This window comes from Loxodonta africana, chromosome 17 (assembly GCF_030014295.1).
Source record: "Loxodonta africana isolate mLoxAfr1 chromosome 17, mLoxAfr1.hap2, whole genome shotgun sequence".
In the NCBI taxonomy this organism is placed as follows: Eukaryota; Metazoa; Chordata; class Mammalia; order Proboscidea; family Elephantidae; genus Loxodonta; species Loxodonta africana.
The window spans coordinates 83,278,565-83,348,323 of NC_087358.1; the positions used below are offsets into that span (position 1 = coordinate 83,278,565).

At 44.8% G+C, this 69,759-nt stretch overlaps 1 long non-coding RNA gene across 1 annotated transcript; it reads left to right on the plus strand.

The window, feature by feature from the left end:
- The first annotated feature begins 16,455 nt into the window (after positions 1 to 16,455).
- LOC135228000 (uncharacterized) lies at positions 16,456 to 37,094 on the plus strand. Its single transcript, XR_010318230.1, has 2 exons — positions 16,456 to 20,504; positions 23,604 to 37,094. It is a non-coding gene; the product is annotated as an uncharacterized LOC135228000 (long non-coding RNA).
- Positions 37,095 to 69,759: the final 32,665 nt, after the last annotated feature.

Here is a 69,759-nt window from a genome sequence, read left to right on the forward strand (position 1 = left end):
ATAACACTTATCCTAAACCCACACTTTAACTGTAAAACTAACCGTAACCCTCACCCTAACCCCTAACCGTATCCCCCAAACCTAACCCTAATGCAATCCCTAACCTTGACCCTAAAACTAACCTGAAACCCCTGAGCCCTAACGATAACCCTAACTCTAACACAAACCCTAACCCCTAACACCAAAGCCTAATCCAAACCTTAACCCTAACTTTCACCCTAACTCTAACACTAACGCGAAACCTAATCATAAACCTAAACCAAACCCAACCATGACCAGAACCACAATTCCTAACCGGAACCCTCACCCAAACCCTAACCCTAAACTACACCTCTAACCACTAACACCTTACCATAAACCTAATCCTAACCTTTATCCTAACCCTCACCCTTAACCTAATCTTCACACTAACCCTAAACCAAAGCGTAACCCAAACCCTAAACATAACCCCTAACCCAAAACCGAACCCTAAACCTAACCGTAACACTAAGCTGAACACAAAACCAAACTTTGCCCAAACCATAAAAATAACCCTCACCCTATCCTAAACTTCATCCAAACCCTAATCCTAATCTTAAGTGTAAACCTAAACCTAACCCAAACCCTAACCTTAAACCTAACTCTAAGTATAATGCTAGTCCACCTGTAACCCTAAACCTAAGCATTTCAATAGCCCTGAACTTAACCCTAAAACTAATCCTAATCCTAACCCTAGACCGAATCCTAAACCTAACTCTAACCTTGACCCTAAATAGAACACTACCTCTCACCCTGAACCTGAAAGTAAACCTAAATCTTACCCTACAGCTAAACCTAACCCTAAACCTAACCGTAACTCTAACTCTAACCCTAATCATAAGACTTGCCCTAAACCCTCACCTTAACTGTAAAACTAACCGTAACCCTCACCAGAACCCCTAAACGTATCCCTCAACACTAACCCTAATGCTAGCCCTAACACTAACCTGAAACCCTAAGCCCTAACGATAACCCTAACCCAAACCAAACCCCTAACACCAAAGCCTAACCCAAACCTTAAACCAAACACTCACCCTAAATCTAACACTAACCCGAAACCTAATCATAAACCTAACCCTAACCCTAAACCAAACCTAACCATGACCAGAACCAAAATGCCTAACCAGAACCCTCACCGAAACCCTAACCATAAACTACACCTCTAACCCCTAACACCTTATCATAACCATAATCCTAAGCCTGCTCAACCCTGACGCTAAAACTAACCTTCAACCCAACCACAACGCCTAAAACAAACCGTAACCCTAACCATAACCGTAACACTAAACTTAACCCTAACCTAAAATCTAACCCTAACCCAGAACTAAACATAACCCATAAACTTAACCCTAACCCTAAACGTAACCTTAACAATAACCTGAAAACTTACCCAAACCTTTAGCCATAACCCTCACCCTAACCCACACCCTATCTTAAACTTCACCCTATCCCTAACCTAAAGCTAACCCTAACTTTAACCCTAACCCTACCCCTAAACCTAACACTAACCTTAACCTTGGCCCACCAGTCACCCTACACCTAACCCTTATGATAACTCTGACCCTAAACCTCACCCTAAACCTAATCCTAATCCTAACCCTACCCTAACTCTAACCTAACCTTAACCTTAACTTTAACCCTACCATAAAATTAAACCTAACCCTAAACCCTAATCCTAACTCTAACCCTAACCCTAACCGTAACACATACCCAAAACCTTCACCTTAACTGTAAACGTAACTCTAATTCTTACCCTAACCCTAAATAAAACCCTACCCTAAACCTAACCAAAACACCCCTAACCCTAACTCTAACCCTAATCCTTAGCCCAGACCTAACCATAACCCTAAACCTACCCTAACTTTATTCAAACCCTAACCTTAAACAAAACTAAAACAAACCCTAAACCTATCCCTAACCCTACCCCTGACACTAATCTGAACAATAACCCCTAGCCCTAACCCTAACCCGCACGCTTAACATCAACTTCACCCTAACCCTATCCTAAAACTAAACATAACACTAAATCTCCCCCAACCATGAACCTAACCCAATCCTAAGCATAAAACTAACCCTAAACTTAACCCTAACCCTGACCCTGACCCTGACTCTAACCTTAATCCTAACCATAAAAATTACCCTACACACTCAGCTTAAATGGAAACCTACCACTAACCCACACCCTAACATCTAAACCTAAACCCAACCCTTAACCTAACCCTATCTCTAACCTTATCCTAGCCCTACACCTAAACATGACTTAATCCTAACACTTACCCTAAACCTGACCCTAAACCTAACCTTAACCTTCAACCTAATCCTAACCTGAACCCTAACCCCTACCCCAAACCCTAAGCTCAACCCTCACCCTTAAATTAAACTTCACCCTATCCCGAACTCCAACTTTAAACCAAAACCTAATCCTAACTCTAAACCTAACCCTAAACCTGACTCTAACATTAACCCAAACACCTAACCCTAACAGTAAGCCTAACCCTAACCCTAACCCTAACCTGACCCTAACCTTAACCCAAACACCTAACCCTAACACTAAACCTAACCCTAACCCTCATCCTTAACCTAAACTTCACCCTAACCCTGACCCTGAAACTAAACATAACACTAAATCTCCCCCTAACCCTGACCGTAACCCAAATCCTAACCATAAACCTAACCCTAACCCGAAGCTTAACCCTAACCCTGACCCTAACTCTAACCCTAATCCAACCCTAAAACTTACCCTACAAACTCAACTTAAATGGAAACCTAGCACTAACCCTCACCCTAACATCTAAACCTAACCCCAACCCTTAACCTGACCCTATCTCTAACCTTAACCGTGCCCTAGCCTAACCATGATTTAACCCTAACACTTACCCTAAACCTAACCCTAAACCTAATCTTAAACCTAAACCTAAAACTAACCTTAACCCTAACCCTAACCCCTAACCCTAAGCTCAACCCTCACTCTTAACTTAAATTTCACCCAAACACTAACCCTAAAACGAACCCAACACTAACCCTAAACGCAAACATAAACCTGACCCTAACGTTAACCCAAACACCTAACCCGAACCCTAACGCTAACCCGAACTCTAAACCGAACCCTAAACTGACCCTAACCTTAACCCAAACACCTAACCCTAACACTAACCCTAAACATAACTCTCATCCTTAACCTAAACTTCACCCTAAACCTAAGCCTAAGCCTAACCCTAAAACTAAACCTAACCCTAAACTATCACCTAACTCTAGCCCGAACGCTAAACCTAACAATGACCCTAACCATAACACCCTAAAGCATCAGCTTCACTGTAAACCTAACACTTACCCTCAGACGAACCCCTAACCCTTTCACAAACCCTAACCCGATCCCTAATCCTAAACCTAACGCTGACGTAAACCTAACCCTTCCCCAAACCTAAACTTAAACCTAACCTTAACTCTTTTTTTTTTACCTATACCTAAAGCAAACAATAACTCGAATCCTGACCCTAACCCTAACCCTAAACTCAGCACTAAGTATAATTCTAAACCTAACCCTAACCCTAACCCAGCCCAACCCTTTACCGTAAACCTAGTCTTAACCCTAACCTTACCTACCCTAAACCTAACACTAACGCTAACCTTAACCCTAACTCTAACATTAACCCTAACTTTTAGCGTAAGCCTCACTATTAACTGAAACTTCACCCGAACCCTAACCCTAACCCTAACTCTAACCATAACCATAACACTTACCCTGAACACTCACCTTAACTGTAAAACTAACCATAACCCTCAACCTAACCCCTAACTGTATCCCGAACCCTAACCCTAAAGCTATCCCTAAGCCTAACCCTAACACTCACCTGAACCTTTAAGCCCTAAGGATAACCCGAACCTGAAATCAAACCCTAACGCATAACACCAAAGCATAACCCAAACCTTAACCTTAACTCTCACCCTAACTCTAACACTAACCCGAAACCGAATCATAAATCTAACCCTAACCCTAAACCAAACCTAACCATGACCAGAACCACAATGCCTAACCAAAACCCTCACCCAAACCCTAACCCTAAACTACACCTCTAACTCCTAACACATTACCATAACCATAATCCTAACCCTAACCAAACCTAACCCTAAACCTAACCCTCATCCCAACCACAACGCCTGACACAAACCATAACCCTAACCCTAACAGTAACACTGTAAATAACCCTAACCTAAAATCTAAACCTGACCCTAAAACTAAACAGAACCCGTAAACTTAACCCTAACCCTAAACATAACCTTAACAATAACCTGAAAACTAACGCAAACCTTAGCCATAACCCTAAACCTAACCCGCACCCTATCTTAAACTTCACCCTATCTCTATCCTAAAGCTAACACTAACTTTAACCCTAAACCTAACCCTAACCTTAACCTTGGCCAACCTGTAACCCTCATCCAAACCCTTACAATAACTCTGACCCTATCCTTCGCCCTAAACCTAATGCTAATCCTAACCCTAACCTAACCTTACCCTAACCTAACCTTAACCCTACCATAATCTTAAACCAAACCCTAACTCCTAACCCTAACTCTAACCCTAACCCTAGCACTAAGCCTAACCCTAACACTTACCCAAAACCCTCATCTTAACTGTAAACGTAACTCTAACTCTTACCCTAACCCTAATCTTAACCCTAAATATATCTCTACCGTAAACCAAACTGAAACACTAACCCCTAACCCTAACTCTAACCCTAATCCTTAGCCTAAGCCTACCCTTAAACGTAAACCTAACCCTAACCCTAAACCGAACCCTCACTCTTAACCAAAATTCACCCTAACCATGACCCTAAACCTCCCCTAACTTCATTCAAACCCTAACCTTAACCAAAAATAAAACTAAACTTAAACCTAACCCTAAATGTAAACCTAACCCTAACCCGGACCATAACCTGAACCCTAACCCCTAACCCTAACCCTCACGCTTAACATAAACTTCACCCTAACTCTAACCCTAAAACTAAATATAACACTAAATCTCCGCCTAACCCTGACCCTAACTCTAATCCTAACCATAAACCTAACCCAAACCTGAACCTAACTCTAACCCTAACCCCAATCCTAACCCTAAAACTTACCCTACACACTCAGCTTAAATGGAAACCTAGAACTAACCCTCACCCTAACATCTAAACCTAACCCCAACCCTTAACCTAACCCTATCTCTAACCTTAACCTAGCCCTAAACCTAACAATGACTTAACCCTAACATGTACTCTAAACCTAAGCATAAACCTAAACTTAACCCTAAACCTAATCCTAACCTTAACCCTAACCCTAACACCTAACGCTAACCTGAGCTCAACACTCGCCCTTAACTTTAAATGCACCCTAACACTAACCCTAAACTGAACCCTAACCCTAACCCTAAACCTAAGCCTAAACCTGACCCTAGCATTAACCCAAACACGTAAACCTGACCCTAATACTAAACCTAAATCTAACCCTAACCTTAACGCAAACACGTAACGCTAACACTAGTCCTAACCCTCATCCTTAAAGTATGCTTCACCCTAAACGTAAGCCTAAGCCTAACCTGAAACTAAACCTAACCCTAAACTATCCCCTCAGTCTAGCCCTAACCCTAAACCTAACCCTAACCCTAACTCTAACCATACCCCTAACCATAACACTCTAAAACATCAGCTAAACTGTAAACCTAACACTAACCATCACATGAATCGCTAACCCTTTCCCTAATCCTACCCCATCCCTAATCCTAACCTTAACCTTGACCTAATCCTAACCCTTACCCTAACCCTAAACTTAACACTAACCTTAACTCGAACTTAACACTAACCCTAACAATAACTCTAAACCTGACCCTAACCCTAAGCCTAAACCCTAGCACTAACTCTAACTCTAAACCTAACCCTAACCCTAACCTAGCCCTACCCTTTACCGTAAACCTAGCCTAAACCCTAACCTTACCCCTACCTTCAACCTAACCCTGACACTAACCTTAAGCATAACTCTAACCTTAACCCTAACCCTGACTATTAACTGAAACTTCACCCTAACCATAAGCCTAACTCTAACTCTAACCCTAACCATAACAATTACCCTAAACCTTCACCTTCAATGTAAACCTAAACCTAACCCTTAACCGTATCCCCAACCCTAAACCTAATGCTATCTATCCCTCACATTATCCCTAACCCTAACCCGAAGACGAACAGTAACCCTAATCTAACGCTAACCCTAACGTTAACCCTAAACTTAACCCTTCCCTAACCATAAATCTAACCCTAACACCCTAAACCTAAACTCTAACACTAACTAGAATCCAAACCCTAATGCAAACCCTTATCCTAACCCTCACCCTTAACCTAAACTTCACACTAACCCTAAACCTAAACCTAATCTGAACATAACCACTAACCCTAACCTGAACCCTAAACCTAACCTTAGCACTAACATGAACACAAACCCAAAGTCGAGCCCTAACCCTAAAAATAACCCTCACCCTATCCTAAACTTCATCCAAACCCTAACGCTAACCTTAGTCCTAAACCTAAACCTAACCCAACCCCTAACATTAAATCTAACTCTAACCATAATGCTAGTCCACCTATAACCCTAAACCTAACCCTTAAAATACCCCTCAACCTAACCCTAAACCTAATCCTAACCCTAGACCTAATCCTAACCCTAACCCGAACTCTAACCTTGACCCTAAATAGAACACTAACTCTACCCCTAAACCTGAAACTAAAGCTAAATCTTACCCTACACCTAACCCTAAACGTAAACCTACCCCTAACTCTATGTCTAACGATAATCGGGACACTTATCCTAAACCCTCGCCTTAAATGTAAAACTAACCGTAACACTCACTCTAACCCCTAACGGTATCCCACAACCCTTACCCTAATGCTATCCCTAACCCTAACACTAACCTGAACACCTAAGCCCTAATGATAACCCTAACCCTAACCCCAAACCTAACCCATAACACCAAAACCTAACCCTAACCTTAAAGGTAGCTCTCACCCTAACTCTAACTCTAACACTAACCCGAAACCTAATCATAAACCTAACCCTAACCCTAAACCAATCCTAACCATGACCAGAACCACAATGCCTAACCGGAACCCTCACCCAAACCCTAACCCTAAACTACACCTCTAACACCTAACACCTTACCGTAACCATAATCCTAACCCTACCCAACCCTAACCCTAAACCTAAACCTCACCCCAACCACAACGCCTAACACAAAACGTAACCCTAACCCTAACTGTAACACTAAACTTAACTCTAACCTTAAACATAACCCTAACCCTAAAACTAAACAGAACCCGTAAACTTAACCCTAACACGAAACACAACCTTAACACGAACCTGAAAACTAACCCAAACCTTAGCCATAACCCTAACCCTAACCCTCACCCTAACTTAAACTTCACCCTATCCCTAACCTAAAGCTCACCCTAATTCAAATTATGTTTAGTTTTAGGGCTAGGGTTAGGGTGAAGTTTATGTTAACCTAATTCTAAACCTATCCCTACCCCTAAACCTAACCCTAACCTTAACCTTGGCCCACCTGTAACCCTAAAACTAACCCTTACAATAACTCGGACCCTAACCCTCACCCTAAACTTAATCCTAATCCTAACCCTGACCATAACCCTAACCTAACCTTAACCCTAACTTTAACCCTACGATAAACTCAAACCTAACCCTAACCCCGAACAATAACTCTAACCAAAATTTCACCCTACCCATAACCCTAAACCTACCCTAACTTCATTCAAATCCTAACCCTAACCAAAACTAAAGCTAACCCTAAACCTAACGCAAACCCTAACCCTGACCCTAACCTGAACCCTTACCCCTAACCCTAACCCTAACCCTCACGCTTGACATAAACTTCACCCTAACCCTAGCCCTAAAACTAAACATAATACTAAATCTCCCCAACCCTGACCCTAACCCTAATCCTAACCATATACCTAACCCTAACCTTAAACATAATCCTAACCCTGACCCTAAATCTATCTCTAACCCTAATCCTAACCCTAAAACTTACCCTACACACTCAGCTTAAATGGAAACCTAGCACTAACCCTCACACTAACATCTAAACCTAAACCCTACCCTTAACCTAATCTTATCTCTAACCTTTACCTAGCCCTAAACCTAACCATGACTTAACCGTAACACTTACCCTAACCCTAAAACTAATCTTAACCCTAATCCTAATCCTAACCTTAACCCTAACCCTAACCCCTAACACTAACCCTAAGCTCAACCCTCACACTTAACTTAAACTGCACCCTGACCCTAACCTTAAACTAAACCCTAACCCTAAAGCTAACCCTAACATTAACCCAAACACCAAAACCTAACCCTGACACTAACACTAACCCTAAACTTAACCCTAACCTGATCCTAACCTTAACCCAAACACCTAACTCTAATATTTACCCTAACGCTAATCTTAACTTAACTTTCACCCTATACATAAGCATAACCCTAAAATTACACCTAACCCTAAATATCCCCTCAGTCTAGCCCTAACCCTAACTCTAACTCTAACCCTGACCCTAACCGTAACACTGTAAAACATCAGCTTAACTGTAAATCTAACACTAACCCTCACACGAACCCTAACCCTTTCCCTAAACCTAACCCTATCCCTAACCCTAACCCTAACCCGGACCTAAACATAACCCTTACCCTAACCCTAAACTTAACCCTAACCTTAACTCTACCCTAACCCTAACACTAACAAAAACTCTAAACCTGACCCGAACCCTACCCCTAAACCCTAGCACTAACTCTAACTCTACACCTAATCCTAACCCTAACCTAGACGTACCCTTGACCGTAAACCTAGCCTTAACCCTAACCTTACCCCTATCCTATCCCTAACCCTAAATCTAATCCTGACACTAATCTTAACCCTAACCCTAACCTTAACCCTAACCCTTACCCTAACCCTCACTATTAACTGAAAATTCACCCTAACCCTAACCCTAACTCTAACTCTAACCCTAACCATAACACTTACCCTAAACCCTCACCTTAACTGTAAACCTAACACTAAACCTCACCCGAACCCCTAACCGAATCCCCAACCCTAAACTTGCCGCTATCCCTAAATTTATCCCTAACCCTAACCCAAACACGAACAGTAACACTAATCTAATACTAACCCTTACATTAACCCTAAACTTAACCCTACCCTAACCATAAACCTAACCCTAACACCCTAAACATAAACTCTAACACTAAGTATAATCCTCACCGTAATCCTAACCCTTACCTTGACCCTCACTATGAACCTAAACATCACTCTAACCCTGAACCTAAACCCAACACTAACCCTAAACGTAACTCCTAACACTAACCCGAACCCTAAAACTAACCTTAACACTAACCTGAACACAAAATCAAACTTCAGCCCTAATCATAAGAATAACCCTCACCCCGTCCTAAGGTTCATCCAACACTAACCCTAACCTTCACCCTAAACCTAAACCTAACCCAAACCCTAACCTTAAACCAAACTCTAACCATAACACTACTCCACCTGTAACCCTAAAACTAAGCCTTACATTAGCCCTGAACCTAACCCTAGACCTAACCCTAATCCTAACCCTAACCCTAACTCTAAGCTTGATCCTAAATAGAACACTAACTCTAATTCTAAACCTGAACCTAAACCGAAATCTTACCCTACACCTAACCCTAACCCTGAACCTAACCCTAACTCTAACCCTAAGAATAACACTGACCCTAAACCCTCACCTTAACTGTAAAACTAACCGCAACCCTCACCCTAACCCCTAACCGTATCCCCCAACCCTAACCCTAATGCTATTCCTAACCCTAACACTAACCTGAACCCCTAAGCCCTAACGATAACCCTAACCCCTAACCCAAACCCTAACCCCTAACACCAAAGCCTAACCCAAACCTTAACCCTAAGTCTCACCCTAACTCTAACTCTAACATTAACCTGAAACCTAATAATAAACCTAACCCTAACCCTAAACCAAACCTAACCATGACCAGAACCACAATGACTAACCGGAACCCTCACCCAAACCCTAACCCTAAACTAAAACTCTAACCCTTAACACCTTACCATAACCAGAATCCTAACCCTACCCAACCCGAACCCTAAACCTAACCCTCACCCAAACGACAAAGACTAACACAAACCGTGACCCTAATCCTAACCATAACACTAAACTTAACCCTAACCTAAAATTTAACCCTAACCCTAAAACTAAAAAGAACCCGTAAACTTAACCCTAACCCTAAACATAACCTTAACACTAACCTGAAACCAAACTCAAACCTTAACCATAACCCTAAAACTAACCCTCAGCCTATCTTAAACTTCACCCTATCCCTAAGCTAAAGCTCACCCTAACTTTAACCCTAACCCTACCCCTAAATCAAACCCTAAACTTAACCTTGGCCCACCTGTAGTACCCTAAACCTAACCCTTACAATAACTCTGACCCTAACCCTCACCCTTACCCTAACCCTAACTGTAACCCTCACCCTTAACCTAAACTTCACACTAACCCTAAATCTAAACATAACCCTACCCCCAAACATAACCCCTAACCCTAATCCAAACGCTAAACCTAACCTTAACACTAACCTGAACACGAACCCAAACTCTAGCCCTAACCTTAAAAATAACACTCACCATATCGTAAACCTCATCCAAACCCTAACCCTAAATCTAAACCTAACCCAAACCCTAAACTTAAACTTTAATCATAACGCTAGTCCACCTGTAACCCTAAACCTAACCCTTACAATAGCCCTGAACCTAACAATAACCCTTACCCAAAACCCTAACCCAAATCCTAACCCGAAGCCTAAACCGAAGCCTAACGTGAACCCAAACCCGAACCCTAAACACAAACCATATCACTAGCCCTAGCCCTAGGCCCTAGCCCAAGTCCTAGCCCTAGCCCTAGCCCTAACCCTAACACTAACTCGAACCCTAAAACCTAACCCTAAACATTAACCCTAACCCTGAACACTAACCCTAACACTAACTGCTAACCCTAAACCCAAACCCTAAAAACTAACCCTAACCCTGAACACTAACCCTAACACTAACTGCTAACCCTAAACCCTAACCCTAACCCTAAACCCTAACACTAACCCTAACACTAACCATGAACCCTAACCCTAAACTCTAACCATCAGCCTAACCCAAAACCCTAACCCTAACCCTAAACTCTAGCCCTAAAACCCTAGCCCTAGACCTAGCCCTAACACCAAGCCCTAGCCCTAGCCCTAACCCTAACCCTAACCTCTAACCTCTAAAACTAACCCTAGCCCTAACCCTAAACCCTAAATCCTAACCCTAAACCCAAACCCTAAACCTAACCCTGACTCTAACCCCTAACCCTGACCCAGACCCTGACCCTAAACCGTGACAATGACCCTAAACCCTGACCATGACCCTAACCCTGACCATGACCCTAACCCTGACCCTAAACTCTGACCCTGACACTAAACACTGACTCTGACCCTGACCCTAAACTCTATCACTAAACACTAAACCCTAACCCCTAGCCCTAACACATAGCCCTAACCTTACCCCAACCCTAATCCTAAACCCTAAACCCTAACCATAAAAACAAACCCTAAACCTAACCCTGACCCTAACCCCTAACCCTGACCCTGACCCTAAACCCTGACCATAAACCCTGACCCTGACACTAAAAACTGACCCTGACCCTAAACTCGAACACTAAACCCTAAAACCTAACCTTAACCCCTAAACCCGATCCCGAACCATAACCCTAAGACTAAACTAAACCCTAAACCCTAACCTGTGTAGGGAGTGAGGAGGTGGGAGGGACTAGGCTGGGCACTGTGAAGGGAGTCAGGAGGTGGGAGAGACCATGCAGGGCCCTGTATAGAGAGTGAGAGACCAGGCAGGGCACTGTATAGGGAGTAAGATGGTGGGACAAAAGAGACAGAAACCTGTGTAGGGAGTGAAGAGCTGAGAGACCAGACAGAGACCTTTGTAGGGAGTGAGGAGGTGGGTGAGACCAGGCAGGGCCCTGAGTAGGGAGAGAGGAGATGGAAGAGACCAGGCAGGGACAGGTGTAGGAAGTGAGGAGGTGGGAGGGACCAGGAAGGGCCCTGTGTAAGGAGTGAGGATGTGGAAGAGAACAGGCAGAGAACTCTGTAGGGAGTAAGGAGGTGGGACAGACCAGGCAGAGACCTTTACAGGGATGGAGGAGGTGGGAGAGAAAAGGCGGGGCCCTGAGTAGGGAGTGAGGAGCTGGGAGCAACCAGGCACGGCCATGTCTAGGGAGTGAGGAGGTGGGAGAGGTCAGGCAGGGACCTGTGTAGGGAGTTAGGCCTTAGGAGAGACCAGGCAGAGACCTGCATAGGGAGTGAGGAGGTGAGAGAGACCAGGTAGGATGCTGTGTAAAGAGTGAGGATGTAGGAGAGACCAGGCAGGGCCCTGTGTAAGGAGTGATGAGGTGGGAGAGACGAAGCAGGGACCTGTGTAGGGAGTGAGGAAGTGGGAGAGGCCAGGCAGAGACCTGTGTAGGGAGTGAGGAGGTGGGAGAGAATAGGCAGAAACCTGTGTAGGGATTGAGAAGATGGTAGACAGCAGGCAGGGCCCTGTGTAGGGAGTGAAGAGGTGGGAGAACCATTCAGAGACCTGCATAGGGAGTGAGGAGATGGGAGAGACCAGGAAGGGCCCTCTGTAGGGAGTGAGTTGGCCAGAGATCAGGCATGTCCCTGTATGGAGTAAGGATATGGGAGAGACCAGGCAGGGCCCTGTGCAGGGAGTTAGGAGGTGGGAGAGAACAGGCAGAGAAGAATGTAGGGAGTGAGGAGGTGGGACAGACCAGGCAGGGCTCTGTGCATAGAGAAGATGGGAGACACCAGACAGGGCCCTGTGTAGGGAGTGAAGAAGAGGGAGACCCAGGCAGAGTCCTGCTTAGGGAGTGAGGAGATGGGAGAGACCAGGCAGAGCCAAGTATAGGGAGTGAGGAGATGGGAGAGACCAGGCAGGCCCTGTGTAAGGAGTGATGAGGTGGGAGAGACCAAGCAGGACCCTGTGCAGGGTGTGAGGGGGAGGGAGCATCCAGGCAGGGCCCTGTGGAGGGAGTGAGGTGTTGGGAGAGACCACACAGGTCCTGTGTAGGGAGTGAGAATGTGCCAGAGATCAGGCAGGGCCCTGTGTAGAGAGTGAGGAGGTGGGAGAGAACAGACAGAGACATATGTAGGGAGTAAGCAGAAGGGAGACACCAGGCAGGGCCCTCTGTAGGGAGTGAGGAGGAGGGACATAGCAGGCAGGGCCCTGTGTAAGGAGTGAGGAGGTGGGAGAATCCAGGCAGACACCTGTGTAGGGAGTGAGGAGCTGGAAGAGACCAGGCAGGGACCTGTGTAGGTCCTGAGGAGGTGGGAGAGGCCAGGCAGCGTCCTGTGTAGGGAGTGAGAAGGTGGGAGAGACCAGGTAGGACCCTGTGTACAGAGTGAGGATGTGGGAGAGACCAGGCAGGTCTGTGTGTAGGGAGTAAGGAGGTGGAGATGCCAGGCAGGGCCCTGTGTAGGGAGTGAGGATGTAGGAGAGATCATCAGGGCCCTGTGCAGGAAGTGAGCAGATGGGATACACCAGGCAGGGCCCTGTATAGGGAGTGAGGAGATGGGAGAGAACAAGCACAGCCCTGTGTAGGGAGTGAGAAGAAGGGAGATAACAGCCAGAAACACAGTGCAGGGACTGAGGAGGTGGGAGAGGTAAGGCAGGACCCTGTGTAGGGAGTGAGGGGGTGATAGAGACCAGGCAGAGCCCTGTGTAGGGAGTGAGGAGGTGGGAGAGGCCAGGCATGGCCCTGTGTAGGGAGTGAGGAGGTGGGAGAGACCAGGCAGGGCCCTGTGGAGGGAGTAAGGAGGTGGAGAGACCAGGCAGTGGCTTGTTTAGGGAGTGAGCAGGTGCGAGAGAACATCAGGGCCCTGTGTAGGGAGTGAGGAGGAGGGAGAAAACAGGCTAACACCTGTGTATGTAGTAAGGAGGTGGGAAAGACCACCCAGAGACCTGTGTAGGGATTGAGGAATGGGAGGGAACAGGCAGAGAACTGTGTAGGGAGTGAGGAGGTAGGAGAGACCAGGCAAGGCCCTGTGTAGGGAGCGAAGAGGTGGAGAACCAGGCAGAGTCCTGCATAGGGAGTGAGAAGGCGAGAGAGGACAGGCAGAGCCCTGCGTAGGGAGTGAGGAGGTGGGATTGACTAGGCAGGACCCTGGGTAGGGTGTGAGGAGGTGGGAGATTCCAGGCAGGGCCCTTTGTAGGGAGTGAGGTGTTGGGTGAGACCAGGCAGAGTCCTGTGTAGGGAGTGAGGATTTGGGAGAGACCAGGCAGGGCCCTGTGTATGGCCTGAGGAGGTTAGAAATACCAGGCAGGGCCCTGAGTAGGGAGTGAGGAAGTGGGAGAGAAGAGGCAGGGCCCTGTCTAGGGATTGAAGAGGTGGGAGAGAACAGGCAGAGACCCTTGTAGGGAATGGGGAGGTGGGAGAACCATGCAGAGACCTGTGTAGGGATGGAGAAGGTGGGAGGGACCAGTTAGGGCCCTGTGTGTGCAGTCAGGATGTGAGAGAGAGGAGGCAGGGCCCTGTGTGAATTGAGGATGTGGGAGAGGCCAGGCAGGGCCCTGTTTAGGGAGTGAGGAGGTGGGAGAGATCATCAGGGCCCTGTAAAGGGAGTGAGGAGGTGAGAGAGGCCAGTCAGGGACCTGTGTAGGGAGTTAGGCGTTAGGAGAGACCAGGCAGGGCCCTGTGTAGGGAGTGAGGAGGTGGGAGAGACCAGGCAGAGACCTGCATAGGGAGTGAGGAGGTGAGAGAGACCAGGTAGGATGCTGTATAAAGAGTGAGGATGTAGGAGAGACTAGCCAGAGCCCTGTGTAGGGAGTAAGGAGGTGGAGAGGCCAGGCAGGGTCCTGTTTAGGGAGTGAGGAGGTGGGAGAGATCATCAGGGCCCTGTAAAGGGAGTGAGGAGGTGGGAGAGACCACCCAGATACCTGTGTAGGGACTGAGGAGGTGGGAGAGAAAAGACAGAGCCCTGTGTAGGGAGTGAGGAGGTGGGAGATACCAGGCAGGGCCCTGTGTAGGGAGTGAGGAGGTGGCAGGGAGCAGTCAGAGACCTGTGTAGGGAGTGAGGAGGTGGCAGGGAGCAGTCAGAGACCTGTCTAGGGAGTGAGGAGTTGGAAGAGACCAGGCAGAGACCTGTGTACTGAGTCAGGAGGTGGGAAAGAACAGGCAGGACTGTGTTTAGCAAGTGAGGGGGTGAGAGAGAATAGGCAGAAACTTGTGTAGGGAGTGAGAAGATGGAAGACAGCAGGCAGGGCCCTGTGTAGGGAGAGAAGAGGTGGGAGAAACATTCAGAGACCTGAATAGGGAGTGAGGAGTTGGGAGAGACCAGGCAGGGCTCTGTGCAGGGAGTGAGGAGGCCAGAGATCAGGCAAGTCCCTTTGTATGGAGTAAGGATGTGGGAGAGACCAGGCAGGGCCCTGTGCAGGGAGTGAGGAGGTAGGAGAGATCAGGCAGGGACTGGTGTAGGGAGTGAGGAGGTGGGAGAGACCAGGCAGGGCTCCGTGTAGGAAGTGAGGAAGTGGGAAAGAACAGGCAGAAAGCTGTGTATGGAGTGAGAAGATGGGAGACACTAGCCAGGGCCCTGTGTAGGGAGTGAAGAGGTGGGAGAACAAGGCAGAGTCCTGCATAGAGAGTGAGGAGGTGGGAGAGGACAGGCAGAGCCCTGCTTAGGGAGTGAGGATGTGGGAGAGACAAAGCAGGGCTCTTTGTAAGGAGTGATGAGGTGGGAGAGACTAGGCAGGACCCTGCTAGGGGTTATTGATATTGTAAGGGTTAGGTTTAGGGTTAGGGTAGGGGTAAGTTAGGGTTAAGGCTAGCTTTACTGTAAAGGGTGGGGCCAGGTTAGGGTTAGGGTTAGGTTTAGAGTTCGAGTTAGATCTAGGGTTTAGGGTTAGGGTTAGGGTCCGGTTTAGAGTTATTGTTAGGTTTAGGGTAGAGTTAAGGTTAGCGTTAAGTTTAGGGTTAGGGTAAGGATTAAGTTTAGGTCAGGGTTAGGGTTAGGATGAGTGATAGGGTTAGGGAAAGGGTTAGGGGTTCGTGTGACGGTTAGTGTTACATTTACAGTTAAGCTGATGTTTTAGGGTGTTACTACCAGGGTTTACCAGGGTTAGGGTTAGAGTTAGGGTTAGGGTTAGGTTTAGGGTTAGGGCGAGAGTTAGAGGATAGTTTAGGGTTAGGTGTAATTTTAGGGTTAGGGTTAGGCTTAGGTTTAGGGTGAAGTTTAGGTTAAGGATGAGGGTTAGGATTAGGCTTTGGTGTTTAGGTTAAGGTTAGGGTTACGTTTCGGGTTAGGCTTAGTGTTAGGTTTTGCGTTAAGTGTTTGGGTTAATGTTAGGGTCAGGTTTAAGGTTAGGTTTAGGGTTAGGGTTAGTGTTTGGTTTAGGGTTAGGGTTAGGGTGAAGTTTAAGTTAAGGGTGAGTGTTGAGCTTAGGGTTAGTGTTGGGGTTAGGGTTAGGGTTAAGGTTAGAATTAAGTTTAGGGTTAAGGTCAGGTTTAGAGTTAGGGTAAGTGTTAGGGTTAAGTCATAGTTAGGTTTAGGACTAGTTTTTAGTTAGAGATAGGGTTGGGTTCAGGGTTGGGGTTAGGTTTAGATGTTAGGGTGAGGGATAGTGCTAGGTTTCCATTCAAACTGAGTGTGTAGGGTAAGTTTTAGGGTTAAAGTTAGAGTTAGAGTCAGGGTTAGGTTTAAGTTTAGTGTTGGGATTATGTTTATGGTTAGGGTCAGGGTTGGGGAGATTTAGTGTTTAGGGTTACAGTGAATTTATGTTCTGCGAGAGGGTTAGGGTTAGGGGTTTGGGTTCAGGTTAGAGTCAGGGTTAGGGTTAGGTTTAGGGTTAGGGTTAGGTTTAGTGTTAGTGTTAGTTTTGCTTAGGGTTAGGGTTTGAATGAAGTTAGGGTAGGCTTAGTGTTATGCTTAGGCTGAAATTTTGGTTAAGGGTGAGGGTTCGGCTTAGGGTTAGGGTTAGAGTTAGGGTCAGTGGTTAGGGTTAGGTTTAGGGTTAAGGTTAGGTTTAGGCTAAGGATTAGGGTTAGAGTTACGGTTAAGGGTTAGCATTTCAGTTAGGTTTAGGTTAGGGTTATAATTAGGGTTAAGTTTAGGGTTAGGGTAAGAGTGAGAGTTACATTTACAGTTAAGATGAGGGTTTTGGGTAAGTGTTACAGTTAAGATTAGGGTTAGGGCTAGGGTTAGGGTTAGAGTTAGGTTTAAGATTATGGTAGGCTTAAAGATAGGGTTAAGGTTAGGTTAGGGTTAGGGTCAGGGTTAGGATTAGAATTAGGTTTAGGGTGAGGATTAGGGTCAGAGTTATTGTAAGGGTTAGGTTTCGGGTTACAGGTGGGCCAAGGTTAAGGTGAGGGTTAGGATTAGGGGTAGGGTTAGGGTTAAAGTTAGGGCGAGTTTTAGGTTAGGGATAGAGTGAAGTTTAGGACAGGGTGAGGGTTAGGGTTATGGCTAAGGTTTGGGCTTGTTTTCAGGTTAGTGTTAAGGTTATGTTCAGGGTTAGGGTTAAGTTCATGGGTTGTGTTTAGTTTTAGGGTTAGGGTTAGTTTTAAGGTTAGGGTTAAGTTTAGTGTTACGGTTAGGGTAAGGGTTATGGTTGTGTTAGGCGTTGTGGTTGGGGTGAGGGTTAGGTTTAGGGTTAGGGTTGGGTAGGGTGTGGATTATGGTTATAGTAAGGTGTTCGAGTTAGAGGTGTAGTTTAGGATTAGGTTTTGGGTGAGGGTTCCGGTTAGACCTTGTGGTTCTGGTCATGGTTAGGTTTGGTTTAGGGTTAGGGTTAGGTTCATGATTTGGTTTCGGGTTAGTGTTAGAGTTAGGGTGAGAGTTAGTGTTAAGGTTTTTGCTAGGCTTTCGCTTTGGTGTTAGGATTTGGGTTAGGGTTAGGGTTATCATTAGGGCTCAGGGGTTTCAGGTTAGTGTTAGGGTTACGGTTAGGGATAGCATTAGGGTTAGCGTTGTGGGATACAGTTAGGGGTTAGGGTGAGGGTTACGGTTAGTTTTACAGTTAAGGTGAGGGTTTAGGGTAAGTGTTATGATTAGGGTTAGAGTTAGAGTTAGGGTTAGGTTTAGGGTTAGGGTTAGGTGTAGGGTAAGAATTAGGTTTAGGTCCATGTTGAGGGTTAGACTTAGTGTTCTATTTAGGGTCAAGGTTAGAGTTAGGGTTAGGGTTAGGATTAGGTCTAGGTTTAGGATTAGGATTAAGTTCAGGATTAGGTTCAGGGCTATTGTAAGTGTTCGGTTTAGGGTTAAAGATGGACTAGCGTTATTCTTAGAGTTAGGTTTAAGGTTAGGGTTTGGGTTAGGTCTAGGTTTAGGGTTAAGGTTATGGTTAGTGTTTGGATGAAGTTCAGGATAGGGTGAGGGTTATTTTTATGGTGAGGGCTAGGGTTTGGGTTTGTGTTCAGGTTAGTGTTAAGGATAGGTTTAGGGTTCGGTTAGGGTTAGGCATTATGTCTAGGGTCAGCGTTAGGTTAGCTTTAGGGTTAGTGTGAAGTTTAGGTTAAGGGTGAGGGTTATGATAAGGGTTAGGATTATAGACGGTGTTAGACGTTAGGTTTAGGGTGTTAGGGTTAGGTTTATGGTTAGGGTAGATTTAAGTTTAGGTTTAATATTAGGGTTAGGGTTAGATTTGGGTTACTGTTCGTATTAGGGTTAGGGTTAGGGATAAGTTTGGGGATAGCGTTAGGTTTAGGGTTGGGGATACGGTTAAGGATTAGGGTGAGGCTTAGGGTTAGGTTTACAGTTAAGGCGAGGGTTTAGGGTAATTGTTATGGTTAGGGTTAGAGTTAGAGTTAGGCTTAGGGTTAGGGTGAAGTTTCAGTTAATAGTCAGGGTTAGGCTTAAGGTTAGAGTAGGGTTAAGGTTAGTGTTCGGGTTAGGTATAGCCTTAGGGTTTGGGTAGGGGTAAGGTTAGGGTTAAGGCTAGGTTTACGGTAAAGGGTAGGGCTAGCTTAGGGCTAGATTTAGAGTTGGAGTTAGTGCTAGGGTTTAGGATGATGGTTATGGTCAGGTTTAGAGTTGTTGTTAGGGTTAGGGTAGAGTTAAGGTTAGGGTTAATTTAGGGTTAGAGAAAGGGTTAGGTTTAGGTCTGGGTTAGGTGTAGGATGCGGGGTAGGGTCAGGGTTAGGGGTTCATGGGAGGGTTAGTGTTAAGTTTACATTAAGCTGATGTTTTAGGGTGTTACTGTTAGGGCTAGGGTTAGCATTAGGTTTAGGGTCAGGGCTAGAGTTAGGGGATAGTTAAGGCTTAGCTTTACTTTCAGGGTTAGGGTTAGCCTTAGGTTTAGGGTGAAGTTTAGGTTAAGGATGAGGGTTAGGGTTAGGGTTAGGCATTTGGGTTAAGGTTAGGGTTAGGTTTAGGATTAGGCTTAGGGTTAGGGTTAGGTGTTTGGGTTAATGTTAGGGTCAGGTTTAGGGTTCGGCTTAGGGTTAGGGCTACAGCTGGGGTAAAGTTTAATTGAAGGGTGAGGGTTGAGCTTAGGGTTAGCGTTAGGGGTTAGGGTTAGAGCTTAGGTTAGGATTAAGTGTAGGGTTAGGGTTAGGTTTAGATTTAGGGTTAGGGTTAGTGTTAGGGTTAAGTCATGTTTAGGTTTAGGGCTAGGTGAAGGTTATAGATAGGGTTAGGTTAAGGGTTGAGGTTAGGTTTAGATGGTAAGATGAGGGTTAGTGCTAGGTTTCCATTGAAGCTGAGTGTGTAGGGTAAGTTTTAGGGTTAGGATTAGGGTTAGAGTTAGGGTTAGGGTCAGGGTTAGTTTTGAGTTTAGAGTTAGGGTTACGTTTATGGTACGGTCAGGGTTAGGGGAGATTTAGTGTTACGTTTAGTTTTAGGGCTAGGGTTACAGAGAAGTTTATGTTAAGCGAGAGGGTTGGGGTTAGGGGTTTGGGTTCAGGTCAGAGTCAGGGTTAGGGTTAGGTTTAGGGTTAGGGTTACGTGTAGTGTTAGTGTTAGTTTTGCTTAGGGTTCGGGTTTGAATGAAGTGAGGGTACGCTTAGCGTTATGCTTTAGGGTGAAATTCTGGTTAAGGGTGAGGGTTCGGCTCAGGGTTAGGGTTAGAGTTAGGGTCAGTGGTTAGGGTTAGGTTTAGGGTTAAGGTTAGTTTTAGGCTAAGGATTAGGATTAGAGTTAGGGTTAAGGGTTACTGTTTCAGTTAGGTTTAGGTTAAGGTTATAATTAGGGTTAAGTTTAGGGTTAGGGTAAGAGTTAGAGTTACATTTACAGTTAAGGTGAGGGTTCTGGGTAAGTGTTACCGTTAAGGTTAGAGTTAGGGCTAGGGTTAGGGTTAGAGTTAAGGTTAAGGGTTAGGGTTAGGTTTAAGTTTATGGTAGGCTTAAAGATAGGGTTAAGGTTAGGTTAGGGTTAGGGTCAGGGTTAGAATTAGAATTAGGTTTAGGGCGAGGATTAGGGTCAGAGTTATTGTAAGGGTTAGGTTTCGGGTTACAGGTGGGCCAAGGTTAAGGTGAGGGTTAGGTTTATGGGGAGGGTTAGGGTTAAAGTCAGGGTGAGTTTTAGGTTAGGGATAGGGTGAAGTTTAAGATAGGGTGAGGGTTAGGGTTATGGCTAAGGTTTGGGCTTGTTTTCAGGTTAGTGTTAAGGTTATGTTCAGGGTTAGGGTTACGTTCAGGGGTTGTGTTCAGTTTTAGGGTTAGGGTTAGATTTAAGGTTAGGGTTAAGTTTAGTGTTACGTTTAGGGTTAGGGTCATGGTTGTGTTAGGCTTTGTGGTTGGGGTGAGGGTTAGTTTTAGGGTTAGGGTTGGTTAGGGTTAGGATTATCGTTATGATAAGGCGTTAGGGGTTAGCGGTGTAGTTTAGGGTTAGGGTTTGGGTGAGGGTTCCGGTTAGGCCTTGCGGTTCTGGTCATGGTTAGGTTTGGTTTAGGCTTAGGGTTAGGTGCATGATTCGGTTTCGGGTTAGTGTTAGAGTTAGGGTGAGAGTTAGTGTTAAGGTTTTTGCTAGGCTTTGGTGTTAGGGTTAGGGTTTGTGTTAGGGTTAGGTTTATCATTAGGGCTCAGGGGTTTCAGGTTAATGTTAGGGTTAGGGTTAGGGATAGCATTAGGGTTAGGGTTGTGGGATACGGTTAGGATTTAGGGTGCGGGTTACGGTTAGTTTTCCAGTTAAGGTGAGGGTTTAGGGTAATTGTTACGATTAGGGTTATAGTCAGAGTTAGGGTTTGGTTTAGGATTAGGGTTAGGTGTAGGGTAAGAATTAGGTTTAGGTCCATGTTGAGGGTTAGACTTAGTGTTCTATTTAGGGTAAAGTTTAGGGGTAGGGTTAGGATTAGGTCTAGGGTTAGGATTAGGATTATTTTAGGGTTAGGTTCAGGGCTATTTTAAGTGTTCGGTTTAGGGTTACAGATGGACTAGCGTTATTCTTAGAGTTAGGTTTAAGGTTAGGGTTTGGGTTAGGTCTAGGTTTAGGGTTAAGGTTATGGTTATGGTTAGTGTTTGGATGAAGTTCAGGATAGGGTGAGGGTTATTTTTATGGTGAGGGCTAGGGCTTGGGTTTGTGTTCAGGTTAGTGTTAAGGATAGGTTTAGGGTTCGGTGAGGGTTAGGCGTTATGTCTAGGGTCAGCGTTAGGTTAGGTTTAGGGTTAGTGTGAAGTTTAGGTTAAGGGTGAGGGTTATGGTAAGGGTTAGGATTATAGACGGTGTTAGACGTTAGGTTTAGGGTGTTAGGGTTAGGTTTATGGTTAGGGTAGATTTAAGTTTAGGTTTAATATTAGGGTTAGGGTTAGATTTGGGTTACTGTTCGTATTAGGGTTAGGGTTAGGGATAAGTTTGGGGATAGCGTTAGGTTTAGGGTTGGGGATACGGTTAAGGATTAGGGTGAGGGTTAGGGTTAGGTTTACAGTTAAGGCGAGGGTTTAGGGTAATTGTTATGGTTAGGGTTAGAGTTAGAGTTAGGCTTAGGGTTAGGGTGAAGTTTCAGTTAATAGTCAGGGTTAGGCTTAAGGTTAGAGTAGGGTTAAGGTTAGTGTTCGGGTTAGGTATAGCGTTAGGGTTTGGGTAGGGGTAAGGTTAGGGTTAAGGCTAGGTTTACGGTAAAGGGTAGGGCTAGCTTAGGGTTAGATTTAGAGTTGGAGTTAGTGCTAGGGTTTAGGATGATGGTTATGGTCAGGTTTAGAGTTGTTGTTAGGGTTAGGGTAGAGTTAAGGTTAGGGTTAATTTAGGGTTAGAGAAAGGGTTAGGTTTAGGTCTGGGTTAGGTGTAGGATGCGGGGTAGGGTCAGGGTTAGGGGTTCATGGGAGGGTTAGTGTTAAGTTTACATTAAGCTGATGTTTTAGGGTGTTACTGTTAGGGCTAGGGTTAGCATTAGGTTTAGGGTCAGGGCTAGAGTTAGGGGATAGTTAAGGGTTAGCTTTACTTTCAGGGTTAGGGTTAGCCTTAGGTTTAGGGTGAAGTTTAGGTTAAGGATGAGGGTTAGGGTTAGGGTTAGGCATTTGGGTTAAGGTTAGGGTTAGGTTTAGGATTAGGCTTAGGGTTAGGGTTAGGTGTTTGGGTTAATGTTAGGGTCAGGTTTAGGGTTCGGCTTAGGGTTAGGGCTACAGCTGGGGTAAAGTTTAATTGAAGGGTGAGGGTTGAGCTTAGGGTTAGCGTTAGGGGTTAGGGTTAGAGCTTAGGTTAGGATTAAGTTTAGGGTTAAGGTTAGGTTTAGATTTAGGGTTAGGGTTAGTGTTAGGGTTAAGTCATGTTTAGGTTTAGGGCTAGGTGAAGGTTATAGATAGGGTTAGGTTAAGGGTTGAGGTTAGGTTTAGATGGTAAGATGAGGGTTAGTGCTAGGTTTCCATTGAAGCTGAGTGTGTAGGGTAAGTTTTAGGGTTAGGATTAGGGTTAGAGTTAGGGTTAGGGTCAGGGTTAGTTTTGAGTTTAGAGTTAGGGTTACGTTTATGGTACGGTCAGGGTTAGGGGAGATTTAGTGTTACGTTTAGTTTTAGGGCTAGGGTTACAGAGAAGTTTATGTGAAGCGAGAGGGTTGGGGTTAGGGGTTTGGGTTCAGGTCAGAGGCAGGGTTAGGGTTAGGTTTAGGGTTAGGGTTACGTGTAGTGTTAGTGTTAGTTTTGCTTAGGGTTCGGGTTTGAATGAAGTGAGGGTACGCTTAGCGTTATGCTTTAGGGTGAAATTCTGGTTAAGGGTGAGGGTTCGGCTTAGGGTTAGGGTTAGAGTTAGGGTCAGTGGTTAGGGTTAGGTTTAGGGTTAAGGTTAGTTTTAGGCTAAGGATTAGGATTCGAGTTAGGGTTAAGGGTTACTGTTTCAGTTAGGTTTAGGTTAAGGTTATAATTAGGGTTAAGTTTAGGGTTAGGGTAAGAGTTAGAGTTACATTTACAGTTAAGGTGAGGGTTCTGGGTAAGTGTTACCGTTCAGGTTAGGGTTAGGGCTAGGGTTAGGGTAAGAGATAAGGTTAAGGGTTAGGGTTAGGTTTAAGTTTATGGTAGGCTTAAAGATAGGGTTAAGGTTAGGTTAGGGTTAGGGTCAGGGTTAGAATTAGAATTAGGTTTAGGGCGAGGATTAGGGTCAGAGTTATTGTAAGGGTTAGGTTTCGGGTTACAGGTGGGCCAAGGTTAAGGTGAGGGTTAGGTTTATGGGGAGCGTTAGGGTTAAAGTCAGGGTGAGTTTTAGGTTAGGGATAGGGTGAAGTTTAAGATAGGGTGAGGGTTAGGGTTATGGCTAAGGTTTGGGCTTGTTTTCAGGTTAGTGTTAAGGTTATGTTCAGGGTTAGGGTTACGTTCAGGGGTTGTGTTCAGTTTTAGGGTTAGGGTTAGATTTAAGGTTAGGGTTAAGTTTAGTGTTACGTTTAGGGTTAGGGTCATGGTTGTGTTAGGCTTTGTGGTTGGGGTGAGGGTTAGTTTTAGGGTTAGGGTTGGTTAGGGTTAGGATTACCGTTATGATAAGGCGTTAGGGGTTAGAGGTGTAGTTTAGGGTTAGGGTTTGGGTGAGGGTTCCGGTTAGGCCTTGCGGTTCTGGTCATGGTTAGGTTTGGTTTAGGCTTAGGGTTAGGTGCATGATTCGGTTTCGGGTTAGTGTTAGAGTTAGGGTGAGAGTTAGTGTTAAGGTTTTTGCTAGGCTTTGGTGTTAGGGTTAGGGTTTGTGTTAGGGTTAGGTTTATCATTAGGGCTCAGGGGTTTCAGGTTAATGTTAGGGTTAGGGTTAGGGATAGCATTAGGGTTAGGGTTGTGGGATACGGTTAGGATTTAGGGTGCGGGTTACGGTTAGTTTTCCAGTTAAGGTGAGGGTTTAGGGTAATTGTTACGATTAGGGTTATAGTCAGAGTTAGGGTTTGGTTTAGGATTAGGGTTAGGTGTAGGGTAAGAATTAGGTTTAGGTCCATGTTGAGGGTTAGACTTAGTGTTCTATTTAGGGTAAAGGTTAGGGGTAGGGTTAGGATTAGGTCTAGGGTTAGGATTAGGATTATTTTAGGGTTAGGTTCAGGGCTATTGTAAGTGTTCGGTTTAGGGTTACAGATGGACTAGCGTTATTCTTAGAGTTAGGTTTAAGGTTAGGGTTTGGGTTAGGTCTAGGTTTAGGGTTAAGGTTATGGTTAGTGTTTGGATGAAGTTCAGGATAGGGTGAGGGTTATTTTTATGGTGAGGGCTAGGGTTTGGGTTTGTGTGCAGGTTAGTGTTAAGGATAGGTTTAGGGTTCGGTGAGGGTTAGGCGTTATGTCTAGGGTCAGCGTTAGGTTAGGTTTAGGGTTAGTGTGAAGTTTAGGTTAAGGGTGAGGGTTATGGTAAGGGTTAGGATTATAGACGGTGTTAGACGTTAGGTTTAGGGTGTTAGGGTTAGGTTTATGGTTAGGGTAGATTTAAGTTTAGGTTTAATATTAGGGTTAGGGTTAGATTTGGGTTACTGTTCGTATTAGGGTTAGGGTTAGGGATAAGTTTGGGGATAGCGTTAGGTTTAGGGTTGGGGATACGGTTAAGGATTAGGGTGAGGGTTAGGGTTAGGTTTACAGTTAAGGCGAGGGTTTAGGGTAATTGTTATGGTTAGGGTTAGAGTTAGAGTTAGGCTTAGGGTTAGGGTGAAGTTTCAGTTAATAGTCAGGGTTAGGCTTAAGGTTAGAGTAGGGTTAAGGTTAGTGTTCGGGTTAGGTATAGCGTTAGGGTTTGGGTAGGGGTAAGGTTAGGGTTAAGGCTAGGTTTACGGTAAAGGGTAGGGCTAGCTTAGGGTTAGATTTAGAGTTGGAGTTAGTGCTAGGGTTTAGGATGATGGTTATGGTCAGGTTTAGAGTTGTTGTTAGGGTTAGGGTAGAGTTAAGGTTAGGGTTAATTTAGGGTTAGAGAAAGGGTTAGGTTTAGGTCTGGGTTAGGTGTAGGATGCGGGGTAGGGTCAGGGTTAGGGGTTCATGGGAGGGTTAGTGTTAAGTTTACATTAAGCTGATGTTTTAGGGTGTTACTGTTAGGGCTAGGGTTAGCATTAGGTTTAGGGTCAGGGCTAGAGTTAGGGGATAGTTAAGGGTTAGCTTTACTTTCAGGGTTAGGGTTAGCCTTAGGTTTAGGGTGAAGTTTAGGTTAAGGATGAGGGTTAGGGTTAGGGTTAGGCATTTGGGTTAAGGTTAGGGTTAGGTTTAGGATTAGGCTTAGGGTTAGGGTTAGGTGTTTGGGTTAATGTTAGGGTCAGGTTTAGGGTTCGGCTTAGGGTTAGGGCTACAGCTGGGGTAAAGTTTAATTGAAGGGTGAGGGTTGAGCTTAGGGTTAGCGTTAGGGGTTAGGGTTAGAGCTTAGGTTAGGATTAAGTGTAGGGTTAAGGTTAGGTTTAGATTTAGGGTTAGGGTTAGTGTTAGGGTTAAGTCATGTTTAGGTTTAGGGCTAGGTGAAGGTTATAGATAGGGTTAGGTTAAGGGTTGAGGTTAGGTTTAGATGGTAAGATGAGGGTTAGTGCTAGGTTTCCATTGAAGCTGAGTGTGTAGGGTAAGTTTTAGGGTTAGGATTAGGGTTAGAGTTAGGGTTAGGGTCAGGGTTAGTTTTGAGTTTAGAGTTAGGGTTACGTTTATGGTACGGTCAGGGTTAGGGGAGATTTAGTGTTACGTTTAGTTTTAGGGCTAGGGTTACAGAGAAGTTTATGTGAAGCGAGAGGGTTGGGGTTAGGGGTTTGGGTTCAGGTCAGAGTCAGGGTTAGGGTTAGGTTTAGGGTTAGGGTTACGTGTAGTGTTAGTGTTAGTTTTGCTTAGGGTTCGGGTTTGAATGAAGTTAGGGTACGCTTAGCGTTATGCTTTAGGGTGAAATTCTGGTTAAGGGTGAGGGTTCGGCTTAGGGTTAGGGTTAGAGTTAGTGTCAGTGGTTAGGGTTCGGTTTAGGGTTAAGGTTAGTTTTAGGCTAAGGATTAGGATTCGAGTTAGGGTTAAGGGTTACTGTTTCAGTTAGGTTTAGGTTAAGGTTATAATTAGGGTTAAGTTTAGGGTTAGGGTAAGAGTTAGAGTTACATTTACAGTAAAGGTGAGGGTTCTGGGTAAGTGTTACCGTTCAGGTTAGGGTTAGGGCTAGGGTTAGGGTTAGAGTTAAGGTTAAGGGTTAGGGTTAGGTTTAAGTTTATGGTAGGCTTAAAGATAGGGTTAAGGTTAGGTTAGGGTTAGGGTCAGGGTTAGAATTAGAATTAGGTTTAGGGCGAGGATTAGGGTCAGAGTTATTGTAAGGGTTAGGTTTCGGGTTACAGGTGGGCCAAGGTTAAGGTGAGGGTTAGGTTTATGGGGAGGGTTAGGGTTAAAGTCAGGGTGAGTTTTAGGTTAGGGATAGGGTGAAGTTTAAGACAGGGTGAGGGTTAGGGTTATGGCTAAGGTTTGGGCTTGTTTTCAGGTTAGTGTTAAGGTTATGTTCAGGGTTAAGGTTACGTTCAGGGGTTGTGTTCAGTTTTAGGGTTAGGGTTAGATTTAAGGTTAGGGTTAAGTTTAGTGTTACGTTTAGGGTTAGGGTCATGGTTGTGTTAGGCTTTGTGGTTGGGGTGAGGATTAGTTTTAGGGTTAGGGTTGGTTAGGGTTAGGATTACCATTATGATAAGGCGTTAGGAGTTAGAGATGTAGTTTAGGGTTAGGGTTTGGGTGAGGGTTCCGGTTAGGCCTTGCGGTTCTGGTCATGGTTAGGTTTGGTTTAGGCTTAGGGTTAGGTGCATGATTCGGTTTCGGGTTAGTGTTAGAGTTAGGGTGAGAGTTAGTGTTAAGGTTTTTGCTAGGCTTTGGTGTTAGGGTTAGGGTTTGTGTTAGGGTTAGGTTTATCATTAGGGCTCAGGGGTTTCAGGTTAATGTTAGGGTTAGGGTTAGGGATAGCATTAGGGTTAGGGTTGTGGGATACGGTTAGGATTTAGGGTGCGGGTTACGGTTAGTTTTCCAGTTAAGGTGAGGGTTTAGGGTAATTGTTACGATTAGGGTTATAGTCAGAGTTAGGGTTTGGTTTAGGATTAGGGTTAGGTGTAGGGTAAGAATTAGGTTTAGGTCCATGTTGAGGGTTAGACTTAGTGTTCTATTTAGGGTAAAGGTTAGGGGTAGGGTTAGGATTAGGTCTAGGGTTAGGATTAGGATTATTTTAGGGTTAGGTTCAGGGCTATTGTAAGTGTTCGGTTTAGGGTTACAGATGGACTAGCGTTATTCTTAGAGTTAGGTTTAAGGTTAGGGTTTGGGTTAGGTCTAGGTTTAGGGTTAAGGTTATGGTTAGTGTTTGGATGAAGTTCAGGATAGGGTGAGGGTTATTTTTATGGTGAGGGCTAGGGTTTGGGTTTGTGTGCAGGTTAGTGTTAAGGATAGGTTTAGGGTTCGGTGAGGGTTAGGCGTTATGTCTAGGGTCAGCGTTAGGTTAGGTTTAGGGTTAGTGTGAAGTTTAGGTTAAGGGTGAGGGTTATGGTAAGGGTTAGGATTATAGACGGTGTTAGACGTTAGGTTTAGGGTGTTAGGGTTAGGTTTATGGTTAGGGTAGATTTAAGTTTAGGTTTAATATTAGGGTTAGGGTTAGATTTGGGTTACTGTTCGTATTAGGGTTAGGGTTAGGGATAAGTTTGGGGATAGCGTCAGGTTTAGGGTTGGGGATACGGTTAAGGATTAGGGTGAGGGTTAGGGTTAGGTTTACAGTTAAGACGAGGGTTTAGGGTAATTGTTATGGTTAGGGTTAGAGTTAGAGTTAGGCTTAGGGTTAGGGTGAAGTTTCAGTTAATAGTCAGGGTTAGGCTTAAGGTTAGAGTAGGGTTAAGGTTAGTGTTCGGGTTAGGTATAGCGTTAGGGTTTGGGTAGGGGTAAGGTTAGGGTTAAGGCTAGGTTTACGGTAAAGGGTAGGGCTAGCTTAGGGTTAGATTTAGAGTTGGAGTTAGTGCTAGGGTTTAGGATGATGGTTATGGTCAGGTTTAGAGTTGTTGTTAGGGTTAGGGTAGAGTTAAGGTTAGGGTTAATTTAGGGTTAGAGAAAGGGTTAGGTTTAGGTCTGGGTTAGGTGTAGGATGCGGGGTAGGGTCAGGGTTAGGGGTTCATGGGAGGGTTAGTGTTAAGTTTACATTAAGCTGATGTTTTAGGGTGTTACTGTTAGGGCTAGGGTTAGCATTAGGTTTAGGGTCAGGGCTAGAGTTAGGGGATAGTTAAGGGTTAGCTTTACTTTCAGGGTTAGGGTTAGCCTTAGGTTTAGGGTGAAGTTTAGGTTAAGGATGAGGGTTAGGGTTAGGGTTAGGCATTTGGGTTAAGGTTAGGGTTAGGTTTAGGATTAGGCTTAGGGTTAGGGTTAGGTGTTTGGGTTAATGTTAGGGTCAGGTTTAGGGTTCGGCTTAGGGTTAGGGCTACAGCTGGGGTAAAGTTTAATTGAAGGGTGAGGGTTGAGCTTAGGGTTAGCGTTAGGGGTTAGGGTTAGAGCTTAGGTTAGGATTAAGTGTAGGGTTAAGGTTAGGTTTAGATTTAGGGTTAGGGTTAGTGTTAGGGTTAAGTCATGTTTAGGTTTAGGGCTAGGTGAAGGTTATAGATAGGGTTAGGTTAAGGGTTGAGGTTAGGTTTAGGTGGTAAGATGAGGGTTAGTGCTAGGTTTCCATTGAAGCTGAGTGTGTAGGGTAAGTTTTAGGGTTAGGATTAGGGTTAGAGTTAGAGTTAGGGTCAGGGTTAGTTTTGAGTTTAGAGTTAGGGTTACGTTTATGGTACGGTCAGGGTTAGGGGAGATTTAGTGTTACGTTTAGTTTTAGGGCTAGGGTTACAGAGAAGTTTATGTGAAGCGAGAGGGTTGGGGTTAGGGGTTTGGGTTCAGGTCAGAGTCAGGGTTAGGGTTAGGTTTAGGGTTAGGGTTACGTGTAGTGTTAGTGTTAGTTTTGCTTAGGGTTCGGGTTTGAATGAAGTTAGGGTACGCTTAGCGTTATGCTTTAGGGTGAAATTCTGGTTAAGGGTGAGGGTTCGGCTTAGGGTTAGGGTTAGAGTTAGGGTCAGTGGTTAGGGTTAGGTTTAGGGTTAAGGTTAGTTTTAGGCTAAGGATTAGGATTAGAGTTAGGGTTAAGAGTTACTGTTTCAGTTAGGTTTAGGTTAAGGTTATAATTAGGGTTAAGTTTAGGGTTAGGGTAAGAGTTAGAGTTACATTTACAGTTAAGGTGAGGGTTCTGGGTAAGTGTTACCGTTCAGGTTAGGGTTAGGGCTAGGGTTAGGGTTAGAGTTAAGGTTAAGGGTTAGGGTTAGGTTTAAGTTTATGGTAGGCTTAAAGATAGGGTTAAGGTTAGGTTAGGGTTAGGGTCAGGGTTAGAATTAGAATTAGGTTTAGGGCGAGGATTAGGGTCAGAGTTATTGTAAGGGTTAGGTTTCGGGTTACAGGTGGGCCAAGGTTAAGGTGAGGGTTAGGTTTATGGGGAGGGTTAGGGTTAAAGTCAGGGTGAGTTTTAGGTTAGGGATAGGGTGAAGTTTAAGACAGAGTGAGGGTTAGGGTTATGGCTAAGGTTTGGGCTTGTTTTCAGGTTAGTGTTAAGGTTATGTTCAGGGTTAGGGTTACGTTCAGGGGTTGTGTTCAGTTTTAGGGTTAGGGTTAGATTTAAGGTTAGGGTTAAGTTTAGTGTTACGTTTAGGGTTAGGGTCATGGTTGTGTTAGGCTTTGTGGTTGGGGTGAGGGTGAGTTTTAGGGTTAGGGTTGGTTAGGGTTAGGATTACCGTTATGATAAGGCGTTAGGGGTTAGAGGTGTAGTTTAGGGTTAGGGTTTGGGTGAGGGTTCCGGTTAGGCCTTGCGGTTCTGGTCATGGTTAGGTTTGGTTTAGGCTTAGGGTTAGGTGCATGATTCGGTTTCGGGTTAGTGTTAGAGTTAGGGTGAGAGTTAGTGTTAAGGTTTTTGCTAGGCTTTGGTGTTAGGGTTAGGGTTTGTGTTAGGGTTAGGTTTATCATTAGGGCTCAGGGGTTTCAGGTTAATGTTAGGGTTAGGGTTAGGGATAGCATTAGGGTTAGGGTTGTGGGATACGGTTAGGATTTAGGGTGCGGGTTACGGTTAGTTTTCCAGTTAAGGTGAGGGTTTAGGGTAATTGTTACGATTAGGGTTATAGTCAGAGTTAGGGTTTGGTTTAGGATTAGGGTTAGGTGTAGGGTAAGAATTAGGTTTAGGTCCATGTTGAGGGTTAGACTTAGTGTTCTATTTAGGGTAAAGGTTAGGGGTAGGGTTAGGATTAGGTCTAGGGTTAGGATTAGGATTATTTTAGGGTTAGGTTCAGGGCTATTGTAAGTGTTCGGTTTAGGGTTACAGATGGACTAGCGTTATTCTTAGAGTTAGGTTTAAGGTTAGGGTTTGGGTTAGGTCTAGGTTTAGGGTTAAGGTTATGGTTAGTGTTTGGATGAAGTTCAGGATAGGGTGAGGGTTATTTTTATGGTGAGGGCTAGGGTTTGGGTTTGTGTGCAGGTTAGTGTTAAGGATAGGTTTAGGGTTCGGTGAGGGTTAGGCGTTATGTCTAGGGTCAGCGTTAGGTTAGGTTTAGGGTTAGTGTGAAGTTTAGGTTAAGGGTGAGGGTTATGGTAAGGGTTAGGATTATAGACGGTGTTAGACGTTAGGTTTAGGGTGTTAGGGTTAGGTTTATGGTTAGGGTAGATTTAAGTTTAGGTTTAATATTAGGGTTAGGGTTAGATTTGGGTTACTGTTCGTATTAGGGTTAGGGTTAGGGATAAGTTTGGGGATAGCGTTAGGTTTAGGGTTGGGGATACGGTTAAGGATTAGGGTGAGGGTTAGGGTTAGGTTTACAGTTAAGACGAGGGTTTAGGGTAATTGTTATGGTTAGGGTTAGAGTTAGAGTTAGGCTTAGGGTTAGGGTGAAGTTTCAGTTAATAGTCAGGGTTAGGCTTAAGGTTAGAGTAGGGTTAAGGTTAGTGTTCGGGTTAGGTATAGCGTTAGGGTTTGGGTAGGGGTAAGGTTAGGGTTAAGGCTAGGTTTACGGTAAAGGGTAGGGCTAGCTTAGGGTTAGATTTAGAGTTGGAGTTAGTGCTAGGGTTTAGGATGATGGTTATGGTCAGGTTTAGAGTTGTTGTTAGGGTTAGGGTAGAGTTAAGGTTAGGGTTAATTTAGGGTTAGAGAAAGGGTTAGGTTTAGGTCTGGGTTAGGTGTAGGATGCGGGGTAGGGTCAGGGTTAGGGGTTCATGGGAGGGTTAGTGTTAAGTTTACCTTAAGCTGATGTTTTAGGGTGTTACTGTTAGGGCTAGGGTTAGCATTAGGTTTAGGGTCAGGGCTAGAGTTAGGGGATAGTTAAGGGTTAGCTTTACTTTCAGGGTTAGGGTTAGCCTTAGGTTTAGGGTGAAGTTTAGGTTAAGGATGAGGGTTAGGGTTAGGGTTAGGCATTTGGGTTAAGGTTAGGGTTAGGTTTAGGATTAGGCTTAGGGTTAGGGTTAGGTGTTTGGGTTAATGTTAGGGTCAGGTTTAGGGTTCGGCTTAGGGTTAGGGCTACAGCTGGGGTAAAGTTTAATTGAAGGGTGAGGGTTGAGCTTAGGGTTAGCGTTAGGGGTTAGGGTTAGAGCTTGGGTTAGGATTAAGTGTAGGGTTAAGGTTAGGTTTAGATTTAGGGTTAGGGTTAGTGTTAGGGTTAAGTCATGTTTAGGTTTAGGGCTAGGTGAAGGTTATAGATAGGGTTAGGTTAAGGGTTGAGGTTAGGTTTAGATGGTAAGATGAGGGTTAGTGCTAGGTTTCCATTGAAGCTGAGTGTGTAGGGTAAGTTTTAGGGTTAGGATTAGGGTTAGAGTTAGGGTTAGGGTCAGGGTTAGTTTTGAGTTTAGAGTTAGGGTTACGTTTATGGTACGGTCAGGGTTAGGGGAGATTTAGTGTTACGTTTAGTTTTAGGGCTAGGGTTACAGAGAAGTTTATGTTAAGCGAGAGGGTTGGGGTTAGGGGTTTGGGTTCAGGTCAGAGTCAGGGTTAGGGTTAGGTTTAGGGTTAGGGTTACGTGTATTGTTAGTGTTAGTTTTGCTTAGGGTTCGGGTTTGAATGAAGTTAGGGTACGCTTAGCGTTATGCTTTAGGGTGAAATTCTGGTTAAGGGTGAGGGTTCGGCTTAGGGTTAGGGTTAGAGTTAGGGTCAGTGGTTAGGGTTAGGTTTAGGGTTAAGGTTAGTTTTAGGCTAAGGATTAGGATTCGAGTTAGGGTTAAGGGTTACTGTTTCAGTTAGGTTTAGGTTAAGGTTATAATTAGGGTTAAGTTTAGGGTTAGGGTAAGAGTTAGAGTTACATTTACAGTTAAGGTGAGGGTTCTGGGTAAGTGTTACCGTTCAGGTTAGGGTTAGGGCTAGGGTTAGGGTTAGAGTTAAGGTTAAGGGTTAGGGTTAGGTTTAAGTTTATGGTAGGCTTAAAGATAGGGTTAAGGTTAGGTTAGGGTTAGGGTCAGGGTTAGAATTAGAATTAGGTTTAGGGCGAGGATTAGGGTCAGAGTTATTGTAAGGGTTAGGTTTCGGGTTACAGGTGGGCCAAGGTTAAGGTGAGGGTTAGGTTTATGGGGAGGGTTAGGGTTAAAGTCAGGGTGAGTTTTAGGTTAGGGATAGGGTGAAGTTTAAGACAGGGTGAGGGTTAGGGTTATGGCTAAGGTTTGGGCTTGTTTTCAGGTTAGTGTTAAGGTTATGTTCAGGGTTAGGGTTACGTTCAGGGGTTGTGTTCAGTTTTAGGGTTAGGGTTAGATTTAAGGTTAGGGTTAAGTTTAGTGTTACGTTTAGGGTTAGGGTCATGGTTGTGTTAGGCTTTGTGGTTGGGGTGAGGGTTAGTTTTAGGGTTAGGGTTGGTTAGGGTTAGGATTACCGTTATGATAAGGCGTTAGGGGTTAGAGGTGTAGTTTAGGGTTAGGGTTTGGGTGAGGGTTCCGGTTAGGCCTTGCGGTTCTGGTCATGGTTAGGTTTGGTTTAGGCTTAGGGTTAGGTGCATGATTCGGTTTCGGGTTAGTGTTAGAGTTAGGGTGAGAGTTAGTGTTAAGGTTTTTGCTAGGCTTTGGTGTTAGGGTTAGGGTTTGTGTTAGGGTTAGGTTTATCATTAGGGCTCAGGGGTTTCAGGTTAATGTTAGGGTTAGGGTTAGGGATAGCATTAGGGTTAGGGTTGTGGGATACGGTTAGGATTTAGGGTGCGGGTTACGGTTAGTTTTCCAGTTAAGGTGAGGGTTTAGGGTAATTGTTACGATTAGGGTTATAGTCAGAGTTAGGGTTTGGTTTAGGATTAGGGTTAGGTGTAGGGTAAGAATTAGGTTTAGGTCCACGTTGAGGGTTAGACTTAGTGTTCTATTTAGGGTAAAGGTTAGGGGTAGGGTTAGGATTAGGTCTAGGGTTAGGATTAGGATTATTTTAGGGTTAGGTTCAGGGCTATTGTAAGTGTTCGGTTTAGGGTTACAGATGGACTAGCGTTATTCTTAGAGTTAGGTTTAAGGTTAGGGTTTGGGTTAGGTCTAGGTTTAGGGTTAAGGTTATGGTTAGTGTTTGGATGAAGTTCAGGATAGGGTGAGGGTTATTTTTATGGTGAGGGCTAGGGTTTGGGTTTGTGTGCAGGTTAGTGTTAAGGATAGGTTTAGGGTTCGGTGAGGGTTAGGCGTTATGTCTAGGGTCAGCGTTAGGTTAGGTTTAGGGTTAGTGTGAAGTTTAGGTTAAGGGTGAGGGTTATGGTAAGGGTTAGGATTATAGACGGTGTTAGACGTTAGGTTTAGGGTGTTAGGGTTAGGTTTATGGTTAGGGTAGATTTAAGTTTAGGTTTAATATTAGGGTTAGGGTTAGATTTGGGTTACTGTTCGTATTAGGGTTAGGGTTAGGGATAAGTTTGGGGATAGCGTTAGGTTTAGGGTTGGGGATACGGTTAAGGATTAGGGTGAGGGTTAGGGTTAGGTTTACAGTTAAGACGAGGGTTTAGGGTAATTGTTATGGTTAGGGTTAGAGTTAGAGTTAGGCTTAGGGTTAGGGTGAAGTTTCAGTTAATAGTCAGGGTTAGGCTTAAGGTTAGAGTAGGGTTAAGGTTAGTGTTCGGGTTAGGTATAGCGTTAGGGTTTGGGTAGGGGTAAGGTTAGGGTTAAGGCTAGGTTTACGGTAAAGGGTAGGGCTAGCTTAGGGTTAGATTTAGAGTTGGAGTTAGTGCTAGGGTTTAGGATGATGGTTATGGTCAGGTTTAGAGTTGTTGTTAGGGTTAGGGTAGAGTTAAGGTTAGGGTTAATTTAGGGTTAGAGAAAGGGTTAGGTTTAGGTCTGGGTTAGGTGTAGGATGCGGGGTAGGGTCAGGGTTAGGGGTTCATGGGAGGGTTAGTGTTAAGTTTACCTTAAGCTGATGTTTTAGGGTGTTACTGTTAGGGCTAGGGTTAGCATTAGGTTTAGGGTCAGGGCTAGAGTTAGGGGATAGTTAAGGGTTAGCTTTACTTTCAGGGTTAGGGTTAGCCTTAGGTTTAGGGTGAAGTTTAGGTTAAGGATGAGGGTTAGGGTTAGGGTTAGGCATTTGGGTTAAGGTTAGGGTTAGGTTTAGGATTAGGCTTAGGGTTAGGGTTAGGTGTTTGGGTTAATGTTAGGGTCAGGTTTAGGGTTCGGCTTAGGGTTAGGGCTACAGCTGGGGTAAAGTTTAATTGAAGGGTGAGGGTTGAGCTTAGGGTTAGCGTTAGGGGTTAGGGTTAGAGCTTGGGTTAGGATTAAGTGTAGGGTTAAGGTTAGGTTTAGATTTAGGGTTAGGGTTAGTGTTAGGGTTAAGTCATGTTTAGGTTTAGGGCTAGGTGAAGGTTATAGATAGGGTTAGGTTAAGGGTTGAGGTTAGGTTTAGATGGTAAGATGAGGGTTAGTGCTAGGTTTCCATTGAAGCTGAGTGTGTAGGGTAAGTTTTAGGGTTAGGATTAGGGTTAGAGTTAGGGTTAGGGTCAGGGTTAGTTTTGAGTTTAGAGTTAGGGTTACGTTTATGGTACGGTCAGGGTTAGGGGAGATTTAGTGTTACGTTTAGTTTTAGGGCTAGGGTTACAGAGAAGTTTATGTTAAGCGAGAGGGTTGGGGTTAGGGGTTTGGGTTCAGGTCAGAGTCAGGGTTAGGGTTAGGTTTAGGGTTAGGGTTACGTGTATTGTTAGTGTTAGTTTTGCTTAGGGTTCGGGTTTGAATGAAGTTAGGGTACGCTTAGCGTTATGCTTTAGGGTGAAATTCTGGTTAAGGGTGAGGGTTCGGCTTAGGGTTAGGGTTAGAGTTAGGGTCAGTGGTTAGGGTTAGGTTTAGGGTTAAGGTTAGTTTTAGGCTAAGGATTAGGATTCGAGTTAGGGTTAAGGGTTACTGTTTCAGTTAGGTTTAGGTTAAGGTTATAATTAGGGTTAAGTTTAGGGTTAGGGTAAGAGTTAGAGTTACATTTACAGTTAAGGTGAGGGTTCTGGGTAAGTGTTACCGTTCAGGTTAGGGTTAGGGCTAGGGTTAGGGTTAGAGTTAAGGTTAAGGGTTAGGGTTAGGTTTAAGTTTATGGTAGGCTTAAAGATAGGGTTAAGGTTAGGTTAGGGTTAGGGTCAGGGTTAGAATTAGAATTAGGTTTAGGGCGAGGATTAGGGTCAGAGTTATTGTAAGGGTTAGGTTTCGGGTTACAGGTGGGCCAAGGTTAAGGTGAGGGTTAGGTTTATGGGGAGGGTTAGGGTTAAAGTCAGGGTGAGTTTTAGGTTAGGGATAGGGTGAAGTTTAAGACAGGGTGAGGGTTAGGGTTATGGCTAAGGTTTGGGCTTGTTTTCAGGTTAGTGTTAAGGTTATGTTCAGGGTTAGGGTTACGTTCAGGGGTTGTGTTCAGTTTTAGGGTTAGGGTTAGATTTAAGGTTAGGGTTAAGTTTAGTGTTACGTTTAGGGTTAGGGTCATGGTTGTGTTAGGCTTTGTGGTTGGGGTGAGGGTTAGTTTTAGGGTTAGGGTTGGTTAGGGTTAGGATTACCGTTATGATAAGGCGTTAGGGGTTAGAGGTGTAGTTTAGGGTTAGGGTTTGGGTGAGGGTTCCGGTTAGGCCTTGCGGTTCTGGTCATGGTTAGGTTTGGTTTAGGCTTAGGGTTAGGTGCATGATTCGGTTTCGGGTTAGTGTTAGAGTTAGGGTGAGAGTTAGTGTTAAGGTTTTTGCTAGGCTTTGGTGTTAGGGTTAGGGTTTGTGTTAGGGTTAGGTTTATCATTAGGGCTCAGGGGTTTCAGGTTAATGTTAGGGTTAGGGTTAGGGATAGCATTAGGGTTAGGGTTGTGGGATACGGTTAGGATTTAGGGTGCGGGTTACGGTTAGTTTTCCAGTTAAGGTGAGGGTTTAGGGTAATTGTTACGATTAGGGTTATAGTCAGAGTTAGGGTTTGGTTTAGGATTAGGGTTAGGTGTAGGGTAAGAATTAGGTTTAGGTCCATGTTGAGGGTTAGACTTAGTGTTCTATTTAGGGTAAAGGTTAGGGGTAGGGTTAGGATTAGGTCTAGGGTTAGGATTAGGATTATTTTAGGGTTAGGTTCAGGGCTATTGTAAGTGTTCGGTTTAGGGTTACAGATGGACTAGCGTTATTCTTAGAGTTAGGTTTAAGGTTAGGGTTTGGGTTAGGTCTAGGTTTAGGGTTAAGGTTATGGTTAGTGTTTGGATGAAGTTCAGGATAGGGTGAGGGTTATTTTTATGGTGAGGGCTAGGGTTTGGGTTTAAGGTTGTTTGTTGTTAGAAGGTTAGGGTTGTTTGTTGTTACAGGGTTAGGTTAGTTTCTTGTTAGGGGTTTAGTGTTGTTTGTTGTTAGGGGGTTAGTGTTTGTTGTTAGGGGTTTAGTGTTGTTTCTTGTTGGGGTTTAGTGTTTTTTGTTGTTAGGGTGTTAGTGTTGTTTGTTGTTAGGGGTTTAGGGTTGTTTGTTGTTAGGGGTTTAAGGTTGTTTGTTGTTAGGAGGTTAGGGTTGTTTGTTGTTACGGGTTTAGGTTAGTTTCTTGTTAGGGGTTTAGTGTTGTTTGTTGTTAGGGGGTTAGTGTTGTTTGTTCTTACGGGGTTAGTGTTGTTTGTGGTTAGGGTGTTAGTGTTGTTTGTGGTTAGGGGGTGAGAGTTGTTGGTTGTTAGAGGGTTAGGATTGTTTGTTGTTAGGGGTTTAGGGTTGTTTGTTGTTAGGAGGTTAAGGTGGTTTGTTGTTAGGAGGTTAGGGTTGTTTGTTGTTACAGGGTTAGGTTAGTTTCTTGTTAGGGGTTTAGTGTTGTTTGTTGTTAGGGGGTTAGTGTTTGTTGTTAGGGGTTTAGTGTTGTTTCTTGTTGGGGTTTAGTGCTTTATGTTGTTAGGGTGTTAGTGTTGTTTGTTGTTAGGGGTTTAGGGTTGTTTGTTGTTAGGGGTTTAAGGTTGTTTGCTGTTAGGAGGTTAGGGTTGTTTGTTGTTACGGGGTTAGGTTAGTTTCTTGTCAGGGTGTTAGTGTTGTTTACTGTTAGGGGGTTAGTGTTGTTTGTTCTTACGGGGTTAGTGTTGTTTGTGGTTAGGGTGTTAGTGTTGTTTGTGGTTAGGGGGTGAGCGTTGTTGGTTGTTAGGGGGTTAGGATTGTTTGTTGTTAGGGGTTTAGGGTTGTTTGTTGTTAGGGGGTTAAGGATGTTTGTTGTTAGGAAGTTAGGGTTGTTTGTTGTTACAGGGTTAGGTTAGTTTCTTGTTAGGGGTTTAGTGTTGTTTGTTGTTAGGGGGTTAGTGTTTGTTGTTAGGGGTTTAGTGTTGTTTCTTGTTGGGGTTTAGTGTTTTTTGTTGTTAGGGTGTTAGTGTTGTTTGTTGTTAGGGGTTTAGGGCTGTTTGTTGTTAGGGGGTTAAGGTTGTTTGTTGTTAGGAGGTTAGGGTTGTTTGTTGTTACAGAGTTATTTTAGTTTCTTGTTAGAGGTTTAGTGTTGTTGTTAGGGGGTTAGTGTTTGTTGTTAGGGGTTTAGGGTTGTTTCTTGTTGGGGTTTAGTGGTTTTTGTTGTTAGGGTGTTAGTGTTGTTTGTGGTTAGGGGGTCAGTGTTGTTGTTTGTTAGGGGGTTAGGGTTGTTTGTTGTTAGGAGGTTAGGGAGGTTTGTTGTTACAGGGTTAGGTTAGTTTCTTGTTAGAGGTTTAGTGTTGTTTGTTGTTAGGGGGTTAGTGTTTGTTGTTAGGGGTTTAGGGTTGTTTCTTGTTGGGGTTTAGTAGTTTTTGTTGTTAGGGTGTTAGTGTTGTTTGTGGATAGGGGGTTAGTGTTGTTGTTTGTTAGGTGGTTACGGTTGTTTGTTGTTAGAAGGTTAGGGTTGTTTGTTTTTACAGGGTTAGGTTAGTTTCTTGTTAGGGGTTAAGTGTTGTTTGTTGTTAGGGGGTTAGTGTTTGTTGTTAGGGGTTTAGTGTTGTTTCTTGTTGGGGTTTAGTGGTTTTTATTGTTAGGGTGTTAGTGTTGTTTGTTGTTAGGGGTTTAGGGTTGTTTGTTGTTAGGGGTTTAAGGTTGTTTGTTGTTAGGAGGTTAGGATTGTTTGTTGTTACGGGGTTAGGTTAGTTTCTTGTTAGGGGTTTGGTGTTGTTTGTTGTTAGGGGGTTAGTGTTTGTTGTTAGGGGTTTAGTGTTGTTTCTTGTAGGGGTTTAGTGGTTTTTGTTGTTAGGGTGTTAGTGTTGTTTGTTGTTAGGGGGTTAGTGTTGTTTGTTCTTACGGGGTTAGTGTTGTTTGTGGTTAGGGTGTTAGTGTTGTTTGTGGTTAGGGGTGTGCGTTGTTGGTTGTTAGGGGGTTAGGATTGTTTGTTGTTAGGGGTTTAGGGTTGTTTGTTGTTAGGGGTTTAAGGTTGTTTGTTGTTAGGAGGGTAGGGTTGTTTGTTGTTACGGGGTTAGGTTAGTTTCTTGTTAGGGGTTTAGTGTTGTTTGTTGTTAGGAGGTTAGTGTTTGTTGTTAGGGGTTTAGGGTTGCTTCTTTTTGGGGTTTAGTAGTTTTTGTTGTTAGGGTGTTAGTGTTGCTTGTTGTTAGGGGGTTAATGTTGTTTGTTCTTACGGGGTTAGTGTTGTTTGTGGTTAGGGTGTTAGTGTTGTTTGTGGTTAGGGGGTGAGAGTTGTTGGTTGTTAGAGGGTTAGGATTGTTTGTTGTTAGGGGTTTAGGGTTGTTTGTTGTTAGGGGGTTAAGGTGGTTTGTTGTTATGAGGTTAGGGCTCTTTGTTGTTACAGGGTTAGGTTAGATTCTTGTTAGGGGTTTAGTGTTGTTTGTTGTTAGGGGGTTAGTGTTTGTTGTTAGGGGTTTAGTGTTGTTTCTTGTTGGGGTTTAGTGCTTTTTGTTGTTAGGGTGTTAGTGTTGTTTGTTGTTAGGGGTTTAGGGTTGTTTGTTGTTAGGGGTTTAAGGTTGTTTGCTGTTAGGAGGTTAGGGTTGTTTGTTGTTATGGGGTTAGGTTAGTTTCTTGTTAGGGGTTTAGTGTTGCTTGTTGTTAGGGGGTTAGTGTTTGTTGTTAGGGGTTTAGGGTTGTTTCTTGTTGGGGTTTAGTAGTTTTTGTTGTTAGGGTGTTAGTGTTGTTTGTTGTTAGGGGGTTAGTGTTGTTTGTTCTTACGGGGTTAGTGTTGTTTGTGGTTAGGGTGTTAGTGTTGTTTGTGGTTAGGGGTGAGCGTTGTTGGTTGTTAGAGGGTTAGGATTGTTTGTTGTTAGGGGGTTAAGGTTGTTTGTTGTTAGGAGGTTAGGGTTGTTTTTTGTTACACGGTTAGGTTAGTTTCTTGTTAAGGGTTTAGTGTTGTTTGTTGTTAGGGGGTTAGTGTTTGTTGTTAGGGGTTTAGTGTTGTTTCTTGTTGGGGTTTAGTGTTTTTTGTTGTTAGGGTGGTAGTGTTGTTTGTTGTTAGGGGTTTAGGGTTGTTTGTTCTTAGGGGTTTAAGGTTGTTTGTTGTTAGGAGGTTAGGGTTGTTTGTTGTTACGGGGTTAGGTTAGTTTCTTGTTAGGGGTTTAGTGTTGTTTGTTGTTAGGGGGTTAGTGTTTGTTGTTAGGGGTTTTGGGTTGTTTCTTTTTGGGGTTTAGTAGTTTTTGTTGTTAAGGTGTTAGTGTTGTTTGTGGATAGGGGGTTAGTGTTGTTGTTTGTTAGGGAGTTAGGGTTGTTTGTTAGGGGGTTAGGGTTGTTTGTTGCTAGGAGGTTAGGGTTGTCTCTTGTTACAGGGTTAGGTTACTTTCTTGTTAGGGGATTAGTGCTGTTTGTTGTTAGGCGGTTAGTGTTTGTTGTTAGGGGTTTAGTGTTGTTTTTTGTTAGGGGGTTAGTGTTTGTTGTTAGGGGTTCAGTGTTGTTTCTTGTTGGAGTTTAGTGGTTTTTGTTGTTAGGGTGTTAGTGTTGTTTGTTGTTAGGGGTTTAGGGTTGTTTGTTGTTAGGGGTTTAAGGTTGTTTGTTGTTAGGAGGTTAGGGTTGTTTGTTGTTACGGGGTTAGGTTAGTTTCTTTTTAGGTGTTTAGAGTTGTTTTTTGTTGGGGGTTAGTGTTTGTTGTTAGGGGCTTAGGGTTGTTGCTTGTTGGGGTTTAGTAGTTTTTGTTGTTAGGGTGTTAGTGTTGTTTGTTGTTAGGGGGTTAGTGTTGTTTGTTATTACGGGGTTAGTGTTGTTTGTGGTTAGGGTGTTAGTGCTGTTTGTGGTTAGGGGGTGAGCATTGTTTGTTGTTAGGGGTTTAGAATTGTTTGTTGTTAGGGATTTAGGGTTGTTTGCTGTTAGGGGGTTAAGGTTGTTTGTTGTTAGGAGGTTAGGGTTGTTTGTTGTTACGGGGTTAGGTTAGTTTCCTGTTAGGGGTTTAGTGTTGTTTGTTGTTAGGGGGTTAGTGTTTGTTGTTAGGGGTTTAGGGTTGTTTCTTGTGGGGGTTTAGTAGTTTTTGTTGTTAGGGTGTTAGTGTTGTTTGTGATTAGGGGGTTAGTGTTGTTGTTTGTTAGGGGGTTAGGGTTGTTTGTTGTTAGAAGGTTAGGGTTGTTTGTTGTTTGGGTTTTAGGGTTGTTTGTTGATAGGGGGTTAGGGTTGTTTGTTGTTAGGGGTTTAGAGTAGTTTATTTTTAGGGGGTTAGTGTTGTTTGTTGTTAGGTTGTTAGGATTGTTGTTAGGGGGTTAGTGGTGTTTGTTATTAGGGGGTTAGTGTTTTTTGTTGTTAGGGGGTTAGGGTTGTTTCTTGTTAGAGAGTTAGGATTCTTTGTTGTTAGGGGCGTAGGGTTGTTTGTTGTTAGTGGGTTAGAGTAGTTTGTTGTTGGGGGTTAGGGTTGTTTGTTGTTAGGGGGTTAGGGTTGTTGTTAGGTGGTTAGTGTTGTTTCTATTTAGGGGTTTCGGGTTGTTTCCTGTTGAGGTTTAGTGGTTTTTGTTGTTAGGGTGTTAGTGTTGTTTGTGGTTAGGGGGTTAGTGTTGTTTGTATTTGGGGGTTTAGGGTTGTTTCTTGTTGGGCTTTAGTGGTTTTTGTTGTTAGGGTGTTAGTGTTGTTTGTTGTTAGGGGGTTAGTGGTGTTTGTTCTTCCTGGGTTAGTGTTGTTTGTGGTTAGGGTGTTAGTGTTGTTTGTGGTTAGGGGGTGAGCGTTGTTGGTTGTTAGGGGGTTAGGATTGTTTGTTGTTAGGGGTTTAGGGTTGTTTGTTGTTAGGGGGTTAAGGTTGTTTGTTGTTAGGAGGTTAGGGTTGTTTGTTGTTACTGGGTTAGGTTAGTTTCTTGTTAGGGATTTAGTGTTGTTTGTTGTTAGGGGGTTAGTGTTTGTTGTTAGGGGTTTAGGGTTGTTTCTTGTTGGGGTTTAGTAGTTTTCGTTGTTAGGGTGTTAGTGTTGTTTGTGGTTAGGGGGTTAGTGTTGTTTGTCGTTAGGGGTGAGCGTTGTTGGTTGTTAGGGGGTTAGAATTGTTTGTTGTTCGGGGTTTAGGGTTGTTTGTTGTTAGGGGGTTAGTGTTTGTTGTTAGGGGTTTAGTGTTGTTTCTTGTTGGGATTTAGTGGTTTTTGTTGTTAGGGTGTTAGTGTTGTTTGTTGTTAGGGGTTTAGGGTTGTTTGTTGTTAGGGGTTTAAGGTTGTTTGTTGTTCGGAGGTTAGGGTTGTTTGTTGTTACGGGGTTAGGTTAGTTTCTTGTTAGGGGTTTAGTGTTGTTTGTTGTTAGGGGGCTAGTGTTTGTTGTTAGGGATTTAGGGTTGTTTCTTGTTGGGGTTTAGTAGTTTTTTTTGTTAGGGTGTTAGTGTTGTTTTTGGTTAGGGGGTTAGTGTTGTTTGTTGTTAGGGGGTTAGTGTTGTTTGTTCTTACGGGGTTAGTGTTGTTTGTGGTTAGGGTGTTAGTGTTGTTTGTGGTTAGGGGGTGAGCGTTGTTGGTTGTTAGGGGGTTAGGATTCTTTGTTGTTAGGGGTTTAAGGTTGTTTGTTGTTAGGAGGTTAGGGTTGTTTGTTGTTACGGGGTTAGGTTAGTTTCTTGTTAGGGGTTTAGTGTTGTTTGTTGTTAGGGGGTTAGTGTTTGTTTTTAGGGGTTTAGAGTTGTTTCTTGGGGTTTAGTGGTGTTTGTTGTTAGGGTTTTCGTGTTGTTTGTTGTTAGGGGGTTAGTGTTTGTTGTTGTTAGGGGGTTAGTGTTGTTTTTTTTCAGGAGGTTAGTGTTGGTTGTTGTTAGAGGGTTAGTGTTTTTTGTTGTTAGGGGTTTAAAACACACTGCCTAGAGAAATCCTAGCAAAGCCCTGTGTTTCCCCACAGGAATGTATGTCCATTTCATTTCTTCGCCAGCAACGGAGCAAAGAGGCAACGTCAGATTGTGTGTATCTCAGTGAGAGAAAGAACACTGTGACTTCCCCCGTACCTCTGACGAAAGCAGTTAGAGGGAGAAAATCGTCCATTGCTTTCGCTTTCCCGCAATGAGCTCCACAGATCTGCCCTTCGCGAAGGGCCGTTTTCCCCCGGAGAACTGCCTCGCGGTAGCCCTGTTCTGGAAGTGGAACGAGTATGCAGTGTTAGCGTTCAGCTAATGTGAAGGCTCGCTTTGGCCCAGGGCAAACGAAGCGCCGGGGGAAATCTTAGCAGAGCCCGGCGCCTTTCCACAGTTCAAAGCGTGGAACTGCAGACTCTTTTGCAAAGAAGAGAGCGCACAGGCAACAGGAGCCTGCACGTTTCTCAGTGAAAGGGAGAACTCCCTGACTTCATCCAGTCCTCTGAGCAAAGCAGGCAGAAGGAGAGAAACTTTCTTTCCTTCCTCTTTCCTGCATGGAATTCCTCATTTGCTCTTGCAAACGCAGGGCTTCTTCTGAAAACCTACGTCGCGGTGCAGGGATCCTTCCAGAGTAGCAACGACATAGTTTTAGCTGGAAGGGCTTGGGAAAGCAGCCGGGGAGGAAAGGCCTCTTGCTATTCTCTTTTCTTTCTGCCTGAATGCGGTCAAATGGCACTTGCCAAAGCAAGGATTCCCAGCACAAACTACAAAGCAGCAGCTCTCTCCTGGCAGAGGAAATCCCACGCAGTGTTGCCCTGGCGAGATAGTGTTGCTACAGTGAGACCCAGGGAAAACACACTGCCCAGAGAAATCCTAGCAAAGCCCTGTGTTTCCCACACGAATGCATGTCAGTTTCCGTTCTTTGCCAGCAACGGAGCTCAGAGGCAACGTCAGATTGTGTGTATCTCAGTGAGAGAAAGAACACTGTGACTTCCCCCGTTCCTCTGACGAAAGCGGTTAGAGGGAGAAAAGCGTCCTTTGCTGTCGCTTTCCCGCAATGAGCTCGGCAGATCTGCCCTTCGCGAAGAGCCGTTTTCCCCTGGAGAACTGCTTCGCGGTAGCCCTGTTCTGGAAGGGGAACGAGTATGCAGTGTTAACGTTCAGCTATTGTGAAGGCTAGCTTTGGCCCACGGCAAACGAAGCGCCCGGGGAAGTCTTAGCAGAAACCGGCGCCTTTCCACGGTTCAAAGCGTGGAACTGCAGACTCTTTTGCAAAGAAGAGAGCGCACAGGCATCAGCAGCCTGAACCTTTCTCAGTGAAAGGGAGAACTCCCTGACTTCATCCAGTCCTCTGAGCAAAGCAGGCAGAGGGAGAGAAACTTTCTTTCCTTCCTCTTTCCTGCAACGAATTCCTCATTTGCTCTTGCAAACGCAGGGCTTCTTCTGAAAACCTACGTCACGGTGCAGGGATCCTTCCAGAGGAGCAACGACATAGTTTTAGCTGGAAGGGCTTGGGAAAGCAGCCGGGGAGAAAAGGCCTCTTGCTATTCTCTTTTCTTTCTGCCTGAATGCAGTCAATTCGCACTTGCCAAAGCAAGGTTTCCCAGCACAAACTACAAAGCAGCAGCTCTCTCCTGGCAGAGGAAATCCCATGCAGTGCTGCCCTTGCGAGATAGTGTTGATACAGTGAGGCCCAGGGAAAACACACTGCCTAGAGAAATCCTAGCAAAGCCCTGTGTTTCGCCACAGGAATGTATGTCCGTTTCAGTTCTTCGCCAGCAACGGAGCAAAGAAGCAACGTCAGATTGTGTGTATCTCAGTGAGAGAAAGAACACTGTGACTTCCCCCGTTCCTCTGACGAAAGCGGTTAGAGGGAGAAAAGCGTCCTTTGCTGTCGCTTTCCCGCAATGAGCTCGGCAGATCTGCCCTTCGCGAAGGGCCGTTTTCCCCCGGAGAACTGCTTCGCGGTAGCCCTGTTCTGGAAGTGGAACGAGTATGCAGTGTTAGCTTTCAGCTATTGTGAAGGCTCGCTTTGGCCCAGGGCAAACGAAGCGCCCGGGGAAGTCTTAGCAGAGCCCGGCGCCTTTCCACGGTTCAAAGCGTGGAACTGCAGACTCTTGTGCAAATAAGAGAACGCACAGACAACAGCAGCCCGCACGTTTCTCAGTGAAAGGGAGAACTCCCTGACTTCATCCAGTCCTCTGAGCAAAGCAGGCAGAGGGAGAGAAACTTTCTTTCCTTCCTCTTTCCTGCAACGAATTCCTCATTTGCTCTTGCAAACGCAGGGCTTCTTCTGAGAAACTACGTCGTGGTGCAGGGATCCTTCCAGAGGAGCAACGACATAGTTTTAGCTGGAAGGGCTTGGGAAAGCAGCCGGGGAGAAAAGGCCTCTTGCTATTCTCTTTTCTTTCTGCCTGAATGCGGTCAATTCGCACTTGCCAAAGCAAGGATTCCCAGCACAAACTACAAAGCAGCAGCTCTCTCCTGGCAGAGGAAATCCCACGCAGTGTTGCCCTGGCGAGATAGTGTTGCTACAGTGAGACCCAGGGAAAACACACTGCCTAGAGAAATCCTAGCAAAGCCCTGTGTTTCTCCCCGGGAATGTATGTCAGTTTCAGTTCTTTGCCAGCAACGGAGCAAAGAAGCAACGTCAGATTGTGTGTATCTCAGTGAGAGAAAGAACACTGTGACTTCCCCCGTTCCTCTGACAAAAGCGGTTAGAGGGTGAAAAGCGTCCTTTGCTTTCGCTTTCCCGCAATGAGCTCGGCAGATCTGCCCTTCGCGAAGGGCCGTTATCCCCCGGAAAACTGCCTCGCGGTAGCCCTGTTCTGGAAGTGGAACGAGTATGCAGTGTTGGCGTTCAGCTAATGTGAAGGCTCGCTTTGGCCCAGGGCAAACGAAGCGCCGGGGGAAGTCTTAGCAGAGCCCGGCGCCTTTCCACGGTTCAAAGCGTGGAACTGCAGACTCTTTTGCAAAGAAGAGAGCGCACAGGCAACAGCAGCCCGCACGTTTCTCAGTGAAAGGGAGAACTCCCTGACTTCATCCAGTCCTCTGAGCAAAGCAGGCAGAGGGACAGAAACTTTCTTTCCTTCCTCTTTCCTGCAACGAATTGCTCCTTTGCTCTTGCAAACGCAGGGCTTCTTCTGAAAACCTACTTCGCGGTGCAGGGATCCTTCCAGAGGAGCAACGACATAGTTTTAGCTGGAAGGGCTTGGGAAAGCAGCCGGGGAGAAAAGGCCTCTTGCTATTCTCTTTTCTTTCTAACGCAAACCCTAACGCAAACCCTAACCCATAACACCAAAGCCTAACCTAAACCTTAACACTATCCCTCACCCTAACTCTAACACTAACCCGAAACCTAATCATAAACCTAACCCTAACTCTGAACCAAACTTAACCATGACCAGAACCACAATGCCTAACCGAAACCCTCACCCAAACCCTAACCCTAAACTACACCTCTAAACCCTAACACCTTACCATAACCATAATCCTAACTCTACCCAACCCTAACCATAAACCTAACACTCACCCCAACCACAATGCCTAACACAAATCGTAACCCTAACTGTTACACTTAACCCTAACCTAAAATCTAACCCTAACCCTAAAACTAAACAGAACCCATAAACTTAACGCTAACCCTAAACTTAAACTTAACACTAACCTGAAAACGAACCCAAACCTTAGCCATATCCCTAACCCTCACCCTACTTTACTTCACCCTATCCCTAACCTAAAGCTAACCCTAACTTTAACCCTAATCCAACCCCTAAACCTAACCCTAACCTTAACCTTGGCCCATCTGTAACCCTAAACCTAACCCTTATAATAACTCTGACACTAACCCTTGCCCGAAACCTAATTCTAATCCTAACCCTGACCCTAACCCTAACCTAACCTTAACCCTAACTTTAAGCCTACCATAAACTTAACCTAAACCTAACCCCTAACCCAACTCTAACCCTAAACCTAGCCCTAACCCTAACCGTAACAGTTACGCAAAACCCTCACCTTAACTGTAAACGTAAATCTAACTCTTACCGTAACCCTAAACTTAACCCTAATTATAACCCTATCCTAAACCTAACTGAAACACTAACCACTAACCCTAACTCTAACCCTAATGCTTAGCCTAAACCTAACCTTAACCCTAAACCTAACCTTAACCACTAACCCTAACTCTAATCCTAACCCGAAACCAAACCCTCACACTTAACCAAAATTTCAACCTAACCATAACCCTAAACCTACCCTAACTTCATTCAAACCCTAACCCTAAGCTAAACTAACACTAAACCTAACCCTAACCCTAAACCTAAATCTAACCCTAACCCTGAATCTAACCTGAACTCTAAACCAAAACCTTAAACCTGACCCTAACCTTAATCCAAACACCTACCCCAACCCTAACCCTCATCCTTAACCTAAATTCCACCCTAAACCTAAACCTAAAGCACTATCACCATACTCTAGCCCTAACTCTAAACCTAACCTAACTCTAACCCTAAACATTACTGTAACACCCAAAAACATCAGCTTAATGTAAACATAACACTAATCCTCACACGAAACCCTAACCCTTTCCCTAACCCTAACCCTATCCCTCATCCTAACCCTAAACCTGACATAAACCTAACTCTTACCCTAACCTTCAACTTAACCTTAACTCTACCCTAACCTTAACCGTAAACCTAACAATAACTCTAAACCTGACCTTAACCCTAACCCTAAACCCTAGCACTAACTCTAAACCTAACCCTAACCTAGCCTTACACTTTACCATAAACCTAGTCTTAACCCTAACCTGACCGCTACCTTAACCCTAACCTAAACCTAACCCTAACACTAACCTTAACCCTAAATCTAACATTAACCCTGAACCCCACTATTAACTGAAACTTCACCATGACCCTAACTCTAACCCTAACCATAACAATTACCCTAAACCCTCACCTTAACTGTAAACCTAAACCTAACCCTCACCATATCCCCAACCCTCACCCTAACCCCTAACTATATTCCTAACCCTAAACCTAATGCTATCCCTAACCCTAACTGTAACCCTAACACGAACAGTAACCCTAATCTAACACTAACCCTAACATTAACCCTAAACTTAAACCTACCCTAACCATAAACCTAAAACTAGCAGCCTAAACCTAACGTCTAACACTAACCCTAATCCTAACCCTAACCCTAACCCTAACTCTCACCCTTAACCTAAACTTCACACTAACCCTAAACCTAAAACTAACCCTAACACTAAACATAACCCCTAACCCTAAACTGGACCCTAAATCTAACCATAACACTAACCTGAACACAAACCCAAACTCTAGCCCTAACCCTAAAAGTAACCCTCAGCCTATGCTAAACTTCAACCAAATCCTAACCCTAACCATAACCGTAAACGTAAACCTAGCCCAAACCCTAACCTTAAACCTAACTCTAACCGTAAAGCTAGTCCATCTGTAACCCTAAACCTAAGCCTTACAATAGCTCTGAACCTAACCCTAATCCTAAGCCCAACAATAGACCTAATCCTAAACCTAACCCGAACTCTAAACTTGACCCTAAAGAGAACACTAACTCTAACCCTAAACCAGGACTTAAACCTAAAACTTACCCTGCACCTAACCCTAAACCTAACCCTAACTCTAACTCTAACCCTAATCCTAACACTTGTCCTAAAACCTAACCTTAACTGCAATACTAACTGTAACCCTCACCTAACCCCTAACCGTACCCCCAAAAGCTAACCCTAATGCTATCCCTAACCCTAACCCTAACACTCACCTGAAAACCTAAGCCCTAACGATAACCCTAACCCTAACCCAAAACCTAACCCCTAGCACCAAAGCCTAACCCTAACTCTAACACTAACCCGAAACCTAATCATAAAACTAACCCTAACCCTAAACCAAACCTAACCATGACCAGAACCACAATGCCTAACCGGAACCCTCACCCAAGCCCTAACCCAAAACTACTCCTCTAATCCCTAACACCTTACCATAACCATAATCCTAACCCTACCCAACCCTAATCCTAAACCTAATCCTCACACCAACCACAATGCCTAACACAAACCGTAAACCTAACCCTAAACTGAACCCTCACTCTTAACCAAAATTCACCCTAACCATGACCCTAAACCTCCCCTAACTTCATCCAAACCCTAACCTTAACCAAAAATAAAACTAAACTTAAACCTAACCCTAAATGTAAACCTAACCCTAACCCGGACCATAACCTGAACCCTAACCCCTAACCCTAACCCTCACGCTTAACATAAACTTCACCCTAACTCTAACCCTAAAACTAAATATAACACTAAATCTCCGCCTAACCCTGACCCTAACCCTAATCCTAACCATCAACCTAACCCAAACCTGAACCTAACTCTAACCCTAACCCTAATCCTAACCCTAAAACTTACCCTACACACTCAGCTTAAATGGAAACCTAGAACTAACCCTCACCCTAACATCTAAACCTAACCCCAACCCTTAACCTAACCCTATCTCTAACCTTAACCTAGCCCTAAACCTAACAATGACTTAACCCTAACATGTACTCTAAACCTAAGCATAAACCTAAACTTAACCCTAAACCTAATCCTAACCTTAACCCTAACCCTAACACCTAACGCTAACCTGAGCTCAACACTCGCCCTTAACTTTAAATGCACCCTAACACTAACCCTAAACTGAACCCTAACCCTAACCCTAAACCTAAGCCTAAACCTGACCCTAGCATTAACCCAAACACGTAAACCTGACCCTAATACTAACCCTAAATCTAACCCTAACCTTAACGCAAACACGTAACGCTAACACTAGTCCTAACCCTCATCCTTAAAGTATGCTTCACCCTAAACGTAAGCCTAAGCCTAACCTGAAACTAAACCTAACCCTAAACTATCCCCTCAGTCTAGCCCTAACCCTAAACCTAACCCTAACCCTAACTCTAACCATACCCCTAACCATAACACTCTAAAACATCAGCTAAACTGTAAACCTAACACTAACCATCACATGAATCGCTAACCCTTTCCCTAATCCTACCCCTATCCCTAATGCTAACCTTAACCTTGACCTAATCCTAACCCTTACCCTAACCCTAAACTTAACACTAACCTTAACTCGAACTTAACCCTAACCCTCACAATAACTCTAAACCTGACCCTAACCCTAAGCCTAAACCCTAGCACTAACTCTAACTCTAACCCTAACCCTAACCCTAACCTAGCCCTACCCTTTACCGTAAACCTAGCCTAAACCCTAACCTTACCCCTACCTTCAACCTAACCCTGACACTAACCTTAAGCATAACTCTAACCTTAACCCTAACCCTGACTATTAACTGAAACTTCACCCTAACCATAAGCCTAACTCTAACTCTAACCCTAACCATAACAATTACCCTAAACCTTCACCTTCAATGTAAACCTAAACCTAACCCTTAACCGTATCCCCAACCCTAAACCTAATGCTATCTATCCCTCACATTATCCCTAACCCTAACCCGAAGACGAACAGTAACCCTAATCTAACGCTAACCCTAACGTTAACCCTAAACTTAACCCTTCCCTAACCATAAACCTAACCCTAACACCCTAAACCGAAACTCTAACCCTAACTAGAATCCAAACCCTAATGCAAACCCTTATCCTAACCCTCACCCTTAACCTAAACTTCACACTAACCCTAAACCTAAACCTAATCTGAACATAACCACTAACCCTAACCTGAACCCTAAACCTAACCTTAGCACTAACATGAACACAAACCCAAAGTCTAGCCCTAACCCTAAAAATAACCCTCACCCTATCCTAAACTTCATCCAAACCCTAACGCTAACCTTAGTCCTAAACCTAAACCTAAACCTAACCCAACCCCTAACATTAAATCTAACTCTAACCATAATGCTAGTCCACCTGTAACCCTAAACCTAACCCTTAAAATACCCCTCAACCTAACCCTAAACCTAATCCTAACCCTAGACGTAATCCTAACCCTAACCCGAACTCTAACCTTGACCCTAAATAGAACACTAACTCTACCCCTAAACCTGAAACTAAAGCTAAATCTTACCCTACACCTAACCCTAAACGTAAACCTACCCCTAACTCTATGTCTAACGATAATCGGGACACTTATCCTAAACCCTCGCCTTAAATGTAAAACTAACCGTAACACTCACTCTAACCCCTAACGGTATCCCACAACCCTTACCCTAATGCTATCCCTAACCCTAACACTAACCTGAACACCTAAGCCCTAATGATAACCCTAACCCTAACCCCAAACCTAACCCATAACACCAAAACCTAACCCTAACCTTAAAGGTAGCTCTCACCCTAACTCTAACTCTAACACTAACCCGAAACCTAATCATAAACCTAACCCTAACCCTAAACCAATCCTAACCATGACCAGAACCACAATGCCTAACCGGAACCCTCACCCAAACCCTAACCCTAAACTACACCTCTAACACCTAACACCTTACCGTAACCATAATCCTAACCCTACCCAACCCTAACCCTAAACCTAAACCTCACCCCAACCACAACGCCTAACACAAAACGTAACCCTAACCCTAACTGTAACACTAAACTTAACCCTAACCTTAAACATAACCCCAACCCTAAAACTAAACAGAACCCGTAAACTTAACCCTAACACGAAACACAACCTTAACACGAACCTGAAAACTAACCCAAACCTTAGCCATAACCTTAACCCTAACCCTCACCCTAACTTAAACTTCACCCTATCCCTAACCTAAAGCTCACCCTAATTCTAATTATGTTTAGTTTTAGGGCTAGGGTTAGGGTGAAGTTTATGTTAACCTAATTCTAAACCTATCCCTATCCCTACCCCTAAACCTAACCCTAACCTTAACCTTGGCCCACCTGTAACCCTAAAACTAACCCTTACAATAACTCGGACCCGAACCCTCACCCTAAACCTAATCCTAATCTTAACCCTGACCATAACCCTAACCTAACCTTAACCCTAACTTTAACCCTACGATAAACTCAAACCTAACCCTAACCCCGAACAATAACTCTAACCAAAATTTCACCCTACCCATAACCCTAAACCTACCCTAACTTCATTCAAATCCTAACCCTAACCAAAACTAAAGCTAACCCTAAACCTAACGCAAACCCTAACCCTGACCCTAACCTGAACCCTTACCCCTAACCCTAACCCTAACCCTCACGCTTAACATAAACTTCACCCTAACCCTAGCCCTAAAACTAAACATAATACTAAATCTCCCCAACCCTGACCCTAACCCTAATCCTGACCTAAACATAACCCTTACCCTAACCCTAAACTTAACCCTAACCTTAACTCTACCCTAACCCTAACACTAACAAAAACTCTAAACCTGACCCGAACCCTACCCCTAAACCCTAGCACTAACTCTAACTCTACACCTAATCCTAACCCTAACCTAGACGTACCCTTGACCGTAAACCTAGCCTTAACCCTAACCTTACCCCTATCCTATCCCTAACCCTAAACCTAACCCTAACACTAATCTTAATCCTAACTCTAACCTTAACCCTAACCCTTACCTAACCCTCACTATTAACTGAAAATTCACCCTAACCCTAACCCTAACTCTAACTCTAACCCTAACCATAACACTTACCCTAAACCCTCACCTTAACTGTAAACCTAACACTAAACCTCACCCGAACCCCTAACCGAATCCCCAACCCTAAACCTGCCGCTATCCCTAAACTTATCCCTAACCCTAACCCAAACACGAACAGTAACACTAATCTAATACTAACCGTTACATTAACCCTAAACTTAACCCTACCCTAACCATAAACCTAACCCTAACACCCTAAACGTAAACTCTAACACTAAGTATAATCCTCACCGTAATCCTAACCCTTACCTTGACCCTCACTATGAACCTAAACATCACTCTAACCCTGAACCTAAACCTAACACTAACCCTAAACGTAACTCCTAACACTAACCCGAACCCTAAAACTAACCTTAACACTAACCTGAACACAAAATCAAACTTCAGCCCTAATCATAAGAATAACCCTCACCCCGTCCTAAGGTTCATCCAACACTAACCCTAACCTTCACCCTAAACCTAAACCTAACCCAAACCCTAACCTTAAACCTAACTCTAACCATAACACTACTCCACCTGTAACCCTAAAACTAAGCCTTACATTAGCCCTGAACCTAACCCTAGACCTAACCCTAATCCTAACCCTAACCCAAACTCTAAGCTTGATCCTAAATAGAACACTAACTCTAATTCTAAACCTGAACCTAAACCGAAATCTTACCCTACACCTAACCCTAACCCTGAACCTAACCCTAACTCTAACCCTAAGAATAACACTTACCCTAAACCCTCACCTTAACTGTAAAACTAACCGCAACCCTCACCCTAACCCCTAACCGTATCCCCCAACCCTAACCCTAATGCTATTCCTAACCCTAACACTAACCTGAACCCCTAAGCCCTAACGATAACCCTAACCCCTAACCCAAACCCTAACCCCTAACACCAAAGCCTAACCCAAACCTTAACCCTAAGTCTCACCCTAACTCTAACTCTAACATTAACCTGAAACCTAATAATAAACCTAACCCTAACCCTAAACCAAACCTAACCATGACCAGAACCACAATGACTAACCGGAACCCTCACCCAAACCCTAACCCTAAACTAAAACTCTAACCCTTAACACCTTACCATAACCAGAATCCTAACCCTACCCAACCCGAACCCTAAACCTAACCCTCACCCAAACGACAAAGACTAACACAAACCGTGACCCTAATCCTAACCATAACACTAAACTTAACCCTAACCTAAAATTTAACCCTAACCCTAAAACTAAAAAGAACCCGTAAACTTAACCCTAACCCTAAACATAACCTTAACACTAACCTGAAACCAAACTCAAACCTTAACCATAACCCTAAAACTAACCCTCAGCCTATCTTAAACTTCACCCTATCCCTAAGCTAAAGCTCACCCTAACTTTAACCCTAACCCTACCCCTAAATCAAACCCTAAACTTAACCTTGGCCCACCTGTAGTACCCTAAACCTAACCCTTACAATAACTCTGACCCTAACCCTCACCCTTACCCTAACCCTCACTGTAACCCTCACTCTTAACCTAAACTTCACACTAACCCTAAATCTAAACATAACCCTACCCCCAAACATAACCCCTAACCCTAATCCAAACGCTAAACCTAACCTTAACACTAACCTGAACACGAACCCAAACTCTAGACCTAACCTTAAAAATAACACTCACCATATCGTAAACTTCATCCAAACCCTAACCCTAAATCTAAACCTAACCCAAACCCTAAACTTAAACTTTAATCATAACGCTAGTCCACCTGTAACCCTAAACCTAACCCTTACAATAGCCCTGAACCTAACAATAACCCTTACCCAAAACCCTAACCCAAATCCTAAACCGAAGCCTAACGTGAACCCAAACCCGAACCCTAAACACAAACCATATCACTAGCCCTAGCCCTAGGCCCTAGCCCAAGTCCTAGCCCTAGCCCTAGCCCTAACCCTAACACTAACTCGAACCCTAAAACCTAACCCTAAACATTAACCCTAACCCTGAACACTAACCCTAACACTAACCGCTAACCCTAAACCCAAACCCTAACCCTGAACACTAACCCTAACACTAACTGCTAACCCTAAACCCTAACCCTAACCCTAAACCCTAACACTAACCCTAACACTAACCATGAACCCTAACCCTAAACTCTAACCATCAGCCTAACCCAAAACCCTAACCCTAACCCTAAACTCTAGCCCTAAAACCCTAGCCCTAGACCTAGCCCTAACACCAAGCCCTAGCCCTAGCCCTAACCCTAACCCTAACCTCTAACCTCTAAAACTAACCCTAGCCCTAACCCTAAACCCTAAATCCTAACCCTAAACCCAAACCCTAAACCTAACCCTGACTCTAACCCCTAACCCTGACCCAGACCCTGACCCTAAACCGTGACAATGACCCTAAACCCTGACCATGACCCTAACCCTGACCGTGACCCTAACCCTGACCCTAAACTCTGACCCTGACACTAAACACTGACTCTGACCCTGACCCTAAACTCTATCACTAAACACTAAACCCTAACCCCTAGCCCTAACACATAGCCCTAACCTTACCCCAACCCTAATCCTAAACCCTAAACCCTAACCATAAAAACAAACCCTAAACCTAACCCTGACCCTAACCCCTAACCCTGACCCTGACCCTGACCCTAAACCCTGACCATAAACCCTGACCCTGACACTAAAAACTGACCCTGACCCTAAACTCGAACACTAAACCCTAAAACCTAACCTTAACCCCTAAACCCGATCCCGAACCATAACCCTAACACTAAACTAAACCCTAAACCCTAACCTGTGTAGGGAGTGAGGAGGTGGGAGGGACTAGGCTGGGCACTGTGAAGGGAGTCAGGAGGTGGGAGAGACCATGCAGGGCCCTGTATAGAGAGTGAGAGACCAGGCAGGGCACTGTATAGGGAGTAAGATGGTGGGACAAAAGAGACAGAAACCTGTGTAGGGAGTGAAGAGCTGAGAGACCAGACAGAGACCTTTGTAGGGAGTGAGGAGGTGGGTGAGACCAGGCAGGGCCCTGAGTAGGGAGAGAGGAGATGGAAGAGACCAGGCAGGGACAGGTGTAGGAAGTGAGGAGGTGGGAGGGACCAGGAAGGGCCCTGTGTAAGGAGTGAGGATGTGGAAGAGAACAGGCAGAGAACTCTGTAGGGAGTAAGGAGGTGGGACAGAGCAGGCAGAGACCTTTACAGGGATGGAGGAGGTGGGAGAGAAAAGGCGGGGCCCTGAGTAGGGAGTGAGGGGCTGGGAGCAACCAGGCACGGCCATGTCTAGGGAGTGAGGAGGTGGGAGAGGTCAGGCAGGGACCTGAGTAGGGAGTTAGGCCTTAGGAGAGACCAGGCAGAGACCTGCATAGGGAGTGAGGAGGTGAGAGAGACCAGGTAGGATGCTGTGTAAAGAGTGAGAATGTAGGAGAGACCAGGCAGGGCCCTGTGTAAGGAGTGATGAGGTGGGAGAGACGAAGCAGGGACCTGTGTAGGGAGTGAGGAAGTGGGAGAGGCCAGGCAGAGACCTGTGTAGGGAGTGAGGAGGTGGGAGAGAATAGGCAGAAACCTGTGTAGGGATTGAGAAGATGGTAGAGAGCAGGCAGGGCCCTGTGTAGGGAGTGGAGAGGTGGGAGAACCATTCAGAGACCTGCATAGGGAGTGAGGAGATGGGAGAGACCAGGAAGGGCCCTCTGTAGGGAGTGAGTTGGCCAGAGATCAGGCATGTCCCTGTATGGAGTAAGGATATGGGAGAGACCAGGCAGGGCCCTGTGCAGGGAGTTAGGAGGTGGGAGAGAACAGGCAGAGAAGAGTGTAGGGAGTGAGGAGGTGGGACAGACCAGGCAGGGCTCTGTGCATAGAGAAGATGGGAGACACCAGACAGGGCCCTGTGTAGGGAGTGAAGAAGAGGGAGACCCAGGCAGAGTCCTGCTTAGGGAGTGAGGAGATGGGAGAGACCAGGCAGAGCCAAGTATAGGGAGTGAGGAGATGGGAGAGACCAGGCAGGCCCTGTGTAAGGAGTGATGAGGTGGGAGAGACCAAGCAGGACCCTGTGCAGGGTGTGAGGGGGAGGGAGCATCCAGGCAGGGCCCTGTGGAGGGAGTGAGGTGTTGGGAGAGACCACACAGGTCCTGTGTAGGGAGTGAGAATGTGCCAGAGATCAGGCAGGGCCCTGTGTAGAGAGTGAGGAGGTGGCAGAGAAGAGACAGAGACATATGTAGGGAGTAAGCAGAAGGGAGACACCAGGCAGGGCCCTCTGTAGGGAGTGAGGAGGAGGGACATACCAGGCAGGGCCCTGTGTAAGGAGTGAGGAGGTGGGAGAATCCAGGCAGACACCTGTGTAGGGAGTGAGGAGCTGGAAGAGACCAGGCAGGGACCTGTGTAGGTCCTGAGGAGGTGGGAGAGGCCAGGCAGCGTCCTGTGTAGGGAGTGAGAAGGTGGGAGAGACCAGGCAGGGCCCTATGTTGGGAGTGAGGATGCAGGAGAGAAGAGGCAGAGATGTGGGAGAGACCAGGCAAAGACCTGTGAAGGGACTGAGGAGGTGGGAGAGACCTGGCAGGGCCCAGTGTAGGGAGTGAGTATCTTGGAGAGAAGAGGCAGAGACCTGTGTAGGGATTGAGAAGAAGGAGAGACCAGGCCGGGCCCTGTGTAGGGAGTGAGGAGGTGGGAGAGGCCAGGCAGAGCCCTGTGTAGGGAGTGAGGTGTTAGGAGAGACCAGGTAGGGCCCTGTGTAGGGAGTGATGAGGTGAGAGAGAGCAGGTAGGACCCTGTGTACAGAGTGAGGATGTGGAAGAGAACAGGCAAGGCTGTGTGTAGGAAGTAAGGTGGTGGAGATACCAGTCAGGGACCTGTGTAGGGATTGAGGAAGTGGGAGAGACCAGGCAGGACCCTGTGTAGGGAGTGAGGAGGTGGGAGAGACCATCAGGGCCCTGTGTAGGGAGTGAGGAGGTGATAGAGAACAGGTAAGGCCCTGCATACACAGTGAGGAGTTGGGAGAGACCACCCAGATACCTGAGTAGGGAGTCAGGATGTGGGAGAGATCAGGCAGAGCCCTGTGTAGGAAGTGAGGTGTTAGGAGAGACCAGGCAGGGCCCTGTGTAGGGAGTGAGGAGGTGGGAGAGACCAGGTAGGACCCTGTGTACAGAGTGAGGATGTGGAAGAGACCAGGCAGGTCTGTGTGTAGGGAGTAAGGAGGTGGAGATGCCAGGCAGGGCCCTGTGTAGGGAGTGAGGATGTAGGAGAGATCATCAGGGCCCTGTGCAGGAAGTGAGCAGATGGGATACACCAGGCAGGGCCCTGTATAGGGAGTGAGGAGATGGGAGAGAACAAGCACAGCCCTGTGTAGGGAGTGAGAAGAAGGGAGATAACAGCCAGAAACACAGTGCAGGGACTGAGGAGGTGGGAGAGGTAAGGCAGGACCCTGTGTAGGGAGTGAGGGGGTGATAGAGACCAGGCAGAGCCCTGTGTAGGGAGTGAGGAGGTGGGAGAGGCCAGGCATGGCCCTGTGTAGGGAGTAAGGAGGTGGAGAGACCAGGCAGTGGCTTGTTTAGGGAGTGAGCAGGTGCGAGAGAACATCAGGGCCCTGTGTAGGGAGTGAGGAGGAGGGAGAAAACAGGCTAACACCTGTGTATGTAGTAAGGAGGTGGGAAAGACCACCCAGAGACCTGTGTAGGGATTGAGGAATGGGAGGGAACAGGCAGAGAACTGTGTAGGGAGTGAGGAGGTAGGAGAGACCAGGCAAGGCCCTGTGTAGGGAGCGAAGAGGTGGAGAACCAGGCAGAGTCCTGCGTAGGGAGTGAGAAGGCGAGAGAGGACAGGCAGAGCCCTGCGTAGGGAGTGAGGAGGTGGGATTGACTAGGCAGGACCCTGGGTAGGGTGTGAGGAGGTGGGAGATTCCAGGCAGGGCCCTTTGTAGGGAGTGAGGTGTTGGGAGAGACCAGGCAGAGTCCTGTGTAGGGAGTGAGGATTTGGGAGAGACCAGGCAGGGCCCTGTGTGTGGCCTGAGGAGGTTAGAAATACCAGGCAGGGCCCTGAGTAGGGAGTGAGGAAGTGGGAGAGAAGAGGCAGGGCCCTGTCTAGGGATTGAAGAGGTGGGAGAGAACAGGCAGAGACCCTTGTAGGGAATGGGGAGGTGGGAGAACCATGCAGAGACCTGTGTAGGGATGGAGAAGGTGGGAGGGACCAGTTAGGGCCCTGTGTGTGCAGTCAGGATGTGAGAGAGAGGAGGCAGGGCCCTGTGTGAATTGAGGATGTGGGAGAGGCCAGGCAGGGCCCTGTTTAGGGAGTGAGGAGGTGGGAGAGATCATCAGGGCCCTGTAAAGGGAGTGAGGAGGTGAGAGAGGCCAGTCAGGGACCTGTGTAGGGAGTGAGGAGGTGGGAGAGACCAGGCAGAGACCTGCATAGGGAGTGAGGAGGTGAGAGAGACCAGGTAGGATGCTGTATAAAGAGTGAGGATGTAGGAGAGACTAGCCAGAGCCCTGTGCAGGGAGTAAGGAGGTGGAGAGACCAGGCAGGGTCCTGTTTAGGGAGTGAGGAGGTGGGAGAGATCATCAGGGCCCTGTAAAGGGAGTGAGGAGGTGGGAGAGACCACCCAGATACCTGTGTAGGGACTGAGGAGGTGGGAGAGAAAAGACAGAGCCCTGTGTAGGGAGTGAGGAGGTGGGAGATACCAGGCAGGGCCCTGTGTAGGGAGTGAGGAGGTGGCAGGGAGCAGTCAGAGACCTGTGTAGGGAGTGAGGAGGTGGCAGAGACCAGGCAGGGCCCTGTCTAGGGAGTGAGGAGTTGGAAGAGACCAGGCAGAGACCTGTGTACTGAGTCAGGAGGTGGGAAAGAACAGGCAGGACTGTGTTTAGCAAGTGAGGGGGTGAGAGAGAATAGGCAGAAACTTGTGTAGGGAGTGAGAAGATGGAAGACAGCAGGCAGGGCCCTGTGTAGGGAGTGAAGAGGTGGGAGAAACATTCAGAGACCTGAATAGGGAGTGAGGAGTTGGGAGAGACCAGGCAGGGCTCTGTGCAGGGAGTGAGGAGGCCAGAGATCAGGCAAGTCCCTTTGTATGGAGTAAGGATGTGGGAGAGACCAGGCAGGGCCCTGTGCAGGGAGTGAGGAGGTAGGAGAGATCAGGCAGGGACTGGTGTAGGGAGTGAGGAGGTGGGAGAGACCAGGCAGGGCTCCGTGTAGGAAGTGAGGAAGTGGGAAAGAACAGGCAGAAAGCTGTGTATGGAGTGAGAAGATGGGAGACACTAGCCAGGGCCCTGTGTAGGGAGTGAAGAGGTGGGAGAACAAGGCAGAGTCCTGCATAGAGAGTGAGGAGGTGGGAGAGGACAGGCAGAGCCCTGCTTAGGGAGTGAGGATGTGGGAGAGACAAAGCAGGGGTCTTTGTAAGGAGTGATGAGGTGGGAGAGACTAGGCAGGACCCTGCTAGGGGTTATTGATATTGTAAGGGTTAGGTTTAGGGTTAGGGTAGGGGTAAGGTTAGGGTTAAGGCTAGCTTTACTGTAAAGGGTGGGGCCAGGTTAGGGTTAGGGTTAGGTTTAGAGTTCGAGTTAGATCTAGGGTTTAGGGTTAGGGTTAGGGTCCGGTTTAGAGTTATTGTTAGGTTTAGGGTAGAGTTAAGGTTAGCGTTAAGTTTAGGGTTAGGGTAAGGATTAAGTTTAGGTCAGGGTTAGGGTTAGGATGAGTGATAGGGTTAGGGAAAGGGTTAGGGGTTTGTGTGAGGCTTAGTGTTACATTTACAGTTAAGCTGATGTTTTAGGGTGTTACTACCAGGGTTTACCAGGGTTAGGGTTAGAGTTAGGGTTAGGGCGAGAGTTAGAGGATAGTTTAGGGTTAGGTGTAATTTTAGGGTTAGGGTTAGGCTTAGGTTTAGGGTGAAGTTTAGGTTAAGGATGAGGGTTAGGATTAGGCTTTGGTGTTTAGGTTAAGGTTAGGGTTAGGCTTAGTGTTAGGTTTAGCGTTAAGTGTTTGGGTTAATGTTAGGGTCAGGTTTAAGGTTAGGTTTAGGGTTAGGGTTAGTGTTTGGTTTAGGGTTAGGGTTAGGGTGAAGTTTAAGTTAAGGGTGAGTGTTGAGCTTAGGGTTAGTGTTGGGGTTAGGGTTAGGGTTAAGGTTAGAATTAAGTTTAGGGTTAAGGTCAGGTTTAGAGTTAGGGTAAGTGTTAGGGTTAAGTCATAGTTAGGTTTAGGACTAGTTTTTAGTTAGAGATAGGGTTGGGTTCAGGGTTGGGGTTAGGTTTAGATGTTAGGGTGAGGGATAGTGCTAGGTTTCCATTCAAACTGCGTGTGTAGGGTAAGTTTTAGGGTTAAAGTTAGAGTTAGAGTCAGGGTTAGGTTTAAGTTTAGTGTTGGGATTATGTTTATGGTTAGGGTCAGGGTTGGGGAGATTTAGTGTTTAGGGTTACAGTGAATTTATGTTCTGCGAGAGGGTTAGGGTTAGGGGTTTGGGTTCAGGTTAGAGTCAGGGTTAGGGTTAGGTTTAGGGTTAGGGTTAGGTTTAGTGTTAGTGTTAGTTTTGCTTAGGGTTAGGGTTTGAATGAAGTTAGGGTAGGCTTAGTGTTATGCTTAGGCTGAAATTTTGGTTAAGGGTTCGGGTTCGGCTTAGGCTTAGGGTTAGAGTTAGGGTCAGTGGTTAGGGTTAGGTTTAGGGTTAAGGTTAGGTTTAGGCTAAGGATTAGCGTTAGAGTTACGGTTAAGGGTTAGCATTTCAGTTAGGTTTAGGTTAGGGTTATAATTAGGGTTAAGTTTAGGGTTAGGGTAAGAGTTAGAGTTACATTTACAGTTAAGATGAGGATTTTGGGAAAGTGTTACAGTTAAGATTAGGGTTAGGGCTAGGGTTAGGGTTAGAGTTAGGGTTAAGGGTTAGGGTTAGGTTTAAGATTATGGTAGGCTTAAAGATAGGGTTAAGGTTAGGTTAGGGTTAGGGTCAGGGTTAGGATTAGAATTAGGTTTAGGGCGAGGATTAGGGTCAGAGTTATTGTAAGGGTTAGGTTTAGGGTTACAGGTGGGCCAAGGTTAAGGTGAGGGTTAGGTTTAGGGGTAGGGTTAGGGTTAAAGTCAGGGTGAGTTTTAGGTTAGGGATAGGGTGAAGTTTAAGACAGGGTGAGGGTTAGGGTTATGGCTAAGGTTTGGGCTTGTTTTCAGGTTAGTGTTAAGGTTATGTTCAGGGTTAGGGTTAAGTTCATGGGTTGTGTTTAGTTTTAGGGTTAGGGTTAGATTTAAGGTTAGGGTTAAGTTTAGTGTTACGGTTAGGGTAAGGGTTATGGTTGTGTTAGGCGTTGTGGTTGGGGTGAGGGTTAGGTTTAGGGTTAGGGTTGGGTAGGGTTTGGATTATGGTTATGGTAAAGTGTTAGAGTTAGAGGTGTAGTTTAGGATTAGGTTTTGGGTGAGGGTTCCGGTTAGACCTTGTGTTTCTGGTCATGGTTAGGTTTGGTTTAGGGTTAGCGTTAGGTTCATGATTAGGTTTCGGGTTAGTGTTAGAGTTAGGGTGAGAGTTAGGGTTAAGGTTTTTGCTAGGCTTTGGTGTTAGGGTTAGGGTTTGTGTTAGGGTTAGGTTTATCATTAGGGCTCAGGGGTTTCAGGTTAGTGTTAGGGTTAGGGTTAGGGATAGCATTAGGGTTAGCGTTGTGGGATACGGTTAGGGGTTAGGGTGAGGGTTACGGTTAGTTTTACAGTTAAGGTGAGGGTTTAGGGTAAGTGTTATGATTAGGGTTAGAGTTAGAGTGAGGGTTAGGTTTAGGGTTAGGGTTAAGTGTAGGGTAAGATTTAGGTTTAGGTCCAAGTTGAGGGTTAGACTTAGTGTTCTATTTAGGGTCAAGGTTAGAGTTAGGGTTAGGGTTAGGATTAGGTCTAGGTTTAGGATTAGGATTAAGTTTAGGGTTAGGTTCAGGGCTATTGTAAGTGTTCAGTTTAGGGTTACAGATGGACTAGCGTTATTCTTAGAGTTAGGTTTGAGGTTAGGGTTTGGGTTAGGTCTAGGTTTAGGGTTAAGGTTATGGTTAGTGTTTGGATGAAGTTCAGGATAGGGTGAGGGTTATTTTTCTGGTGAGGGCTAGGGTTTGGGTTTGTGTTCAGGTTAGTGTTAAGGATAGGTTTAGGGTTCGGTTAGGGTTAGGCGTTATGTCTAGGGTCAGCGTTAGGTTAGGTTTAGGGTTAGTGTGAAGTTTAGGTTAAGGGTGAGGGTTATGATAAGGGTTAGGATTATAGACGGTGTTAGACGTTAGGTTTAGGGTGTTAGGGTTAGGTTTATGGTTAGGGTAGATTTAAGTTTAGGTTTAATATTAGGGTTAGGGTTAGATTTGGGTTACTGTTCGTATTAGGGTTAGGGTTAGGGATAAGTTTGGGGATAGCGTCAGGTTTAGGGTTGGGGATACGGTTAAGGATTAGGGTGAGGGTTAGGGTTAGGTTTACAGTTAAGGCGAGGGTTTAGGGTAATTGTTATGGTTAGGGCTCGAGTTAGATTTAGGCGTAGGGTTAGGGTGATGTTTCAGTTAATAGTCACGTTAGAGTTAAAGTTAGAGTAGGGTCAAGTTTAGTGTTCGGGTTAGGTATGGAGTTAGGGTTCGGGTAGGGGTAAGGTTAGGGTTAAGGCTAGGTTTACGATAAAGGGCAGGGCTAAGTTAGTGTTAGGTTTAGAGTTAGAGTTAGTGCTAGGGTTTGGGGTTATGCTTATGGTCAGGTTTAAAGTTATTGTTAGGCTTTGTTAGGGGGTTAGGGTTCTGTTTGTTACGGGGTTACGATTGTATTTTCGGGGTTTAGAGTTGTGCTTGTTAGGGGCTTAGGGTTGTTTTCGTGAGGGGGTTAGGGTTGTTCGTTGTTTGGGGGTTAGGGTTGTTTGTTGTTTGGGGGTTAGGTTTGATTGTTGTTAGGGGGTTAAGGTTGTTTGTTGTTAGGGGTATAGTGTTGTTTGTTGTTAGGGGTTCAGGGTTGTTTGTTGTTAGGGGGTTAGTGTTGTTTGTTGTTAGGGTGTTAGGGTTGTTTGTTGTTAGTGGGTTAGGGTTGTTTGTTGTTAGGGAGTTAGTGTTGATTTTTGTTAGGGGGTTAGTGTTGTTTGTTCTTTCTGGGTTAGTGTTGTTTGTGGTTAGGGTGTTAGTGTTTGTGGTCAGGGGGTGAGCGTTGTTGGTTGTTAGGGGGTTAGGATTGTTTGTTGTTAGGGGTTTAGGGTTGTTTGTTGTTAGGAGGTTAGGGTTGTTTGTTGTTACAGGGTTAGGTTAGTTTCTTGTTAGGGGTTTAGTGTTGTTTGTTGTTAGGGGGTTAGTGTTTGTTGTTAGGGGTTTAGTGTTGTTTCTTGTTGGGGTTTAGTGTTTTTTGTTGTTAGGGTGTTAGTGTTGTTTGTTGTTAGGGGTGTAGGGTTGTTTGTTGTTAGGGGTTTAAGGTTGTTTGTTGTTAGGAGGTTAGGGTTGTTTGTTGTTACGGGGTTAGGTTAGTTTCTTGTTAGGGGTTTAGTGTTTGTTGTTAGCTGGTTAGTGTTTGTTGTTAGGGGTTTAGGGTTGTTTCTTGTTGGGGTTTAGTAGTTTTTGTTGTTAGGGTGTTAGTGTTGTTTGTTGTTAGGGGGTTAGTGTTGTTTGTTCTTACGGGGTTAGTGTTGTTTGTGGTTAGGGTGTTAGTGTTGTTTGTGGTTAGGGGATGAGCGTTGTTTTTTGTTAGGGGGTTAGGATTGTTTGTTGTTAGGGGTTTAGGGTTGTTTGTTGTTAGGGGGTTAAGGTTGTTTGTTGTTAGGAGGTTAGGGTTGTTTGTTGTTACAGGGTTAGGTTAGTTTCTTGTTAGGGGTTTAGTGTTGTTTGTTGTTAGGGGGTTAGTGTTTGTTGTTAGGGGTTTAGGGTTGTTTCTTGTTGGGGTTTAGTAGTTTTTGTTGTTAGGGTGTTAGTGTTGTTTGTGGTTAGGGGGTTAGTGTTGTTGTTTGTTAGGGGGTTAAGGTTGTTTTTTGTTAGGAGGTTAGGGTTGTTTGTTGTTACAGGGTTAGGTTAGTTTCTTGTTAGGGGTTTAGTGTTGTTTGTTGTTAGGGGTTTAGTGTTTGTTGTTAGGCGTTTAGTGTTGTTTATTGTTGGGGTTTAGTGGTTTTTGTTGTTAGGGTGTTAGTGTTGTTTGTTGTTAGGGGTTTAGGGTTGTTTGTTGTTAGGGGGTTAGTGTTGTTTGTTGTTAGGGGGTTAGTGTTTGTTGTTAGGGGTTTAGGGTTGTTTCTTGTTGGGGTTTAGTAGTTTTTGTTGTTAGGGTGTTAGTTTTGTTTGTTGTTAGGGCGTTAGTGTAGTTTGTTCTTACGGGGTTAGTGTTGTTTGTGGTTAGGGTGTTAGTGTTGTTTGTGGTTAGGGGGTGTGCGTTGTTGGTTGTTAGGGGGTTAGGATTGTTTGTTGTTAGGGGTTTAGGGTTGTTTGTTGTTAGGGGGTTAAGGATGTTTGTTGTTAGGATGTTAGGGTTGTTTGTTGTTACATTGTTAGGTTAGTTTCTTGTTAGGGTTTTAGTGTTGTTTGTTGTTAGGGGGTTAGTGTTTGTTGTTACGGGTTTAGAGTTGTTTCTTGTTGGGGTTTAGTGGTTTTTATTGTTAGGGTGTTAGTGTTGTTTGTTGTTAGGTGTTTAGGGTTGTTTGTTGTTAGGGGGTTAGTGTTTGTTGTTAGGGGTTTAAGGTTGTTTCTTGTTGGAGTTTAGTAGTTTTTCTTGTTAGGGTGTTAGTGTTGTTTGTGGTTAGGGGGTCAGTGTTGTTGTTTGTTAGGGGGTTAGGGTTGTTTGTTGTTGGGGTTTAGTGGTTTTTGTTGTTAGGGTGTTAGTGTTGTTTGTTGTTAGGGGTTTAGGGTTTTTTGTTGTTAGGGGTTTAAGGTTGTTTGTTGTTAGGAGGTTAGGGTTGTTTGTTGTTACGGGGTTAGGTTAGTTTCTTGTTAGGGGTTTAGTGTTGTTTGTTGTTAGGGGGTTAGTGTTTGTTGTTAGGGGTTTAGGGTTGTTTCTTGTTGTTTTTTAGTAGTTTTTGTTGTTAGGGTGTTAGTGTTGTTTGTGGTTAGGGGGTTAGTGTTGTTGTTTGTTAGGGGGCTAGGGTTGTTTGTTGTTAGAAGGTTAGGGTTGTTTGTTGTTAGTGGGTTAGAGTAGTTTGTTGTTGGGGGTTAGGGTTGTTTGTTATTAGGGGGTTAGGGTTGTTGTTAGGTGGTTAGTGTTGTTTCTATTTAGGGGTTTCGGGTTTTTTCTTGTTGAGGTTTAGTAGATTTTCTTGTTAGGGTGTTAGTGTTGTTTGTGGTTAGGGGGTTAGTGTAGTTTGTATTTAGGGGATTAGGGTTGTTTCTTGTTGGACTTTAGTGGTTTTTGTTGTTAGGGTGTTAGTGTTGTTTGTTGTTAGGGGGTTAGTGTTGTTTGTTCTTACGGGGTTAGTGTTGTTTGTGGTTAGGGTGTTAGTGTTGTTTGTGGTTAAGGGGTGAGCGTTGTTGGTTGTTAGGGGGTTAGGATTGTTTGTTGTTAGGGGTTTAGGGTTGTTTGTTTTCAGGGGGTTAAGGTTGTTTGTTGTTAGGAGGTTAGGGTTGTTTGTTGTTACAGGGTTAGGTTAGTTTCTTGTTAGGGGTTTAGTGTTGTTTGTTGTTAGGGGGTTAGTGTTTGTTGTTAGGGGTTTAGTGTTGTTTCTTGTTGGGGTTTAGTGGTTTTTTTTGTTAGGGTGTTAGTGTTGATTGTTGTTAGGGGTTTAGGGTTGTTTGTTGTTAGGGGTTTAAGGTTGTTTGTTGTTAGGAGGTTAGGGTTGTTTGTTGTTACGGGGTTAGGTTAGTTTCTTGTTAGGGGTTTAGTGTTGTTTGTTGTTAGGGGGTTAGTGTTTGTTGTTAGGGGTTTAGGGTTGTTTCTTGTTGGGGTTTAGTAGTTTTTGTTGTTAGGGTGTTAGTGTTGTTTGTGGTTAGGGGGTTAGTGTTGTTGTTTGTTAGGGGGTTAGGGTTGTTTCTTGTTGGGAGGTTAGGGTTGTTTGTTGTTACAGGGTTACGTTAGTTTCTTGTTAGGGGTTTAGTGGTGTTTATTGTTAGGGGGTTAGTGTTTGTTGTTAGGGGGTTAGTGTTGTTGCTTGTTACGGGGTTAGGGTTGTTTGTTGTTAGGAGGTTAGGGTTGTTTGTTGTTACAGGGTTAGGTTAGTTTCTTGTTAGTGGTTTAGTGTTGTTTATTGTTAGGGGGTTAGTGTTGTTAGGGGTTTAGTGTTGTTTCTTGTTGGGGTTTAGTGGTTTTTGTTGTTAGGGTGTTAGTGTTGTTTGTTGTTAGGGGTTTAGGGTTGTTTGTTGTTACGGGGTTAGGTTAGTTTCTTGTTAGGGGTTTAGTGTTGTTTGTTGTTAGGGGGTTAGTGTTTGTTGTTAGGGGTTTAGGGTTGTTTCTTGCGGTTTAGTAGTTTTTGTTGTTAGGGTGTTAGTGTTGTTTGTGGTTAGGGGGTTAGTGTTGTTGTTTGTTAGGGGGTCAGGATTGTTTGTTGTTAGGCGGTTAGGGTTGTTCGTTGTTGCAGGGTTAGGTTAGTTTCTTGTTAGGGGTTTAGTGTTGTTTGTTGTTAGGGTCTTAGCGTTTGTTGTTAGGGGTTCAGTGTTGTTTCTTGTTGGAATTTAGTGGTTTTTGTTGTTAGGGTGTTAGTGTTGTTTGTTGTTAGGGGTTTAGGATTGTTTGTTGTTAGGCGTTTAAGGTTGTTTGTTGTTAGGAGGTTAGGGTTTGTTGTTACGGGGTTAGGTTAGTTTCTTGTTAGGTGTTTAGTGTTGTTTGTTGTTGGGGGTTAGTGTTTGTTTTTAGGGGTTTAATGTTGTTTCGTGTTGGGGTTTAGTGTTTTTTGTTGTTAGGGTGTTAGTGTTGTTTGTTTTTAGGGGTTTAGGGTTGATTTTTGTTAGGGTTTTAAGGTTGTTTGTTGTTAGAAGGTTAGGGTTGTTTGTTGTTACGGGGTTAGGTTAGTTTCTTGTTAGGGGTTTAGTGTTGTTTGTTGTTATGGGGTTAGTGTTTGTTGTTAGGGGTTTAGGGTTGTTTCTTGTTGGGGTTTAGTAGTTTTTGTTGTTAGGGTGTTAGTGTTGTTTGTGATTAGGGGGTTAGTGTTGTTTGTTGTTAGGGGTTTAGGGTTGTTTGTTGTTAGGGGGTTAGGGTTGTTTGTTGTTAGGGGTTTAGAGTAGTTTATTTTTAGGGGGTTAGTGTTGTTTGTTTTTAGGTTGTTAGGATTGTTGTTAGGGGGTTAGTGGTGTTTGTTGTTAGGGGGATAGTGTTTTTTGTTGTTAGGGGGTTAGTGTTGTTTCTTTTTAGAGAGTTAAGGTTCTTTGTTGTTAGGGGCTTAGGGTTGTTTGTTGTTAGTGGGTTAGAGAAGTTTGTTGTTGGGGGTTAGGGTTGTTTGTTGTTAGGGGGTTAGGGTTGTTGTTAGGTGGTTAGTGTTGTTTCTATTTAGGGGTTTCGGGTTGTTTCTTGTTGAGGTTTAGTGGTTTTTGTTGTTAGGGTGTTAGTGTTGTTTGTGGTTAGGGGGTTAGTGTTGTTTGTATTTAGGGGTTTAGGGTTGTTTCTTGTTGGACTTTAGTGGTTTTTGTTGTTAGGGTGTTAGTGTTGTTTGTTGTTAGGAGGTTAGGGTTGTTTGTTCTTACGGGGTTAGTGTTGTTTGTGGTTAGGGTGTTAGTGTTGTTTGTGGTTAGGGGGTTAGTGTTGTTTGTTCTTACGGAGTTAGTGTTGTTTGTGGTTAGGGTGTTAGTGTTGTTTGTGGTTAGGGGGTGTGCGTTGTTGGTTGTTAGGGGGTTAGGATTGTTTGTTGTTAGGGGTTTAGGATTGTTTGTTGTTAGGCGGTTAAGGTTGTTTGTTGTTAGGAGGTTAAGGTTGTTTGTTGTTACAGGGTTAGTTTAGTTTCTTGTTAGGGGTTTGGTGTTGTTTTTTATTAGGGGGTTAGTGTTTGTTGTTAGGGGTTTAGTGTTGTTTCTTGTTGGGGTTTCGTGGTATTTGTTGTTAGGGTGTTAGTATTGTTTGTTGTTAGGGGTTTAGGGTTGTTTGTTTTTAGGGGTTTAAGGTTGTTTGTTGTTAGGAGGTTAGGGTTGTTTGTTGTTACGGGGTTAGGTTAGTTTCTTGTTAGGGGTTTAGTGTTGTTTGTTGTTAGGGGGTTAGTGTTTGTTGTTAGGGGTTTAGGGTTGTTTCTTGTTGGGGTTTAGTAGATTTGTTGTTAGGGTGTTAGTGTTGTTTGTGTTTAGGGATTTAGTGTTGTTGTTTGTTAGGGGGTTAGGGTTGTTTGTTGTTAGGAGGTTAGGGTTGTTTGTTGTTACAGGGTTAGGTTAGTTTCTTGTTAGGGGTTTAGTGTTGTTTGTTGTTAGGGGATTAGTGTTTGTTGTTAGGGGTTTAGTGTTGTTTCTTGTTGGGGTTTAGTGGTTTTTGTTGTTAGGGTGTTAGTGTTGTTTGTTGTTAGGGGTTTAGGGTTGTTTGTTGTTAGGGGTTTAAGGTTGTTGTTAGGAGGTTAGGGTTGTTTGTTGTTACAGGGTTAGGTTAGTTTCTTGTTAGGGGTTTAGCGTTGTTTGTTGTTAGGGGGTTAGTGTTTGTTGTTAGGGGTTTAGGGCTGTTTCTTGTTGGGGTGTAGTAGTTTTTGTTGTTAGGGTGTTAGTGTTGTTTGTTGTTAGGGGGTTAGTGTTGTTTGTATTTAGGGGTTTAGGGTTGTTTCTTGTTGGGCTTTAGTGGTTTTTGTTGTTAGGGTGTTAGTGTTGTTTGTTGTTAGGGGGTTAGTGTTGTTTGTTCTTACGGGGTTAGTGTTGTTTGTGGTTAGGGTGTTAGTGTTGTTTGTGGTTAGGGGGTGTGCGTTGTTGGTTGTTAGGGGGTTAGGATTGTTTGTTGTTAGGGGTTTAGGGTTGTTTGTTGTTAGGGGGTTAAGGTTGTTTGTTGTTAGGAGGTTAGGGTTGTTTGTTGTTACAGAGTTAGGTTAGTTTCTTGTTAGGGGTTTAGTGTTGTTTGTTGTTAGGAGGTTAGTGTTTGTTGTTAGGGGTTTAGTGTTGTTTCTTGTTGGGGTTTAGTGGTTTTTGTTGTTAGGGTGTTAGTGTTGTTTCTTGTTAGGGGTTTAGGGTTGTTTGTTGTTAGGGGTTTAAGGTTGTTTGTTGTTAGGGGGTTAGGGTTGTTTGTTGTTACGGGGTTAGGTTAGTTTCTTGTTAGGGATTTAGTGTTGTTTGTT